This window comes from Lissotriton helveticus, chromosome 11 (assembly GCF_964261635.1).
Source record: "Lissotriton helveticus chromosome 11, aLisHel1.1, whole genome shotgun sequence".
NCBI lineage: Eukaryota > Metazoa > Chordata > Amphibia > Caudata > Salamandridae > Lissotriton > Lissotriton helveticus.
The window spans coordinates 700,325,148-700,397,236 of NC_136072.1; positions in this window are offsets into that span (position 1 = coordinate 700,325,148).

A 72,089-nucleotide genomic window follows, 5' to 3' on the forward strand; every position below is an offset into this window, starting at 1 on the left:
ATGATGATAACCCTGCCTTCTTTGAGACTCTTTGGGGACAAATGCGTACATTTGGTGACGCAGCAATATTATGGGCGGGTGATTTCAATGTGGTGCTATCTGACGCGGTAGATTGACGGGGCGCAGCCCGGGAACACCACCCAAAGGCGGCTGAGGCGCTGGGAGGCATTATCCTGGAGGCGTCCCTGGTGGATTCCTGGCGGAATTTACACCCCCAGGCGCGGGAGGGCACTTGCATTACAGCACACAGGGCCGCTTGGTCGCGGCTGGCCTACTGGTTGCCGTCCAGGGACATGCAGGCCTCGGTGCTAGCGGCGGTACATCTACCGAGATCACTATCGGACCACGCTCCGGTGATGGTGACATTGGCCACGCCTGCACAATACGCACAGCCCTTCAGCTGGCGATTTCCGTCACAGGCCCTCCTAGATCAAGTATTCAGGGAGGAGTTGAGACTTAAGCTAGAGGAATTTTTTTAGTTAAATGAAGGGACTGTGGAATCGCCTGGTACGCTATGGGAGGCATGCAAGGCGGTGACAAGGGGACACTGCATGGCGCTAAAAACGGGAGTTTTGCGATCCATCAGGAACACACTAGATGGACTAGAAAAGGAACTGGCGACTCTGGAGGTTGAGCTCACCAGATTGCCTACTGCCAAGACCCAGGCGACGTTCAGGGCGACCCTCACTAAGTATCAGGAGGAAGCAGATAGAGAGGTGAAGTTCTTAAGTAAGTACGCCCAGGCTCGGAGGTACGGGGAGGGTGACCGCCCGGGTAGGACATTGGCTGCGATGCTTCGAAAGCCAAGAGGTGCGGAATATATTTTGGAACTTACGGATGAGACTGGCGAGCCGATCAGGACGCCTAATGGTATTTTACACGCTATGGCGGCCTATTACGAGGACCTCTATGCCTCTAAATTAAAACCGGACGACGAAATGATAACGGAATACCTGGACACAATTGCGCTGGCGTGGTTTAACAATGGGGCACGTGAATACATGGACCTGCCGATCACGCAGGACGACATACGGACGGTAATAGCTGGTATGCCGTCGGGTAAAGCGCCGGGACCAGACGGTCTTACAGCGGCCTTCTATAAAGAATTCGCTGATATCCTGGTCCCCAGGTTACATAAGTTGTACATGGAAGCGATCGAAACGGGGATCCTCCCCCCGTCGCTCCGTGAAGCAATGATGATCACGCTTTTAAAACCGGACAAGGACCCCACGAGCCCCGATTCGTACAGGCCACTCTCGCTGATAAATCTAGATGCCAAGATCTACGCTAAATTACTGGCAGAACGTCTGAAACCGATGCTGCCCCAAATAGCGCTGTCGGATCAATCGGGATTCGTGACGGGTAGATCGACCTCGCAAAATCTGCGCACACTGTTTGGCCTGCTCCACTACTTGGACCCGAAGGTCCAAGCGGCTGCTGCCTTACTAGACGCCACCAAGGCATTTGATTCGCTCGAATGGAAATTTTTACAAGCACTGTTCATGAGAATGGGCTTTAGTAGGCTCTTTATTCAGAAGATTTGCATTCTATACAATGGTCCTACGGCGAGAGTGAAGGTCAATGGTCAGGTTTCGCGGACGATATGTATTTGCAGGGGAACCAGGCAGGGCTGCCCCCTGTCGCCGCTGCTATTCGCCATCGCCACAGAACCCTTTGCGGCGAGACTGCGACAGCACCATACCCAGCGCAGTATTGGGTTCACTTCGAGGGGGCTCTTGGTGTCCCTCTATGCTGATGACATGACGATTTTTGTACAGAACCCAGCCGACAATCTAGACCCCCTCATGCGGGAACTCGTGCGGTACGGTGGTCTGACGGGCATTAACATCAACTGGTCTAAATCTACGATACTGCAGTTGACAGACGGTACGGTACAATGCAGTACTGAGTTCCCCATAACCTGGGTGTCAGAAGAGGTGAAATACCTGGGGATCCATATTAGCCGCTCGATACAGGACCTATGGTTGTTGAACTACGGACGGGCAGTAGACTGGCTCGAGACGAAGGTGAAAAAATGGGTCACCTTGCCGCTATCGATGACGGGCCGGATAGCAATAACAAAAATGGTTGTACTCCCGAAAATTTTGTATTTATTTGCAAACATACCTCTGCCACTTACCATGTCGTTCTTTAAGCGCATACGCTCTGCGATTCTGGACTTGGTATGGGCGGGCAAACAGCCCAGAATCCAGTGGAAGGTACTGACTCTTCCCTTTAAACAGGGTGGTCTGGCGGCTCCAGACTTTGAGCTGTACGCATACTGTGCTCAGGCTCAATACCTGCACTATTGGCAACACCCGATCCCGTATCAGCCACATGTGGCGATCGAGATGGACGTGTCGGCACCCGTACCCCTAGCCACGACGGTCTACCAAAAATACAAACGCTCGCCGGAAGATGTGAACACAGTTGAAACAACTCGATGGGCCTGGCAAAACATAGCGAAACGTGCGGGCATTACTGAACTGTATGCTCCGTCGATGCCGCTTGGCAGTAATCCATTACTGGGTCCCTTGCTGGATGCGGCGGTATCTGAAAGGGCACGTAAATGCGGGCTTTTGGTTGCTAGTGATCTCTACCCGGACGACACTTTCGTGGAGCTGTGAGACATCTGCGGTCCAGAGCTCCCCACAGCATCTGGGCTACTCCTGTATTATCAGCTCAGGGCGGCATGTAAGGCAAGGTACCCGATGTTCCCGTTGGTGCCGCCGACGGTCGCGGCGTTGGAGAACGTTTTGACGACCAAATCTCCACATAAGTTGATCACTAGAATCTACAAAATAACACAAGATACGGCACCATGGATACGTCCAGATTCAAAAGCAAAATGGGAGGCTGAGACGGGGCTCAACATAACGGACAAACAATGGACATTCAGCTGCACTCAGTTGGAGAACCTGTCTCCCAATTACAGATTGAGGCTCATCCACTTTAATTTTCTGCATAGGCTGTACCGCACGCCGGCCCAGCTATTCAAACTAGGGTTAATATCCGACTCTCGCTGCTGGCGTTGTGGTGCTCTGGACGCAGACTTCTTCCACCTAACTTGGACATGCACTCCTATACAGCAGTATTGGGCTGAGGTGTTCTTAAAGTTGGGACAAATCCTGGGAGAGCGGTTGCCTCCGGATCCCCTGGTGGCGCTTCTGGGAATGGTAGCTGAAGTACCCTGTGCCTCAAGGAAACTGATCGCTATGCTGCTGCTACTGGCGAAGAGACAGATTGCACTACATTGGAAGCAAAAGGGCGCTCCTGGGGTAAAAGGCTGGGTTACCTCGGCACTATACTGTCGGGATCAGCTGACTACTTACTGGGAGCTACTCCCGCTGAGGTCCAGACCGGCTAATATTTGGCAGCCCCTGACGAGCCTGCTGGCTGACACCATACTGGATGACTGAGGGTTGCCAGTGTGTAGATGTGAATGGATGGGGTTTCGAATAGCAGGAATGCGAGAGCCTGGATGATGTTGCGATATGACTGATAACGCTGGTACAGAGAATGCTGAGATGGAGAATGAGGGGACGCTAGCCCTTCACCTGAGACTGTTTGCATGAGTAGACTGCCCGGGGTAAGACGACAGACGTACCATCGCCCCTCCCCTCCCCCCCCCATCCCTCCTTTTACTATTGGCCGGAGACTTAAGGGCCCGCCTATGAGATGGTGACACGGTACTAACTGCATGGACAGGATTGACATAACGAAACACAGCAGCTTTAGGTTTAGTTCAAAATGTTTGTTTCTTTGTTTTTCTTCCCGAGGTATACCACATACGACATGTTGCAGATTGTCAGCGAGTATGTACGACCTGTGACCGCCAAGAGAGACCTGATTGTACTTATTGATGCTGCCTGCCTCCGGGTTGTTGGCTAAATAGCGGTGTACTACTTTGCAACTCTAAATAAAAATAAAAAAAAAAACAATCACTTATAGAAACACATACTTATTTATACAGGAACTCTTCCAATCTCTCACTTTCACATATAATCACTTATATACATCAATACTCACATATACTAGTTTAAAACATATGTAGTTACTCATATAGACACTATTGAGACATTCATTCACTCACTAACACACCCATACACAAACTCATCCACCCATACAGTCCTGCACACATGCTGTCTTCAAAACACATACAAACAGTGAGTCACTCATTCATGCATCTATATGCTAAGTAATATCCCCCACTGAACCGTACAGATACTCATACTGATACTCAAAAAACTAACTAATAACCCATATATACACTCATGTAGCAACTGACGAACCCATGCAGCTACTTACACACCAACTGAGAGACTAATACAGACTTTCACACAGTTTAGTCACTAACCCATGCATTCAGTAAGACACGTTCAATCACTCACTTATACAGTCAGTCACGCACCTACTAAATAATCCCTTCAGGCACTTGTAGATGCACTCATTCTTCAATACACCTTGGCATAGATATATATGCAAAATATTTAAACTTTACAGAAATACACATTTACTGGATGATGTCATCAGTGATGTCATTTGAGATGTCATCAGTGATGTCATGAGTGATGTCACTGACCATGTCATGAGTGATGTAATATGTGAAGTCATCAGCAGTGCATTGCGGGCGCGAGAGTTATAGTTAACTATTACGGGGGAATTTCAATGGTTTTGTATGAGTGAAATGTCCAGTTAACTATAACGTGTGTGAAATCTATGGTTTTTTCAATGAATTTGCATGTTTTTTTAAATACTAATCCCTAACTATAACGTGTGTGAAACGTATGGTTTTTTCAATATATATATATATATATATATATATATATATATATATATATATATATATATATATATATATATATGTGCGCTCGCGTGTAAAGACACGGCCACACTCGCGGGGAGAAACTTGAACTCGCCTTTCTTGCCACAGTGTGCTTGAATAGCTGAGGAGCTCAAGAGAAAGTGATTCAATCCCATTTCGCCGTGGAATTCCTGACGCGTTTCGAAGGCTCCCGCCTTCTCTTCAGAGGATTTGGCGAACTGATGATGGGAATGCAGGTACCAGCCCTGATAAAGATCATGGCACGCCCCTGATGGGCTGTCCAAATGTCCCAGTGCCTGATGGGACTGGTAGTTCTGTTTAGTCTTGGCGCCCCATGTGTGGATCAAGGCGGACGAGTGGTCTCCCCTCGCCAACCAGGCGACCTCACGATAGCGGAGTAGCAGACGGATATATGCCCGTCAAGCTAGCAAGCTGGATGCTTGCCCTGGTCGGCTCCTACCCTGAGGCTGCTTGGCGGTGCTCAGCGTGTATGCAGGGGCTCTGCTCGCTCGTTTCCATCATGGCGCTGCTGCACTCTTCTGGCGGGTGCGGTAAAAGGATGGTGATGGCTCCATCCACATATATATATATATGCAAAATAAAAATGTCAAACAATTTTAAACAAATAATAGTAACATAGGACTACTGAAAGAAAAAACACCACACTACCTCAAAAAATGAACTTTTTATCATTTAGTATATTAATTAAAATGCATAATTATATTTTAGGTATTATTTTCTTCACACAACTTAATCTTAAAAGCATCCTTCCTTGTTAACATTTATATTTTTATTTAGAACAAAGTAAACATGAAATGTAATTTATTTTAAATGTAAATGTGTTATTAAACTAAATGAATACCATTTAGCATTATATATACTTGGTCCACAAATTGTGCTTTTTGTGATTTGATGTAAATCCGTTCAGTAGTTTTCGAGAAATTAAGGTGCAAATATATTTGTATATCTGGACTGTTGTGTTCGAGGGTCTCTCACGAAAGTCCCTCAAACCAAATTTCCTCCATTGGGAGGCACGCTCTCGCAAGAATGAGTGCTCTGATTGGCTGCCTGCAACATGAAGAAAAATGTTGCAGACAGGCATAACAGCACTGTGGGACTTAGTCCCCTGGCCTGTGTTTTATTTAAAAATATAAAGGGGCAGGGTAGGGATACCCTGTTCCATATGGGCTAGTGGGAGGGGGTTCCAGAGGAACTACCCCTTGGGCCAAAATTATTATTTGTTTTCTGTAATCCCAAGGTACTCCCGTAAGGATCGCAAGAAAAAAACCTAATGACGCTGCCTTTCTTTTTATTTTGTTTTTATTTTATTCAAATCACCCCCGGGCCCAGGGATAAATGTAATTAATAATTTGGCTGCTCAGAATGATACGTCAATACCTTATTGTATGTTGCGTACGCGTGAACTGGCCATTTCCCAAAAATCTGACCCCTCCCTCTATTGTTCAGTATGGACTCATCCACACAATCCAAACTTACCAGTGTCTTCAAACATGTATCCAATTAGTGGGGAGGGAGTTGACTCTTCATAATTGTCCTGCTTTGAACTGTAAAACATTTCTGAATTCTTCTACACTCGCTGCCACTCATAAGGAAATATTTCCACCAATGCAACCATAGACGGACGCAGCATAACCCTCTCACAGAAACATGCGAAATATTCCCCATGCACATCACACAGTTTGTACCATTTAATTAGAAACTGATTCATTCTGAAATGCACGCTGTCTCACTACAGCAATTCTGCAAATAAACAGTGAATTATTCATAATGTCTTCTTTGAATTGTTTTTCCTGATGTGCAGTGGAGTGTAGCATTACAGACACACATGCATATTCTACCCAGCAGTGGTATCGGAATGCACAAAACGTATGTGTAAACTATAAACCATGTGTTAAGGGCTTCTCCTTTCCCTTCTGCTTATCCGTGTAACCTACGTTAGCAAAGGAAACCCTTCCGACACATCCTATGCTTCTGCCTCGACAGGTGTGAAGCACACCTTATTTACTTGCAGTATCTTTGTTCCAATCTGGACTGCGGGAGCTTCACACTCTGCCTCTGCATACTCTGCACCGCCTGTATAGCCTGTGAGACACTCCATCTTTACAGGCATATTGTGTGCAGTCCCAAAGCTGATAAGGTGTATATTGTACATTCACCCTTACCTTCGCAATACTTCTGGCTCACCTGTACAACCTACCATCTTTTCTGTAAGTATTGGCCTTACTTCTGGCACAACTGTGTACTCTCCCACAATTTAGACATTAGCTGTGTGAGGGAGTGTACTGCCCACTGCATTACTAATAGTGACAGGTAGGTGTGGCCATATCTCGAGTTTGCAGGCACAGATCAGTTAAAAGGGCCTCCATCGTTCAGACTTTTCAATGCAGTTGGTGCCTGGTCACAAATGTACAGGATGAAGGAGGTGGACCTCATAACCAGTAGGGAATACCCAGTCACTAACACATTGGCACGAGGAGTGACTGGCTATGTTTCTGTAACATTTCTACAGGTCTGAGGAAGAGCTTGATCTCCCTTTGGCAGACATTGACTAGTCAGGCAGGGACTCATGGTTTCGTCTTCAGATTTTCCCCAAAACTTATGATGATCTTCTGTGTCACCTAGACTCTGCCAGTGACAACTTCTCTCTATCTTTTATCTATTTCTTTTTCCTACACCCTCCTTTGCTTCTTTTATTTCTCCATCTCTTGCATGTGCTTTTATGTCTCCTTCTCTAGTTCACTCTCAATCTGTCATTAGCTATCATTGCTTTTTCTTACAAACTTCTTCCCCCCCCCTTTCTTCCCTTTTTCACAACCTCACTGTCCCACTTTTAATTTTCTTCCTCTCTGTTCCACTATCTCCGTATTCCTTTCTAAGGTCCCCGTGGACTTCTCAATCTGCACCATTTTCTTCTAACACTCTCTCCCTTTAACTCAGTTTTTTTTTTCAGTTCAGAAAAAGTTTTATTGAAGCAAATAAGATAAAAGTATACAAAATAAGTCAATGAAAAAGTTAAATAAAATCATACAGCAAAACAAGTGATGTTAACAATAAAGGTAGAGAAATCCAAAAATTAATGTAAGCATAACCGGCAATTGGTAAATTCTATAACAATGAGATATATAGGAATATACATTATAAGTAAAAAGTGAATAATAAGAAAAGCATATATAATAATCTTAAGGAAGTCATGGAGGTTTAGGAACTTCTTGTTGCAATGGAGATTGAGACAAAGAACATCCAGTACTCGCATCAAAAAATGATGTAACGGTGGGGGGCGTGGCTAACCACCAGCCAAGATGGCCGCACTCAGAGAGAGCTCTGTGACTGACGAGCCCTCCTTTTGCAATCTGTACATTCATCCGTACCTCTAGCAGTTGCTACACGGCGGGATCGTAAGCCTCTTATCCTCCGGTGCAATTTGCTTCAACCCACATCACTGTCCGAGGTTCCCCGTAGATGCTACGTCGTGCAGAAACCTACGGCCTGTTCTGGCACCAAAAGCCGGGGACTTGAGTAGGGACCGGACCCGAAGGGCCTCGCACGCAGTGACACCTGCTGTAACCTGCTGGTCATCAGCCACCTGGACCGAGCGACCGGACGCGCACCCGCCCAACCTACGGGGTATTGCCGACGTCCCAGGTGGAGCCTATCCTTCGCACCGGCTCCGGGAATCGATCGAGCTGCAGGCAAGTGGCGTTACCGGCATGCTCGGGGGCGGGGAGGACTAGAGAGCGGGGACGACTCAGCACGCCCCGGCGACACAACGATACAGCCGCATTGATCCGATACAGTGAGCCCACGCCAACAGCTCCTTCTCCGGCGGCTCGCTGGGGGTGCGACGGGTCGTGCTCGCTCCTGTTGCCCAAAAGCCCGCCATTGCCCACTCATCTCGCGGGCCTCTTGCCGAGACACCCCAGAGGTAGGAAGGAATTCGAGGGCAGGAGACGCAGGGGAGTGCCCTGATACCACAAAGCCAGCCCAAGAGAACAGCTCAGTCCCTGGATCCCCACTGGCCGTGGCGAGGCTGGGGCCCGATTATAAGACCTCCGAACCGGCCCTTGCTCACCCCAGGATATTCGCGGTCACCGCCACACAGGCCTACTCGGGCAACAGAAGCCACAGACAGGCAACGATTGCGACAGGACAACGTAACACAGTCGACAACAATACAGCCCACCTCTCACAAGAACTAATTAAGGACACACTCCGCTGAACACTCCAAGCACCCTCTTGCGCCACACAGACGACGTCGGCGGCGATGAGTGGAAGGGGCACAAGGGGCCAGCAGGCCTCAAAACTGGAAAAGTACGCCTATAATAGAGACCCGCCTGACGCTGCGAGGGGGGACTCCGCTCGGACGCCACCCCACCCTGTGGGAGATCTAAACACCACAGACAAGATCACTCTCCACGACGTCATGGCGACCCTAAAGGCTATGCAATCCTCAATGGGCACGATCTCAACAGACATCTCCCTGATTCAAGCAGACCTCGCAAAAATGTCTGACCGCCTGGTGGAAGTCGAGAAGACAACTACTGACCTCGTGGGAGACACGTCGGCTCTAAAGCGTAGAGTCCAACGGTTGGAAGACGATAATCTCATAATGTGCGCCTGATTGGCGTTCCGGAATCTGAACACGGCCCGGCCCTGGACCTCTACGTTGAGGACCTTGTAACTAAGCAGCTCCACCCCAAATTACTGTCAAAGTATTTCTCAGTGGAACGTACCCATCGAGTACCTGGAGGGCAGCCGAAGCCCGGGGCACCACCTCGGCCTATCCTTGCCCGAATTTTTAACTTCAGGGACCGGGACGCCAATTTACAAGCAGCGCGCACTCGACCTCCCATCCAAATTGACAACTCAGAGATCCACTTCTACCCGGATTACACAGCAGCAGTGGCTCAGCAACGCCGGAGCTTCACGGAGGTAAAGAAATAATTGCGTGCTCGGGAGCTCAAATACTCGATGATTTTCCCGGCGAAGCTGCGTGTAGAGTCCGAAGGGAAAACGTGGTTCTTCGACACGCCGCAAGCGACCCAGGAGTGGTTGGAGGGATGGAGACTGGCAAGAGATCCGAAGAACCGCCATACGCATCGGAACCACGGAGAAAGAAGCCCTCCACCAAACAACGACGCAGACTGAACAGGGATCGTCGCACTACACTCTCCGTCATTGTCACCCACATCTTGCAACCTTTTATTTTCAAATCAGACATCCATCCGCTCATCAACATGATGGCTGTTGCTGGACATACAGAGAGAGGGTGAGGCGGCGAGCCACTTACGGCTGTTCAATTATGGTGAGACTATGGTCCTGCACGACGAGGCCTAAGCAGGTAGGACTAAATAGTTAAGACTGGCACTGCAAGAGTACCTACAGAGGGGGGGGAACGGCAACGGACACAGAAGTCTCACCCCCACAACAATTTTCATGTGTTGGGACTGTAAGCACTGTGCTCAGTTGGGGAGGTGGAAGGTTCATTGTCCGCCGGGCAGGGAGGCAGGGTGGGGGGTAGGGGTTCTTTACGTTATGATTTTGTTTAGTTTCTGTTCTAATTGTACGTTTCCAACATGGTTGGTTCTTTGCAGACACACGCGACACACGCACCGTTTCTTCTTCACACACTTATGCACGACGACCCGGCCGGAGCGACCAAATGGGAGCTTCTGGTCACGGTCTCCTCGACATGACACCCACCTTACAGGCACACTGCTAGATACACGGAACACGTTTTGCACTCCCGCACACCTCGGACCTCGGTCCGCGTCCTAAATCCGATGACACTGATGTACTTGCTTGCCGATGACCATGGCTAATCATGATGCTTCTACACTAATCCCTCAATCACAACCACTAGTTGCCCCCACGCTAACAATAATTTTGTGGAATGTAAATGGCCTAGGTCATAAAATTAAACGAGGGCTAGTCCTCCAATATCTCAAGAGAAAAGCACCCACATTAGCTCTGTTACAGGAAACACATTTGGTGGGGACTGCCTCCAAGGCTCTTATTCGCTGGGGCTTCAAGATGGTCACACACGCAGACTTCTCGGCTGGTTCCCGTGGGGTGGGAATCCTAGCCCAGAAAAACGCTCCACTCCTCATCAAACGCACTTGGGCTGATGATCAAGGGCGCTTTGATGCGATACATTGTCAATGGGAGGGACGGCCATATAATGTACTTTCAGTATACATCCCCCCGACGCTGCACCAAGGGACATTCCAAGACCTGGGTAAACTACTGCTTGAACTCCCAGAAGGTGAACTAATCATGGGAGGAGACTTCAATGCAGTATTGAATGCAGCGATTGATCGGCAGCCTCCTCGTGAAACCACTAGATCTAACCAAATGTTTAACGACTTCCTAGAAGCAATGGGACTGGTGGATATGTGGAGACTTAAACATCCCCATGACTGTCACTACACATTTCACTCAGGGGCCCATAATAGTCTCTCTAGAATAGATTACATGCTGACCTTGGCGATCCCCCAGGAAAAGATCACGGCCCTTGAGCTCCTCCCAAGAGGGATATCAGACCACTCCCCGGTGCACCTCACCTACACAGCGCAACCCACCAGACGACAAAGAATATTCCCGATTTATCCCGGCTATCTTAAAAACAGATCTATTTTGAAGGCACTGAGAACCTCCACCACACATTACTTTGATGAAAACCCAGACTCGGTAGATTCGCCCTCGGTTCTATGGGAGGCATTCAAGGTAGTGCTCAGAGGACAGGCTATTTCTACCATTACCAGGCACAAAAAAGAGCGCTGGGCGATGGTTGAATCGCTGGAAACAGCAGTCCAAACAGCAGAATTAGCCCACGCCTCAGATAACACGGAAGACACAGCACACACACTAACATTGGCGTCACAGGAATACAAGGCATACGTAGAGGACATCACCAAGACGAAACTGACTGACACACTGCATAGGGTCTATGAATTAGGTGACAAGACTGGCAAAATGCTCGCATGGATTGAACGGAAGGACAGGGCCAATAGATGGATTGCCACGTAAGAGCGCTCAGATGGTACACACACGACTGCTCCCCCGCACATTGTAGAAGAACTGGCCACATATTATGAGACCGTATACACTGCACGGGGTGGAAGGACGGAGGAGGACTGCCTGCAGTTCCTGCACGACATACCCCTGCCCGCGCTATCCCAGGAGGATGCACAAACACTTGAGGGCGACTTAACAGGAGAAGAATTAGGAAAGGCAATAGCAGCGCTACATACTGGGAAAGCGATGGAGCCAAACGGCATACCCGTCGAACTCTACAAAACACTGTCACGACAGATAATCCCCTACATGCTCCCAATGTATAAAGACTGCCTGTCGAGAGGTGAGCTCACGGCTAACCAAAGACTAGCCACCGTTGTCGTAGTGCACAAACCCTGTAAGCCACCTGACCAAACGTCTTCCTATAGGCCGATCTCCTTAATGAATGTGGATGCTAAAGTCCTGGCAAAAACCCTGGCGCTACGACTACAGCCCCACCTTACAGACCTAATACAACCGGACCAATCGGGCTTCATACCTGGTAGAAATACATCACTTAATCTACGGCGCATTAATGGAGTCCTACATCGTGTTCCCATGTTGCGGGAAGACGCGGCCATCCTCTCTCTTGATGCAATGATGGCCTTCGACCTGGTAGATTGGCCATTCCTGTTCGCAGTACTCAGAAAGATGGGCTTCGGCCCTAAATTTTGTAGTTGGGTTAAACTTCTCTACACCGAGCCGATGGCACAGGTGGTAGCCAATGGCCATACTTCCCGCACATTCACACTAGGGCACAGAACAAGGCAGGGATGCCCTCTGTCCCCGCTACTCTTCGCACTTATACTTGAACCCCTGGCGGTGCAGGTGAGAGTAGACCCTATAATCAGAGGGATCACGTGGGGGACGGGATGGGAAGATCGCATCTCCCTCTACGCGGACGATGTGTTGGTTTATTTGATGTCCCCCACCCAGTCCCTGACAGCTTTGATGGACCTACTTAGGGCCTACGGCGATGTGTCGGGATACACCATTAATGGGGCCAAGTCGCTTCTTTATGTCCTGCGAGGCCACACACCGACGTTGCCCCCAGACTGCACCCTACAGACGGTCACCAGGGGCTTCAAATACCTGGGAATTTATGTCACGCCACAGGAACCCTTATTCATAGAAGAAAACTTAATGAAACCTCTACAGAGGCTAAAATCCGACGTCACGCATTGGCGCTCTTTACCGCTTACACTACTGGGGAGGGCCGCACTATTTAAGATGCTATCACTCCCTAGATTCCTTTACGCATTGCAAAACACACCCTTTCCGGTCCCTCTCACCTATTTTAAGTCCATAGACACAGAAATCTCGACACTCTTATGGGACGGGAAACCAGCCCGTATAGCACACGCCAAATTAATCCGATCCTGGTATGACGGTGGGATTGCCCTACCTAGTGTTAAATTGTATTATTGGGCAGCACAACTGATAACGGTAAATCAATGGCAACACGCCCCACAACTAGACCCAGCCTTCCGCCTCGACCGAACTGTCCTGCCACCTGACTAACTCATGAGGGCACTATACACGAACAAACGACGCCACACGTTTACAGTCCCAACAGCCCACACGATCAAGATTTGGCACGCGGCACAGAGAGCCCTGGGATGGGAGGGAGTACTCACGCTCGCCACGCCACTTTGGGACGCACGACGTCTGGGTACCCTAGCAAACACAAAGGGTTTCCGGCAGTGGGACTTAATTGGTATTTCCGAAATCGGGGACCTATGGAAAAGGGGTGAAGTTATTACTTTCCCAGCCCTCAAAGAAAAATACGGGATGGCAGACACTGAACATTATCGCTATGCACAAATCAAACACGCCTTACAGGGGGCCATTCCGACGGGCACGCAGCTGGCTGAATCCTCCCCCCTGGAGGATAGACTCCTCACCGAATGTCTAGATTAAGAAGCGATCTCCCTCACATATCTCAAACTTCTCAACAACATGGCCGACCCCACAGCTGTCCTCCGGAGCAAATGGGAAATAGAACTAGGGGACATAGAGGATGAGGATTGGCTACACGCTCTAGCATCTGCCAGGGAGGCATCCATACCACCACGACTCAAGCTAGTGTAATTAAAAATATTACACAGAATATACTACTCCCGCACACTTCTACACCTGCTGGGCCGCATCCCGGAGCCTATCTGCCTACGAGGGTGCAGTCTCCCAGGCACATTCTTTCACACAATATGGGACTGTCCCAGGATACAATCGTATTGGGTCCGAATACTCTCAGAAATATCAGAGGCGAGTGGTGTTGAATTGCCAAGAGAACCTAGATGTTGTTTACTAAATATTTGGTCGCCCACTGACATGAACCTAGGACTGCAGACATGGGCAACATTAGGTCTAGCCCTTGCAAAACGGAACATTGCCAGGAACTGGGGCTCAGGTGTGACACCCACATGTGCACAGTGGGGGAGAGATATGGACACAGCTATGCTGGCAGAAAAGGCGGTGTATGTTCATCGAGGCTGCCCCAAAAAAACGACTAGGGTATGGGGGAAATGGAAGGAATACAGGGGACAACTGTGCGACCCACCACAAGAACTGTCTGATCTTGAAAATAGTCCATGAAGGAGATAACATGAAACGCTAATGCTACGATGACCCTGTGGTTTGTTAACCGGGGGAAAGGATAGAGACCCTATGTAACTCCTGCTCTCAAGACGATGGGGGGAGAACGAGTGTCAACTATATGGGGGTACTACTCCGCTCAGAAGAGTTAACTTCAGAATCACCCATGGCTCAGTATGGTGAAGGCAAGCTAGTTTCTGAATAGAAAATAATGAATATTGCCTGATGTGTGAACCAGGAATGTATATTATAAAGAATATGTGCATGTATCCTATAATTGAACCTAAATGTCAAGTGTTGTGTGTACCATGTAAAAAGCCAATAAAATATATATAAAAAAAAATGATGTAAGTGGACCTCACAATTCTCTTCTCTTCGAGGCCAAACTCATTGGATAAACAAATGTCGTGTCTAATCTATGATTATTGTGTACAAATGAAGGTATTGGATCCTACCACTGACCAGCCTGGATCTCAACAAGTGATAAACAGAACAGGGTATTCACCTTAAATGTATGTATATTTGTATATATTGTATATATTGTATATATAACTCTATGTTTTTGAACTGACTGTTTGGATAGGAAGTCCCTTTTTGATGCCATGTGTTTGATGATTTAATGCAAATGGATATTGAAATACAATAAATTTGTTTGGAATATAACCTTGGGCTACGCAGTACGTTTTGGCTGTGTGGACCTTATTGTCTTGCAAATTATCCTAATCTATGATTATAGCATACAGCATACCACCATGCCTGATATGATATTTTGCTAGAGTCTTTCCAAAATGTTGTGATTTGTTGGAAGGCCACTGCCAACAATAAGTCAATTATTCTTACACTAAAAGTGCAATGATCCCAAATAGGAGAAGCACTCCCCAGGAAAATGAAAATTGATACTTGTATAGTGCACTACTCACCTGCAAGGGTCTCAAGGCGCTTGTACGAATACCGCTGTGGAACCCATCCTGGCTTTCCCTGTGAGGTGTCCACTACTGGGCACCCCCAAGGTGGAGGCCCGGCATCTTTAGCGTTGTGGGGGCCGTTGTGGAGATTAAGCAAGCTATTGCCCGGAGTGGGACTCCATGATTGGATTGGAACCGAGGCGAGAATTATCAGGTCCATGGAATTTTGAGCCCAAGACCTGCCGAGGTGGGGAATTGAACCCTGTTCCCGGGCTAGACCTCTGCATCAGGGTCTGCGCTCCAACCATTGAGCCACACTTCTCCAGGAAGATGTGAGAGATAGAAAAGGAGTGAGTGGAGGAAAAAATCGTGTTAATTTGAGACCATACCTTCACCCAAAAACTATGAACTAGGGGGCATTTAAAAAGCATGTGGAGGAGATCTGCACCTGATGAAGAGCAGGACCAACATGTGTCTGTGGTGTCTGGAAACCATTTACTGACAATGAGTGGATCCCTTTAACTCTTTAATACCTGTTTCCTTGTTTCCATCCATCAGTCCAGTCTTATTTTTGAAGACCCCATCCTACCTGTCTATCTTCTGCTGTCTCTTCACCACCATTACAATCTCTCCTTGTCTCCTCCTAGTCTTCTCTGTCTCTTGCCCTCTCCCCTCTCTTTCTCTCATTGTCTCACTTTTTGCATGCCCTCCCTTTCCTTCCATTTTATTCTCCCACCCCCTGTGTGGCCCACTGTCCCCTTTTTTTATTTATACTTACATTGCTCTCACCTGTTTTCATGCTTGCCAGTCACCTGCATAGATACTAGCCTGCTCCGTTTACACCCATTTGCATGCTATTACAGTGAATGTCTATACCTCCCCCCTCCCCAGACGTGCAAACCTCCTCTGGGCCCTCCTTCCCATAAACCATGGACATCAAGACCGTTGTGGTGTTAGAACAGCTGGAGATTATAAAATGTATAAGGTGGTACATATGATATCGCAATGGCAATGGCCATTAACATGCACACCTTCTAGCATAAATTGCAGCTCAGTGTAATGCGTTCTGTCATAACTGGTCATACAGTTGACATTTTATCTTTATTGCACTCAATAACCATAACTTGCAATGCATCTTCCTTACAGTCATCGCTTTTCTTTATTGGTTGCCATAAATCACTTTTATCAACTGCAGTAATAGCAACTTCTTATTTTATTCTGCACAGTGCTTCACAGCTTCAAGGCGTCCCTTGCTACTGAATGTCTGGCATTCGTGGCCCCATGGCCATGCCAGGGGTGCAAGTGCTGTGTCTGCCCAGTGCTGACCAGTCCATCCCGCTTTTGCTTGCCCCCAAGTGTTCCTGCTGAGGCATCCCAAGAAATTATTTCAGGCAATTGTCCTATTAAGTCCTTGTGTGAAGATATTTATTTTAAAATCCTTGTAGTTCAATGCCTTCCTTTGTATAGCGGCTGCTAATTAGCATTGGGCCAAATTCATGAAATTTCACAAAAGTTTGATGTATGTAGTTTTATAAAAACGTCAGTATGCAGTAGGCTTTTTTTGTGTGGTGTTTGATCACATGAAAAAAAGGATATGAGATACCTGTCAACCATATTTTGCTGTTAAAGCTTCATTTCGCAACACAGAAAAAATAGCTCATGAACATTGTGGCGTTGTACCAAGAACATATTCAGATGTTGAGAGTACAAACCTGTTGACAGTAGGGGACAAGCCCTACAGAAGAAGGAAAATAATGCAGAACTCAGGGCATTAACAATTTCAGTGGTTACACCATATTTCCAAATGGAAAACCTGGAATGGGATGAATTTAACACATGTGATAAACACCTTCTCTGGGGGTTATGGTATTTACAAGGTGTGGTAAATAAATATGGGAAACTGTAATAGATGTTTTGAAAAGTGATTTTGCTTAAGGCACATAGGGAATGTGGTCAGAAAGCCAAATAGCATTTCTCTCACTACTCCTTAGAAAAAGTACATCGACCTGGTTAGTGCACTGTGAGGTATGGGATACTATGACTCTACCACTTTGAAATATATATATATTTATTTTAAAAATAAAGGATGATATATAAATCAAATTGTTAGTGTTATTATATATCTATTAATAGGTAACTAAGACACAGTTTGACTCAGGTGATGATCAGGTGTCTGTCAAGTTAGTTTGAAATATGTTTCCATGGAGGCCAATTTTGCACTTGTATTGCTTTACTGTATTCTGAAAGTGGTAGCAAAAATAAATGCACACTAATGGTTAAATCTATATGATGTCAAAGTTGTATATGTCTATATATGATGTGCTGCTTATAACTAATGTTTTTATTTGAATTCTGGGAGTTGCAGTCGTATTTGTTCCATTATTAAAAGATTAATCCAACACTCAGTTTTGAAAGTGGAAATTATGCACTATAGCTATGTATGAATTATAAATCTGAATTAATCTGTACATGGAGGTTTATTGGTAGGGCTGTCTTATCACTTTAAACCGCTACTCAAGGTATACATTTCTCTTAAACCATATAGTACTGAACAGTGTGGTAGGCTGCAGCTAGGCCTTAGTGCAGGGAGTTATTTGCTTAAAAAGTAAAAGATGCAGTTTGATGTTTCAGTGAGCTATAAGCACACATAGTAACCTATATGCCAAGTTGTAAATCCAGCCTCCACCCTGTCCTGAATCCGAGATATGTAAATAGAAAAACAGACAGACAGACACTGAAACACCTAGGGCCAGATGTAGGTGGCCCAATACCGGTCGGTAACGGCCGAAATTACTGAATTTCAGCCGTTACCGACCGGTATTGGGCATTTGGGATGTAGGGGAGGATTCGGTAAATAACGAATCGGTATTTACCGATTCGGTATTTACCGAATCATCATTTACCGATTCAGTATTTACCGAATCGGTAAATGACATGTAGAAAGCACTTTGAAGAGTGCTTCTGTGCTTTAAGGATTCGTTATTTACCACCAACTATTGCAGTAAATGGTGGTAAATAACGAATACCTCTGTAAATGCAAATCTGTGCATTTACACCTGTGCCATGTGACAGACATAAATGCCCTTAGGGAATGTATGTGTGCCACATGTGCACACAAGCACTATTTAGGGGTGTCAAAGTGACACCCTGCCACCCTTGACTCTTTCCCTATTTTGCCGAATCGGTAATTCGGTAATTGACATTCATTCCTATGGGCCTCCAGGCCCATAGGAATGAATGGCAATTACCGAATCGGTACCGAATCTTAACGATTCGGTAATTTTTATCGAATTATATGCTACATAGCATTTACTGATTCTAAAATACCGAATCAGTAAAATTCGGTATTTTAGAATCGGTAAATCCTATTTACCTACATCTAGCCCCTAGTGAGATAATTAGAGAAGCATTGAAAGATTAAGTCACACAGACAGGTACAACTGATATGTATCTTCTGGTAACAAAGGCAGTTTCTCACACAATTAAATAACCCAATATTCACTAGTACAACCAGGAGGCAATGTACGCAGGACAAACCACAGACACATTCAGATAACATCATATCACATAAAGAGAGGCAGAGCTTTAGTAATACACTTGCATACATTTGGAATCGCAGCCCCAGATAGGAACTGAAACACTCATTCACATGTGTGCTAAACAAGTGACACTTTCAAGTTTATTATGCAGACAAGTAGTGCTTTCAGGTATGTGGTTTTACTGATAGAGCTCTCTTATCACTTAAAAGTGCTACACAATGAGTAAACTGTTCTTGTACCAGATATAAGTGAACACAAAGATAGGCAGTAGCCAGGTCATAGTGCATGGAGCTATTTGCTTCAAAAGTAAAAGATGCACTTCGAAGTTTCAGTGAGCTATGTGCACTCATAAAAAACTAAGTGCCGAATTAGAAATCCAGCCTACACCTATACTTAAATCCGAGGCACCTAAGTAGAAAAGCAGACAGACACTAAAATACCTAGTTAGGTAGTTAGAGAATCAAATAAACATTAAAATCACATAGACAGACCCAACTGATATGTATTGTGGGGTAATGAAGGCAGTTTCTTACACACTTACATAACCCAATATTCAGGAGTATATCCAGGAAGCAATCTCTGTAGGTCCTTATAGACACATTTAGACAATCACATATCACTTAAATAGAGGCAGTGATTTAGTAATACATTTACATACACATGGAATCACAGTGCCAGACAGGAAATAATACACTTATTCAGATAGATGCTAAACAAATGACATTTTCAAGTTTACCATGCAGACAAGTAGTGCTTGCATTATGTTTCACGCCTGGTATACTTGAGCTAGGGCATGTAGTTTTACTGGTAGAGCTGTCTTATCACTTAAAACTGCTAGACAAGGTGTAAACTGTTCTTGTACCAGATTTGAATGAACACTGGGGTAGGTTGTGGGTAGGCCAAGAGCGCTATTTGTTTAAAAAATAAAAGAAGCACTTGGATGTTTCAGTGAGTTATGTGCAACTCATATAAATGTATGTGCCTAATTATACATACATCATACACCCAGACTTAAATCCGAGATAACTAAGTAGAAAACCAAACAGACACTGAAAGACCTAGTGAAGTAGTTAGAGGACCACACAAAGATTCACTCACTCAGACAGGCACAAGTGATATGTATCTAATGGTAATAGAGGCAGCTTCGTGCATACTTAATTAACCCAATATTCACTAGTATGCCCAGGAGGCATTCAATGCAGGCCCTTATAGACACTTTCACACAATCACATTTCACATAAAGAGAGACAGTGATTTAGTAAAAGAGGTATATACATATGGAACCACAATCTCAGATAGGAACTGAAAAATGCATTCAGATATCTGCTAAACAACTGACACTTCAAGTTTGCCATGAAGACAAGTAGCCCTTTCATTATGTTTCATTCCTGGTATAGTCGAGCTTGGGCATGCAGTTTTACTGGTAGAGAGAGTTGTCTTATCATGTAAAACTGCTAGACAAGGCGTAAACTGTTCTTGTACCAGATATGAATGAACACTAAGGTAGACTGTAGCCATGGCATAGCACAAGGAGCTATTTGCTCAAAAAGTAAAAGATATAGTTTGATGTTTCAAGCTATTTGCACTCAAAAAGACTAAAGTGCACATTATACATACCTAAGTGAAAAAGCAGTCAGACACTAAAACACCCACTGAGGTAGGTAAGGAAACATGCAAAGATTCATTCACACATACAGGCACAACGTATATGTATGTTGTGCTAATGAAGGCAGTTTCACACACTTAAATAGCCAATGTTTTACAGACACATTTAGAGGACCACAGATATCACAAAAGTAGATGGCCATTTATGAACATCCTTACATACTCATGGAATACGAGTTCCTGATTGGGACTCACACAGTTTTTGACATAAATGTGAAAAACCGAGACATTCAAGTCTAACATGTAAAGTTCTTCTCAAGTTTTAAGCTACTCTTCTACAATATATGACTGTCCCTGAGGTAGGCTGTAGGTAGTAAATAGGATTTGATCCTTTAAGTTAATGTCCATGTAAGTAGGTTTATGGGTGAGTCAGAGGGTGTGTAACTGTATGAACAACCTCTAACTCACCCATACCTACAACTGAGCAACAACATAGGTTGTCGGTAGTTAATAGGATGGGTGCTACGTCCTTTAAAGTGAACACATATAGTCATAAGATTGCCCAAGCTATATATCCTCATATAAACTAAATGTTTAAATAGTTCAAATATGTAATATGATACTTTATAATTAAGTGATGAATGTTGTTTTCTATTTTTGTTTTCAGACAGCAATATTTAGTTATCAACACAGAATTATCATGCCAACAAAAACTCAGAGAAGAAAGAAGCAACAGCAAATTGAGGTTCTCCTTAGAACTAAGAAACAAAAGGGGAACAAGGCAAAAGATGGTGAAAGACAAAAGACTTGCCAGTAAGAGCACCAATACATTTCTTAACCACTTGAATGCTAATGACAAGGGTAACTCGTCATGGAGTTTCCATTGATTTCAATGGAAATTTAATGGAGGATTATCAGGGACCTTAGCATCTAAGTGGTTAAAAGTGTTTGTGCCCAACAGGAAAAAGTGCAAAAATAAGTAAAGAATAGGAAAACTGTAAAACAGAGTACTAAAGCACAAAAAGTCTCTGATATAATAAGTAAGAAAACACAAGGAGATGATGGACGGAGCGCTTAAACTTTTCAGACACTCCCAGTCCCTGATCTGGGTTGAATCCATCATTGTTCTTCAGCTCACTTTGCTACCCCAGTTCAGACACAGCTATATGCACATCAGGCTTGACCTTGTGCCTCATGGAACAGTCCAGCCCGAACTGCCAAGCCATGTCTTCCCTGGACCGGAAGCAAGCATCAAGGAAGTAATGGTACCTAGAAATGTTTAGAAAGAGATTGCTGAAGAGATGCAAGGAAGGCATAGACAGGTCCCTGTGTACAAATGGAATTGTAGTAGTGTTTGTAGTATTCGTCAACAATTAATTCATGTACTGAGAATTGTCCTCCGTATGTTTGCTTCCAGAAGTTTAAAACAGAAAAAACGTACTTTGCAAGGATTACATCCATGCATAGTAAGAAAGCCTACTAGTTTATAGGGCCTCTCACTGGCTTGTCTCTCAAAAAAGTGTGTCAAAGTAGTTTTCATCATTTTAGAATGCTAGGTGTATACCATTTAATAATGAGAACTTTTGTTAGAAGGCTTTATTATTTAAAAACACCTGCTCTATGTTTAGAAGAAATGAATAGTACTATTTTGCATGGTAGTGTAGTAGAAGTACAAAAGCTTTGTGATGATTTTGAATTTCATTTTCTGGACCAGAACAGAGGTGTAAGGGAAATGGAGAGTTGGCAACAAGAGGAGTTGTGTAGCAAAACAGATGTATTATTTATTTATTTATTTATTTATAATGTTTTATGTAGCTCGAACGTGACCCACTGCGGTATCAGAGCACTTTACAATAAAAGAACATAAATGGTTGAGGAGGTATACAAACAAACACATTTGTGAAATAATGCAAGCATTAGACAACATACAGTATAGAGCAAAAAGGGCTGTAATAAAGCCTTACATATGGTAGAATGTACCAAACCATTTTAGATATGTAGTGGTGATAGGATCTTAAAGGTGACTCAGTGGCCTCCTATAATTAAAATTTAGGAGATTAATTTGTTCATTATTAGTCTTTTTACTTCCTTTTTGAATGCAGTGAAGGAAGTGATTCCACACATTAGTGGAGGTAAAGAGTTCCAGATGTTTGGTGCAATCCCTAAGAAAGCTCTACAGCCTGTTCTCTTCTTATGGAAGGTTTGAGGTTTCAAAAGGAAAGTGCTCCCACTTCGTAGCTGTCTGCATCCTCCAGACTTTTCAAGCTTTTCTAATTTTGTAAAAGTGATTAGGAAGTTTAACACAGTTTCTTCAGAGCAACCAAACTGTGTTTGTATATGTTGTTGATGCATTCATTACAAAAATCAAACTCGTAATGTTGATTTGTACATTAAAACTAAAAAGGAGAATAATATTAAGTGGTGAGAATTTGCTGTTTATTTATTTGTAGAAGGACAGTTTGACTTGTCCACCCAACAAGTTATATGTGAGTACTGCTATAATAAGTTAGAGGAAAACAAAAGACCTGCTAAATTGTGCAAAACAACGTAGAAATAGTACGTGTTCCAGGAGCACTTAAATATTTGAATGTTTATGAATCCATATTAATACATTCTATACATCCATTTCCATCAATAGTTCGCATGGAGCCTTGACAGGGAAATTACCTCCAACTGAGCTCAAGAAAGGTCTCAAAGGTAGAGTTCTATAATTGTCATTTGGAACATATTGAAACTATAAAGGTACAGAAAAATTTGGAAGAGGAATTTGTAATTCTAGTAAATGGTGTTCCGACCAAGAGAAAAAAATAAGGCTAGAGTTAATAGATGTTAGTTAAGTTAAAAATGCAACTTCTTATATGGTACAAAATAACATATAATATAAAAATGCAGAAATTCTTCAAGATATCACACATCTGGAGGACAATACATCATCATCAACAGATCTGATGGAAAAAGTGGATCAATACAGAGTAGAAGAAATTTATGAACATTACAGCATCCATCCCCTACGTTCAAAAGACATTGTTGGTGATGCTATTGATTTTATCTACTAAAAGAAGCAAAAGGAACTCCATTAAGTGTGTGGGAAAAAAGTTTAGAAGCTCTCTGTTTTCCTCATCTCTTTCCTACTGGAGAAGGTGGTAGATATGATGATCAGTTTGTACCAATCCCTGCAGCCAAGTACATATGTACTAGACTTTATTCAGAGGGTACTATATTTTGTCAATGTATCGATATATGTTTCATCTATTATGTGAAAATGATTTGTCTTCATTGTTTTATTCTGTAAACCACATTTTGAAAACAGGTGTAAATATGCTAAATCTATCTGCAAGAGAATTTGTTGAGAAAATTGACGGAATAGATGAACAATCAGAATACAACTTGATTAATCTCATGGCATGTCAACGTGGGACCAATAAATATAGGTATTGTCGTCACGCTGAACTAAAATCCATGTTGAGAATTTTAGGAGCACCTAAAGGATTTCTAATACTCAGTTGTGCTGAGTATGCATGGGAGGACCTTCTTAAATTTTTGCGATAGGCAACTTCAGATATACAATACATTGATCTAAAGACATCAGGAGAACTTGGCTCATTTGACTCTGCAAATGTTTGCAGATACTTTAAATACAGATGTGAAGCCATGAGGGTTTTTCTCTGCAACAAGATTAATCCACCTCTTGATGAAGTGACTGATTTCTTTTGGCCAAAAGAATACAAAAGCACAGGTGATCCACATATTCACAGGCTATTATAGGTAAACGATGCCCCAAAGTTTGGAACAGGAGACTGTGTTGTCTTTCATAGAGCAGTATGTCACTTGCATCATCCTAATGGAGAGTAATGGCAAAATGTTATGACAACAAGTTCTACGATTCCAAAATCATAGGTGTGGGAAATATAACTCATCAAAAATATACATCGAAAAGAAACTTTTATACAAGATGTAGTTTTGGATTTCCATGACCTGTGATCTCACAAGGAAGAGTTAACAGCTTTTTGTCTGCAGTCAGACACACACTCACATGGAAATCACCAAAGAACACATATAACTTCAGAACGAGGCCTATTAATTGGAAATGTAAACATTTGGGAAAACTTTGAATACAGAGAATTAATTCAAAATATGCGACTAGCATCAGATATGTACATAAGAGTGGGTGTCATCACAAAAAGAGGGAAAGAGAGTAATAGAAACCCATCTCATCAACAATCTAGTTCCAAGTAATGTTTCAGCCACAGAAGTAATGTGTAATTTTTTTAAAGAAGAGAAGTCTATTGTTTGTTTGATGCCAACTCTTGAGGAGTGTAGTAAATTCAATGAAAAAATATTGCAACTGAAACAAGAAGACATCATCAAAATTAAAGCAAATTATAAAATGGAACATCAAGGAGTTCTAGTGCTACTAACAGAAAAACTGCAATCAGAAATTGATAGTTTAGAAAAGCCTGTGTAGAAATCTTCAGGATTAGAAAAGCAGTTACATATGTGTACCAATTATAGTATAATCTTACGACGTAATTTAAATGTTGAAGAAGCGCTAGTGAATGGCACAATGGGTAAAGTTATAAAAAGGTATTAATTATCCAAACAGAAATGACTTGGAATACTTAGCCATAAAATGTGATAATGTTCGTGAAGTTAAGCACACTGGTAGATGCATTGTATATTTCCTACTAGTGAAAGACTTGTATGTACAGCAAAAGCAGTTGCCTTTAGTGCATGCAGTAAATATCCACAAATCACAATGTTTAAGTGTAGAAATAGCTGTTGTTAATATTGGTAATAGGGTGTTCAAAGAAGGAATGTCATATGTAGCTTTGTCGGGAATTAGAACATTGTCTGGTTTATTTCTGATTGATTTTGATGAGAAGAAAGTAAATGCTAATGTGAGCTGTGTAAGTCAGTATAATCAGTTAAGAGCTCAATATGCTCCTCATTTAGGCCAGTATCCTGCGTTTTGAAAACCGATAATGTGTCCAAAGTGGAAAATATCAAAACAGTCTATCAGAGCTGAACAGAAAGATGAACAAAAAGAAAAATAACAAGGGCCTAAGAAAAGAAAACTACAGCTCAATGAGTAGTTAGAAGGGTATCACTTTGTGTTAAATGGGCTGTTACAAATTCTATTAAAGAAAAGGTAGATACAAGAATGTCTTCACAACTATGTAGTTTTCAATTAAGAAGTGACAAAAGTATTATGCATTATGCTAATGGAATAAGAAAAGTTACAGATTGCAGTATTGGGTCAGTAGTGTTTTGTCAAAATCTTTAGCAGGATGCTCACAAATTTTTAATGGTAATGCTAGGAAGAAGGTGTGAATATCAATTAATTATTTTGTTTAACTTATAAATGGAACCAAAACTGTGAAGATTGTAAATTCACGTCTAGCTTTAGAATCAAATCAGAATGATTCCTCTACTTGACATTACCAGATTGTAAAGCTCTACCCTTTGAAAATGTAAGTAAAGATGACCAAAAAGACCTGACCATCCAAACTGCTGATCAGAACTTAGATTAACATTGTTTCTACAGAGGTATGGAAAATATGTCCTAGTCATGCTACAATGATTCAGAGTAGATGGTACTAAAGTAGGAACTGAAATACGAACTTTGTAACTGTTCATTTCAGAAAGAACTTTTACAACTATAGCACTCATATTTCATGAAGGAGTTAATAGAACCTCTGGGAATTACACAATATATTTAAGTTGTCAAACAGGAGGGACAGTGTCATACAAGTGACATTTAAATCAAGGTTGAGTTTTGAGGTGTTTTGTGCTGCAGGTACTCAACCCAGGGAAACAAGTTGGGTACCATTTTTAGCCGGTGAAGTGTGGGAACACAAAATAGTAGAACACTTGGTTTTACCAATTAGATTACTCTGCATTTGCACCTTCCAAATGCAAGCCAGAGTCCAAAAAAGACATTTTGCAAATTGCCCTCTGAATCACATGCTTGGAAGCGTACCCACATATTCAGAGGTGTGCAAATCACCACTGCTCCTAAATTTAATATCTGGTGAACTTTTCAGAAATACATAGGTTTCTTTCATACCCATATTTCACTCATTATTCTTTACCAAATGAATTGCTCTATTTTTCTGCACACACTGAAAGACCATTGTAAGGTTCGGCCAAAGCTGTAGGCTCTGGGTATCTCGGGTTCTTAAAGAACAAACAACCAAATATATCCGCACAACCAGAAGGGTGAAGTGGATGCAATGGTAAATAGCTTTTGTAATTCAACCATTATAACAAGAAGTTACAGATGAAAACGTTGTCACAAATAGCAGATTTTTGCACGTAATTTTCAATATTTTTATTTGAACAGTTAGCTTCTTTGGGAAAGCTTTGAGGGATCTAAACAAATCACCCATCGCTGAATTAAAACTTGTGCCTGCTTTCAGAAATGTATACCTATCCGGGTTCAGTCATGGGGTTTCACCTGTTTCCACAATGAACTGGAAGTTGGTTTAAAGCACAAAAAGTAAGAAAAACAGGCTACCTCTTAGCAAAATGAGAAAACTGTGGAATGTTTGGGGGGATACATCTCCTCTTGTTTCTGAAATAAGGGAAAATTGTGATTTTAGCACAGTAAACCTTTAATTGATGCGGTTTTTAGAAAAAAACAATTGACAATTTCTTACAAAGTACTTTTTCCCATCTCTCCCCTCAGCCCCCACACCCTGAAGTACAAAATGTGGCTATATTTCAACTGTTTTCTCAGTCCTCTCTAGGGGAATCCACAAACCCTGGGTACATTTCAGTTCCCCATGATGTGGGGGAAAAAGAATGCAAATTTGCTATGGATACCTTATGTCAGTGCTGGATGTGTGACATTACAATGCATGCTTTTACCACGCATGCCTTTACATTGCAGTTTTTACAACGCATGCTGTTACAACGCATAGCGCTTAGGGGTGCTGGATAGTGAATAGTTTAATTTACTATTCCAACTCCAGTCCCCGTGGATAGTAGGGAAGGTGTTGGATAGTAAATTAAATCTATTCCCTATCCTAGAGAGCCCCCCAGCGCAATGTGTTGTAATGACATGCGTTGTAATAGTTGCGTCGTAAAGACACTGCGTGGTAAAAGTCGCGTTGTAAAGGATGTTTCCCGTCAGTGCTATCCAAACTTTGTACAACCGCAACCTTTCTTTCAGAATGACAAACTATTGCAATCCACCTACAATTAATGGACATAAGGCAGGCAATTTTTTAATGTGACTAAACATCTTATCATTGGTAGGACACTGTCGCTTACAGACAGACGATTTTCCACTGAATTGCCGACTAAATTTGCACAGACATATAGTTTTACTAATAAAACTATGTTGCACATAATTGATAATGTGTGGAAATCGCACATCAGTGAATTTTGTGCACCACCAAGTAAAGTGCCTTGATTTATTTTAATCCTATTAAAATCTTTGTTGTATCACACTTCAAAATGTCCTTCCTTTTTTGCTTTCCTAACTGCAGAATGTGCACAGGTTGTTTACAGGTATTTACATTTTGTTGCGTGTTACAAAAATGCTATCCTAATGCCTTTCCTTTCACACTCAATGTGCACCAGCAAGTTGTCAAATAATTCACTTTACTTTTTTTTCTCTGTAAGCTGAGAGGAGTTTGCCTGATCTTAGACCTCTGTATTTGAAGTGCAGCAAATGTGACAATTACAGAATTTAAAAGCATCTTTTTTTTTTGCTTGGCCTTTCACCAGCCACAAAAAAATCTGCTTAAGCCCCACCAGTGGGTCGCAAACCACAGTTTATGAATGCCTTACATTGAAAAGGTAAAGGCGGTGTAAGAGCAACATCACCCATACAGCATAGAAAGAGCCCAGCACTGGGGTGGAAAAGCCTCAGCCGTAAAGGGGTTTAATGTAATATTAGTGACTTTAGTATTCTGACATAAAACACCCACACACAAAAAAATCATACACACTAGAGTTTAAATGGTGCCCCGTTGCACAGGACTTTTTTTGCCTCTGGAATATCTGCCAGGATGAAGCAGCCCGGCCTTTCAAAGTTTTTTTAATAACATTTTATTGGGGAGAGATCAGGACACTTCTGATCTTTGTTAAATTAAAACACTTTGCTGAAATCTTCATATTTGAATAATGAAGGGGGATCTTGAAGTTGCAAACCCTTTTGTAAATAAGAAAGCAGATTTTGGAGGTGGGAGAAAATAGACTGCATTTCTGCTACTTTTTCAGTGAACTTTTACTAATACCTTCCCGCATGAGATGTAGGCAAATATTCTCAAGAATGTGATAATTACCGCAAAAGTAGCTTAATACGACTCTTCATATCACGGTCTATCGCGGGAAAACAATGCTGTGTTAACTCAGTATTCACAATACGGAGGTACAATGCGATAGGCCCACGACAATGCACCAAATATCCACGATAAAGACAGCGCGATGCAGCAAAAGTGCGAAACACCAACACAAAAAAAGTTGCGATGAAGCCTACAGCAATACAAAAAGCAGCGTAAACCAATGACAGGCCTGCAAATTAAAAGTCAGATGGGAAAATGCACTATAAAAGCAACAAAAACAATACACCAAAAACAATTCAAACAGCGTAGCAGCATGGATGCACCTGGACCTACTGCAGAGGCCAACGCCAACCCCACAAGCCCCACAGACCACCAGCAAGGAACCTTGGTTGGGGAAGGCCAAGGAGGAGAGGAAGAGGCAGAGGAAGATGGGGTGCAGTCCGCAGCAAAACCAGATCAGTGTCACGGAGGTGACAGTACACTACCATCAACTGACCCACAATTACAGTAACGTAAATGCAGTCAGAGTGTGGAGGAGGTCAAGAGGTCAAGAGGCGCTGGCATGGCGTGAAAAGCCACACCAAGCACAAACCCGCTGCTAACAGGAAGGCAGCAATGGCGACAGAAAGTGGGAGTCCTGTGCCACAGGACGAGATGGAGGGAATGGAGGCCACAATCTTCAGTGTGGAGATGGTGCAAGGAGGTGGGAGTACGGACACAGCTCAAAAGGACCTGACACAACATCAACAGGGTGAGTAATGACCAGGGACTGGGGGGACGGGGGAAGATGGGCACAATGACACACATTAACAACGATGTGTAGCACATTGCACACCCACAATTACCCTGGATCATGTCCCTGATCCCCGTGGCACGCTGCAGCACAAACACATAGCAATCACAGCACATCCAATAACAATGTGGTTCAAAGTGCAACACCGACACTGCAGAACAGGGTACACAACTGGGTCTGCTCATGCACAGAAACAGGCCAATCACATCGAACAGAGCAGGAAACTGTGAGACTCATATGTACATGTACAACCTCACATCCGTCACGTAGTCCAAATGTCTACTGTCCCGCATCAAATTGCCAGCACCGCCCAAACAGTCACAATGCACATTGTCATACAGTCTGCATGTCAACAAGAAAAATGCGCCAACATACAGGTCAACACAATGTCAACATGCATCTCCCCTTAACATTGCAGAGGGACTTACAACACCTCCAGCAGAGCAGCCCAGACAACCCATCAGTGATGCTGGAGACAACCACCACACCTTTGACACCAATGCACCACAACAGCTCATGGACATCACAGGCAACCCACACCCAGGAGCAGGGTAGCCAAGCTGCATAGAGGAGACTCCAGCCCCTGCACAGTCCACAGAGCAGGAAGCACCCGCCACCACGGCTGGCTCCCAACACGCCACCAAGGCACATATCGCATTCAAATGCCATGTGTCAGAATGCCAACAGGAGGTGTCCGAACTGGTGTGGGTGGGGTCAGAGCTCATGGAAGCCAAACTACATTACATACAGGGTGTCTGGGGGCTAGATGTAGGTAATTTCATTTTACCACTTCTTAAATACCGAATTTTACCAATTCGGTATTTAAGAAGTGGTAAAATGGAGGGGGGGTGATGTAGGTAACACAGAATCGGTAAATACCGAATCGTTAAGATTCGGTATTTACCGATTCTGTAAATACCGATTCGGTAATGCCCATTGATTCCTATGGGCATTGAAGCCCATAGGAATCAATGGGCATTACCGAATCGGTATTTACCGATTCGGTAAATACCGATTTCAGCAAGGGTGCAGGGGGTGTCACTTTGACACCCTCTAGTTCCCCGAAAACAGGCATGTGCGCCATGTGGCACACAGACATGCCCTAAGGGCATGTCTGTCTGTCACATGGCATGGGTGTGCATGCACAGATGTGCATGCACACCTGAATTCGGTATTTTACCACACAATAGGATTGTGGTAAAATACCGAATTCTGGAGGCCTGTGGCACTGTAAACAGTGCTACCTACATCTTGCTTTTACCGAATCGGTAAAATTACCGATTCGGTATTTTACAGTTTCGGTAAATTTACCGATTCGGTAAATTTACAGAATCTGTAAAAAGATGCCCCTACATCCGAAAAACCCATTTACCGGTCGGTAATGGCCGAAATTGGCCGTTACCGGCCGGTAAATGGCCTCCTACATCTGGCCCATAGTCCCATAAAGGACCACCTACACCCCACAAAGGAGACCCACACTGCAACAGAGACACATGCACTTGCACATTTCCTGTACTGAACCACACCCAGAGCCCTGTAATTACCATTCACACACCCATGCTGGACCCCTGTACGACGGCCCAGTCCACTCTTCTTATGTATTGAGTGGCTGACGACAAAGCTACATGTCCAAGCTCTAACCCGCAGCCTGTGATGATATGGTGGCATCCACTGTCCTCTACTCTACAAAAACCAGCGGTGTATGTTGACATGGATATGTGTGTGGTCTGCATACTGCAGTCTGGCCAACACATCCACGCCACACTTGGCATTGTGTACATTCTCATTCATCGGTCCCTTGCCTCCTTCGCACATGCCTGGTCCCCACCTCTCCCCACAATCTGCTATTGTGTGGCTGAGGTGCCATGCCATTGATGGCTCATGTGCGTGGCTGGCCCAGGTTCCCACAGTGAGTGGTGCTGTTGTGTCTGGTGGGTGGGCATGTTGTTTGGCATGTTGTGTGTGAGTTGGTAATGTATGCATTCCCAGTGGTGTGCGTTGCATAATTGTGGAGTTGAGGTGTGTGGTGTGTTCAGTTGGTATTTGCCAATAAGCAGTGCTGTTCTGTAGGTGCCATCCTGGTAGCACTGGTTGATGATGGACTGTCAGAAGATGTAGGAATCCTGCACACTGCCTGAGCGGTTAACGTCGACGTTGTGGAGATTCCCGGGTGGTACACTATTGCCTGCACATTGATGGAATATGTGTGCTTTCTGTTGCGGTTATTGTGTGCAGTGTTGCCAGGGGGCACAAGTAGGACATGTGTGCAGTCAATCGCCCCCTTCCACGTGTGGGAAGCCAGCTATGGCGTAGATGCCTTGCTTGGTCTCTAGCTGTTCTTGTGCAGTGTGGGGGAGGTATAGATAGTGGGGTACCAAGCTGATGATGTCACCCATGACCGTTGTGTGGAACTTGTATTGGGCTGGCTATGAAACTCCTCCGACTCTGGCGGTTGTTGGATGGAGGGTACCAGTGGCCCACACATGCAGCACGGCCAGCAGCTTTGTCTGAATTGGGATGGTGGTTGTCCGCTGTGTTGATACAGTCAGCCTTTGGGCAATGGTGGGCAGGATGCGGAGAATGGTTGTCCCTTTGAGCCTGTAATGAGCAATGGCATTCTCTAGTGTTGGGTCTGTGAGGTTGGTGCGTTTTCTGATTGTCGCTCTCTTTGTCTGCGCTGCCTTTGTGTTGGTCCGGGGGGGGCGGTGGAGGTCCCGGGAGGTGGGGTGTGGTCCTGGGGGTGGTGGCGATGGGTGTTGCTGCCCTCTTGGGTGTCCAGCCTGCATGATCAGTGGCTCCATGGCATCTGTTGTTCTTCATGTGTGGCTCTGGACTGGCTCCCTTTTCTGGTGCAGGCTGTGGTCCCTTTACACCAGGCCGGAGCAGGTGTAAATTTCATGAAGCTAACGCACCTTATCGCCTGTTGTGGGTTCTCATTGCCAATCTGGCTGGTGGTTGAGAATGTTGCGGAGTGGTGTTGTTGCAGCTTTTTGCAGGGGAACGCCTACTCTGCATCTCATTAGGGATAGTTGCGGGGGTCATCTGTGGCGATGTCTTTTGAGGCTGCTATTGCAGGTAAACTGGTGATATGGGCTGTTAGCACCAGCTTGTGAATGGGGAGATAAATGTATCACGACTTTAGGGGAGATAAATTTATCACGACGATAAATTTATCGCAACTTAGGCTGCGAGAAAGTGCAGTTTACTCGGCAATAGCTCCTTGAGAATATGCCCCATAGTGTTTTCTGTAGATAGAGGGTAAAATTGAAACTTGTTAGAAAATGACTTCAAAAAGTGTCCTTTTGGACATTTCCCTAAACCTCACTCATTTGTGCTCAACTTGAAAATAATGATTTGTTTGGGAACGCTGCTTGTGGCGCATGAGAAAATTTGGTTCGTTGAGGAACGTTTTCCTACCAAAATTCCCTTTTTACTCTAACATGTCTTCTATCAGTAAATAAAATGAATGTCGATCTTTGCAAACTGCCAGAAGCATTTGTATTGCTTAACTTGTGGCGTGTCTTTATCACAGGTGCCACAAAGTACGTTTTTGATCTAAATGGAGCACATAACCAAAGGTGACACCACTGTATTATTTAATGCAATACTGGACCTAACCCATCAGAGATGTAGTATTGCTAAAAGGTTGAGAGATGGTGAAGGTGGATCTGAGGGAAAGGTTGGAATTCTGGCCTTCGCTTCTAGGCTTTGCCTACAGATAACTCACCTTTTGTTTCAATTCTTGTTACTGTGAGAGTTTGTTTACAGATACCAGTTTATTGTTCTTATAATGACCGGTTGGATGCTGCAGGAATTTAAGTGTATATGTTGGAAAGTAATATTCCAAGGAAATTACTGTTATATTACAGAATTTAAATGTGTTTTATCTTTGTTTCTGTTTGACAAAATGTGTTCTCATGATCTTTACCCCGCAGATGTTGTTTAACCACGCTAGGCCACTAGCTCATAGAAAAATATAAGAGGGAATTCTCTCTCCTTCGGACCCCAGTAATAAGGTATCTTAATACGTTACACAGTATTACCGGTACTGCCTGGTATGAATGTACCATTGCTGGGCTGCTTGGAGTTTTGACATCTGAAAGAGAGAAAATGTTTCCAAAATCAACGTTACCACTCCAGTTTTCACGTTCTCACCAAATTAAGGCCTACTGCTAGTCATATTTCCACCTGCTTTGTAAAGGTGCATACTTGTAATCCCTTTCCGGCCAAAAAGAGACATTTTTGGCTAAAAACGGAATTTCCGGAATACCGATCCACTTGTATGGGCTCCCACTCGCTGCAGATAATTACACTTCAGGGCTGCTTCCAGACTTATTTTTTTATTTGTTTGAAAGATCCGGGAACATGCATCATCAGAGTTAATGAAAACCGTGCACCAATAAAAGTGATCATTAGCAGCCCTCAGAAAGTATTTCAAATGCTTTCTTTTACGTCTGTTTTAACATCTTGAGCTGTAGTATTTTAATTTGTGTAATCTGCCATCAGTAATGTATCCACATGGGCTTGCCATCCCAAAACCCGTGTTTGGCTATAAACTTTCCTCTTTTCTGAATCACTGTCGTGTCTCGAGAAACAGGAACTACAGCAAATTAACTTCTGTAATTCAAGTTACATTTATGGCTAACCTTTTATTGATATATGTTTTTGCAAACAAGATGCAAACATCTGACGTTCTCATATTACAAGCGCATTATTGCAACCTTCTGTACTAGAAACTAACATCAATGGATGAATTAATGAAACATCTCACTTCAATACCATCAGACATGACTGTCCTCACGCTCTGTGTAAATCAGACCTTCAGTCTGGGGGCTACATTCCTGAATGTCTGCACTAAATGTTCCAGTTCATTAAAATATTTTGAACAGCAATATACATTTTCTAATTCAAGAGTGTACTCTTTGTTTACAAAACAAAGCCACTACTTATCAGAAGGCACCTGGTTACCGAATTGTATTTTACTTCAAGTAAGTGTGAATTTGACTGGTTAAGACTATATTCAAGACACTACTTTGCCTTTTGATTTGTTTAGAAACCTGTAACGAGAAAAGTGAGAGTTGCATTGAAGAAAATGAAAAACATTCCTTGATGAAACACAGGGCAGAGGTAGTGTCCCTTTAAAGATCACAGACCTAACAAAGGGAAGTGGACAGGCATAATTGGCAGAGACGACCGAATAATGCCAGCGCATTGTCAATAGATGTACATTGTGTGTAGGTGGGCCCTCGTATAACCCTAGCTCTCCATATTGAGGCATTGCAGTGGTATCCTACACGACTTAAACAATCCTGACATATTGAATTCCCTTGCAAAAAAGAACCATGGATCCAAAATGTAGATTAATACATTACATTTTAGCAATATTAAAAAAAAGTACTTCCTCCACTTATAAACAAGCAAATATCCAAGTCGTGTTAAAACGTATTGAGTGGTCATGCTTGAGTGAAATGTTTTGTGAACACAATGATACTAAAAAGACGGCCTTAGGAATATGAGGGTTAGCCACGAAATATATATCAAAGGCATCTACCTGAAATAACTCCTAGATCTGAGTCACTAAGTCTACCAACTATTAGATTGCCAAGAAAAGTATATCATATATTGAACCACTGCATCTACCCACTCTATCAACTATACATGTACCTTAACACTTGCCCTAAACCCTACACTACCAATTACACTAATTCTGGTCCTAAACCTATTCTTAATGCTTATCCTAAACCAAATCCTACAGTTAATCATGGTCCAAACCCAATTCCTAATCCTAAAACTAACATTTACACCATCATTGTCCTCTGCTTATCTCCATCTTATAGCCTGATTCTAGCCCTAGTCATAGCCCAAAAAGTGATCTTGTTCCTAAGGTCACGCCATTAACTGACTTACATCATTTCTGATGACTATTACCTCTTCAGGATTACCTCAACAACACTATTATTATGTTTTCCATTGCACATGTATGATTGTTTCTCCATGTTGTTTGTTCTAAGTTTTTTGTTCTACAGTGGTCTTGGAGAATGCCTTGGCTAAAGTTCTTGAGTAGATGACTGCTGCTTGGTGAGGAAAGCTTGTGTCAGGAAATAAATGTGCCTTCGTACAATCATAACAACTTCATTCTTCTTTTCAGCGGCAGTAAGCGGCCACCAGTGGAACCATTCACCTATGATCCCCATAATGGCTGCAAAATTGATCCTGTGGTTACACCTGGGTAGTATGTGGCTGTTTACTGCCATCAGCCAGGGTGCAAGGTTTGCACTCTCCTGTTTCGCTGTTTGTCTCAGAGGGTGCTGCCAAAGTCTTTGACTCTGTGAGGAAGCATAACACCGCAGTTTATTGAGCCAAGCTCTGTGTTGGGGCTGCTCAACAGTCACTGCACATTCCATTACCCAGCAGCGATAACCTCTGTTTTGGTCAAGAAATCCAGACATTTGCTGTGTTGTCACATGCATATCACATACATGACTACATTGAGGGCCATTTTCTTTAGACTGCCTGTTTCCAGATGAAGTATATATACATTTTCTGCACGTTCCTTGTGTGGTTTCTTGAGGCCTTAATTTCAATCTTCTGCATCAACTGCAAATGTAAATGTAAAGGCTTTGTAGGGGACAATGTGTTCAATTGCCATGCAACTAGACTTGCACCAAGCTAATTTCTGGGGGCCAGGGACAAGCAGAAAGTTCACCCACTGTGTATTACATTTTACCAATATTTATTTACATTTCTAAATGTTGTACATTGACTCAATTCCTGTCTTGGGCTTTTGCATTAAGGAGGGTGTTTCACCACCTCGTCCTTTTAGGCAGTACCTGGCACCCTACCACTGAATTGGTTCCTGTCTTGTAATGCATAGAAGGCCTCTTTACATGCAATTGATAAGGATGTGTTTACAACAAAAAGGGGATGTGTTTAGAATAAAAAAAGAAAAACTCTTCCTATCCACCGTCTTGTGCAGACCCCATGGTGGAGGGAGAGAGACACACAGATTATCAAATGGAAGTATCAACTCAAGGAATTTTACCATAAGCTTGAGCATGTGCCAGGTGCAAAGAAGTTCGAAGCAGACTGTATTTCTAGACTGCACAAAAAATGTAAGGATGGTGAAAAAGGAAATGATAATAACAATGCTGATATGATTTGCATTGTGAGTATGGTAGGGGCAGTGCTAATTGGAACTTAAAGTGTAAAGGAATGGAAGGAATGTGTGGAAAATTAAGTGACATTACAGAGAACAAGTGAGTTTGTGGTGAAGGTATGGCCTCCGTTGAAGGTTTTATTCACCCATTTGGTGCCATTTGGGTATGTTGCAGAAGACGGAAACCTGATGAAATGCACTTTTGAGATGTGGGGTTTATTATTGGTGCCTGATGGAAAGCAAAGCAAAGTGCTCCACTTCACTGATGAGGGTAATGGGGGTATCCATGCCCTTAAGCTTAGGATGAGAGAAGACGTTTGGTGAACAGGGATGGACAACGTTCCTGAGTGTAATGTGAGTGTGGGAATATGTGCTTTGGGTAAAAAAAACACAAAAGACTGCATCTTTGTCTATAATACCCAAAGAAGCCCCAAAGATGCCTTTGAGTAAGCTTGCTTTAGACATTTCAGATCCTTTTGAAGTGTATGCCCGAATTTCTCTGGTCTTTGTTCATTCTTTATCCAAATGGCCAGAGGTGTGCATATGCAATTTGATTGATTTTTTTCAAGATACATTTTCATCAGAGAAAAATGTATCCTGATGGGCTCATGATAGATAATGTTATACAACTAGTGTCAACTGACAAGAGGAATTTTTTCCCATTGGCTGGTATCTGTTCATAAAGACTTCCATTTACCATCCCAGAAGTAATAGACTAGCTGAAAGAATTAAATGTGCACCGAAGTATCAACTGCAACTAGCCTTGGTCAATAGTATGACTTGGAGGTCTGCAATGAAAAACATGCTGTGGGTGATAAGCCCCATTCCACGTGTTAGTATAGGAGCCTGACCTTTTACTCTTATGAGAGGGAGAATTGCTAGCTTAAATTTGAACAGTAAATTGATGGATTATAAGTTGGTAGATAGCTCCGGAAATGGTTAGTTTTTTAAATATATGACAGAGTATCAGGCAGTCACACATTAGTGACACTCCTGGTAGGATATTAACGGTGAAAGTCAGTAAAAATGTGTTAATGTTAGAAAGGGGTGGTCATGTTTCTCTGCACCTATTCGGGTTAGAGAAGTGAAAGACTGTGTGGTTGTTTTGTAATTCTGGAACAAGGATAAACGACAAACTGTGTTTGTGTGGGATGATTTGAAGGCTAATGGGGAGGACATTGATGTGCCAACTGAAGTGTCTTTTGCTGCACGTCATGGAAGGGTGAGTTTTAAAAGTTACTATTGCTGTGTTGTAGGATGACACACAAAAGACATGTTCATTCCAATGGCTAGGTTAAGGATTATGTTTTGTTAGTTTGTTACATTTATCTTTGTGAATTAGAACATTGTGTTGTAAATATGTTCTTGGAGTTTTATTGCTTTTTTTTGTTTTACTTGCATTCTGTTACAATGCTTCTTATTTTCATGCATCCACCATAATACATTTGCATGTGTTTAATCCTGTTTTACACTTAACCTTGTTGTAAATGTGTCATGCAAGAAGAATTATGTGAGGTGCACAGTGCTATCCTTAACTCTAATTGTTTAAACTCTACTGTAACCCTAAGCCTAACTTTAAACACAACTCTAATCCTATTGCTCAACCAAAAGCAAACCAACCCTTAATATAATTCTAAACAATCAGATTCCCATTGCCTAAAAATATACTCTTGTAACATACTCAGATATGAGATATTGGATGTAATGCCTTGAGTTGGCGGTTTGAGGTTGTTTATACAGTATAGTGGGGGCAGTATCCCTTACATTTTGGCGCTTACCCATATGTCATAGTGGCCATTGATAATCTCATAACCTTAGGTAGGATTACAACCTAGCAGATAGGCCCAAGCCTCACTGAAGCCTAAAATACTTGGTACTTATATTATCAACACAAGCATATGGAATCGGGCCCTGGGGAGATAGGGAGAAGGGAATGGAAAGGAAGAAATACTGAAATACATGATGTTCTGTACCCCATTTATCACCTATACTCAAAAGACATTACACAGTCATAAATAAATAGGTTCTACGAACAAGAACAATCTATGTCTGTTTGTAAAGTTAGACATACTGTATTCATAATGCAAACATCAACTGGAGGCTCCATGTATTAATCTAAAGAGAACTACCTGCAGGCATGCAAGAAAATGGCAAAGGTGCAACAGATAGAGAGTCGGTGCAAATGAAGAGCAAAAGAGCACATCAACATGAACTGCGGCTAGGAGAATTTCAGCTGGAACTGAAGCCTTTGTATACTACTGTACCTGAATAGGACACGTTACAATGCAAACATTTACAATGCATGCTTTTACAACGTGGTTTTTACTAGGGGTGGGCAGAATGTGCATAGTCGCGCTACGCAACTCTCCTCGAAATGGTAAGAAATCTCAGCAAGCACGCAAACGTTCCGTGAACATCCAGAATTTCCTGTTCCGCCCGTTTGCAATGCTTTTGTCCTGTTCACGAACGCTGTTTGCGTGCTTGGAGAGAAATTTCGTGCGAACATGCATTTTGAAAGCGTGAAATAGCAAAATATTCTGCAAAGCCGTGGATCGCAGAGCGCGAAATTACCCACATTTTGCAAATTCCGCAAGCAGAACAGAATTTACCACCCAGGCCTAGTTTTTACATCGCTACATCGATTACAAAACATGATTTTACAACGCATGCCATCACAACGCATTTTTTGAAATTACATTTACAACGCATCCCATTACAACGCATACCATTACAACGCATAATACTTTTGGGGTAACAGTAGGGTAAGTGTTGGATAGCGTAGGGGTAAAAATTACTATTCCACTCCAGTGACTGCAACAGTAGGATAAGTGTTGGATAGTGTAGGGGTCAAAATTGCTATTCCCATGCACGCCCGAACCCATACCCACCCTAAAACAAAACCAAACTCCATTACTTACCTTATAATGCGTTGTAATTACATGCGTTGAAATGATATGCATTGTTATGGCATGCGTTGTAGGGCCATGCGTTGTAATGCCTGCATTGTAATGGCATGTGATGTTAAGGCAGTTGCCTTGTAATGCCTGTGTTGTAAAGGTAGTGCGTTGTAATGACTGCGTTGTAATGGTTGTTTCCCTCTGTACCTACCAGGAGGAACCTTGCTGCCATCTTGGATAGGTGTGACGCCATTTCCCTACAAAGTGAACCTCTTATAACTTGGAGTGGTTAAAAATACCAATACATGCATGCATAGCTTGCCAACATTCATCTCCTAAGCATCCATAAATGCATGCAACTTTACAATTTGGTGATGTAACCCTGATTCTCCCATGCACCTGCTACTCTGTTTAGTCTGAGGCACAACATTTGAAGCTTATTCTCTGGTGAGCCCTGACACATAATATGTGATGGTTATACATGTGATTATTTGATTAAAATGCCAGTCAGACCTTTACTAAAAATGAAAAGGTCAAAGATGAGCTTATGTTTCAGGTAGTTGGTTCATTTACCGAACCTGTGCACATTTTCCATACTAACCAGTGGTAAAGTGTGTGTGGCCTAAACAGGAGACAATTGGCCTAAACCTGATTTGTGCATTAAATATGTTTACTAAATTATACATTAACTTCATGTACCCATTGCCTGTAAATTAAATACAAGTGGGCTGCAGCACTCATAGTGCCACCCACCAAAGTAGCCTTGTAAAACTTGTCTCATGCCTGGCACTGCAGCTTGTAGTGCAGTTATAAAATGCCATTTTGACCTGGCAAAATAAACCTTTTGCCAGACCTAAACCTTCAGTTGTAATACTTATAAGTATCCCCAAAGTTAGGCACTAATGGTAGGCCATAAAAATCCCTAGGGCATGATGCCCATTTTTCAAAATGTAGGACATGTGTGTTTCAGTTTTGCATGACCTGGCAGTTAAACATTCCTAAAGTCTAGTTTCACTGTTGTAAGCCTATCTCTCCCATAGACTAAAACTGGGTTACATTTTTGCATTTAATAAGTGTTTTATTCAGATTGGGAGCAGGTAGACATACTGTTTAAACTTAAATCAATGGTAATTTAAAGTTTTCTGTAATAATCAAGTTGGATTTTAAGTTACAATTTTGAAAATGCCAATTTCGGTAGTAGCCATTTTCTTGTTAAACTAAATGTCTTCCTGTCAATGTCCTGGTTAACATGACAATGAATGGCTCTGCTGCTAGGGTGTTTTTTTAAATTCTCTCTGGATTGAGCCCATCCTGGCAGTCTTTGATGCCTCGAGTTCTTCCATTCTACTGGGGGCAACTAAGCCTTTCTGTTGTTTGGAAGATTTTAAATGATAATACTAATTGTTCCAGAAATTGTTTGAAGCTGTTTATATATAAACTAACATCAGCAGCTGTAATATATACCTGGCAATAATACTGTGCAACGGTTTCAGATGTTTCTGATGCTTCATAGCATCTATTACCAGCCATATCCAAACCTTCCAATATAGACTGTCTGGTGTTTGTATTTCTGGCTGGTGAATATAAAACTGAGGGCCTAATTCACAAACTTAAAAGTACACTTTTGTGTAAGTTTATGATTTTTTGCAATTTACCAAAAAATCATTACGAGTAGTATCTTGATGACTGCCTATCTTTTTAATGTGCGGAGTCTCAGTCATGAGTGTGCAGACTCCAAAGTCCTAAAGATACTGCTCATAAAATTCCTTTGTGTATAGCTAAATATCGTCAACTTACACAAAACTGTAAATTTACATTTGTAAATCAGTTCCTGAGTGTACTATATGTCCAAATTCAAATGTATGTCTACCGGATTGTGCCTATTGCGTCATCAATTTTCTAATTATTTCAAATAGTTTCGATCTAAACAACATTAGTTCTGATCAAAAAGTTTGTATTTGCAAATCATTGGGCTTGCACTCGAGAGACATATTGGTGGTTTGTGTCATAGAGTTTTCTGTTAAGTAAGGTTTTGAGTAATGTTGTATCATTTGGTTACATATTGAGCCCCATCTGGTTTCCTAAACATTCTTGAACTTTAGACAGTGTGGAAGCCTTCACATGGAGCAAAATTTCACGTATCCTGACTCGGTGAATCGTTATTGCTTATGCCAGAAGGTTATACTTAGGTGTGCCAAGTGGTTTGTGAAGCAAGCCTCGCATTTGTTAATTGAACCTGAAGAATAAAGGCTATGGATACACCAGTGTTATATATTGTTATCCTGTGCTTGCCATTGAATTAGATAGTCTGGATTTATCATTTCAATTTGCTGCCAGGTAGCCCAGCTACTTGAGCTCTGGCTGCTCACAACTGATGTGTCCGGAAGACCTTAAATTCAAACAATGGCAGGGCCAACTGAGACTTTTATTCATCTGAGGTTGATATGCCAAGTATTGATGTATGTTTGTATTGGCGTTTGTATAACTTTAGCCTGTGGAGGAAGGGAGAAACACGGGAAAGCGTGTGAAGCCTCAAATATCCTTTAAGACCGTTTAGAAGAGGCAGGTTATGTATGTGTGGCCATGGTCTGTTCTTTGAAGAGATACGTCTTCAATTTCCTCCTGCATTGCAAAGGGAAGAAGCCATTCTGATGTTGGAGGGGCAGTGCTTAATTTGTGCCGGTGTTTGCCGGTGCCGAGCACCTGCACTTTTTTATGACAGTCTATCACATGCTGGTGCTGCCTGTATATTTTTGAGCAGAGCATTATGAACAGCTTATTTAATAAATTTTAAAAATATATAAATACAATGGGTCCAGGCAACATTTAGACCTTTAAGTGACCAGAAATACTCAAAATGTAACACTTGTATTTTGTGATAGTTGGTATTTGGCAATACCTACAGGGATAGTGGGGAGTGCCAACTGCAGAGGCCGCCTGAGAAATACTTTGGGCCCTGGCACTTAAATTTTTACAAATTAAGCACTGTGAAGGGGTTATTGCTCTAGAGCTCAATAGTGTAGGTGGAGTATATCGAACCCCTGGGCAATAGCAGCTGCTGTAATTACTGTGCCTATAATGGCTAAACTGTAGTGCTAAGCGCTGCATAAAAAGGTTAATAATACCCCAAGACTTACACTTCATCATCTAGGAGTGCGAGGATTTGATGAGTGAATTAGAAGTCTTTCTATGACATTTCCGGAACTCCTGTCTTATGAACAGAATATAGCAAACATTTCACAGTTTGCAAAACAACAGGTGGAGACAAAGATCACTTGCAGCTGAAATGGCAGGAGCCTGCACCTGATGAGACACAGAATGGACCACATCAGTGAGTGCCTTGCAATAATCAAGAATCAGATCATCAGTGATGTTTATCAAGGCTGTCAATGGCACTGCTGGTAACCTCATCGCCCTCCCCAACAACACTTCAGGAGGAGAAAGACCTGTTCTCCTGTCTGGAGTGCTGCGAATGCTCATCAGGACCAGAGGCAAAGGATCAGGACACTTCAAAGACGTTGACGAACACACTTTTGCCATTCGAGCTTTCAAAGTCCCATTAACCTTCTCCACTATTACAGAAGCCTCTGGACAACAGCTACAATGGAGTTTTTGATCCACATTCAAAGCTGAGCAAGCGGTTCTGTGCTCCATAGACCATAATGTACTGGCAACTGCATCATTGGACTGACATGTAGGGCAATATGTCAGTGCCCAAAGGGTTCGCCTGATAGTTCAGTCTTTGGGCTATTTTTTGGCTGTTTGTGGGCTGGTTTCATGGGCTAGAGAGCTGGTTTGTGCTTTTTATTTCTCTGCTATTACCTCAAGCAGTGCCTACAGCAGTCACAGATGTATATAGTCTCTCATACCTTGATATCGAGATGAGTGTGAGCAAATCTCTTGTGCTGTATAGACCAAAATGTACTAGCGACTGCAAGGTCGTACTGGCCTATAGAGCAAGAGCATTCTGGAAGTGCCTAAATGGCTGATCTGACAGTTCAGTGTATAGGAGGTTTATTTGGCTGTTTGTGGTTTGAGTTTATAGACTGTTGGGCTAGTTTGTACTTCGTACTTCTCTGATATTACCACACATATTACCTGCAACAGGCACAGATGTAAACAGCCTCTCATACAGTGGCAGCTCCTCCGTTATAGCAGAGGAGTGTTGCTCCACTGCTTTCTTGCAGTGCGATAAGCAAAATCATAAAATGGTAATAACTTTTAGTTATTTCCATTTTATCTTTCCTTTGCTGGTGGGCGGGGCTGCTCTGCTTACGGTGCAGGGCAAGGTAGGAGTTGTTTTCCTACTCCAGAGTGCACAATGACTGTTTGGTCAGCCCTCTCAGGCCACCCAACCTATCATGTGCACTTTACCTTTCTCCATGCAGGCCTGCATGGAGAACATGCCCACCCCTCCAGCCCCTGGCTGAGCACTGTGTTCACATCGCTGAGACCAATCACAATGCTGCATTGCAACATTGTGATTGGTTTAGGGGTGGGAGCCTGCCTGCCTGCTTTCTGTTCCTGTCTGAGTTGGAGGCAGGAGAGCAGGAGCAGAGAAGGCACAGGATCCGGCCTCAAGGTAGGTTTTTATGTTTTAATATGACCACCTCTAGGTGACCCCCCTGCCTGACCCGCTGTGCAACCACCCCCAGCCCCCCTGAGCACATCCCCCACCTGCGAGCCATGCCGGCCGCAACTGCTCTTATACCTTGGTAAACACCTATATAACTTGTCTTTAGAAGTTTAAAATTGCCCCGATTTGCAAATGTGGGCCACTTTTTGTGCCACCTTTAATTTGGAGCTTGGGCCTATTTTCTGTCCCAGTCTGACACTGGAAATTTGCACAGGTAGAGGCAGATGAATCATGTTTCTGGAGGGATGATGAAAGGTTGCATTTAGATTTCAGAACCAAAGACATAAAGTTTTATGTGGGGCTTTACCTCAGCAAAATATTCTAATATAATTATGCAAATAACCAGGCTGTGAGGCAGTCAAACACGCTGTACTGATATTTGAGTTTGTAATAGGGCTCCACACTATCATTTGCAGATGAAAGTTTCTATGAAAAGCTTGACTAACTCTTTTAACAGTCCCACTCAAAAGTAACACCAATTTCCTGGGAGGAGACATTTGCCGGTTTTCCTTTCGTCCAAAACCCCAATATTTGAAATCTACTGCATGTGACCTGAATAATCTTACGGCATATGCCGCTATGAAAAAAATATTCCAACCGAAACGATTCATGAAATAGAACACCCAGAAGCCCAGGGATAAAATTATCCATAAATCCCTATGGACAGTGCCATGAAAACATCAGGGTCCAAGGGTAAAAATGTAAACGGTACAAAAGATATCAAAAAGTCTTTTAACCCCTTGCATGCTCGAGATGGAACCATTCCGTCACAAGCCACGGTGGTGCTGTGCTGGTGATGGAATGGTTCCGTCACGGCCCGGCCGCCGGGCCTGTGCTGCATCAATTTCGCGCCTGCGCAGCACGTTCTATTGAGCGGGCGGGGCCGTGACGGAACCATTCCGTCACAAGCACAGTGCCACCGTGGCTCGTGGTGGAGTGGTTCCATCATGAGCATGGCAGCGCCGTGCGGCCCCTCCTCCCCCTAGCGCCGCAGCGGAATTACCGCCGCGGCCAAGGGGTTAAAACTCAGGTTCCAGAATAGGCAAGGGTGCTCGGAGTTTTAAAGAAATTAACTAACCATAAAGCAATAAGTGAACGCCAACATTTTACTAAGGAGTGTGTAGAGAAAACAGAATGTATCACAACACTTTCAAATTTCAAAGTGCAAGAGAGAGAGAGAGAGAATGGCGCATGGATCAAAGTTTGCAAGTAAAATTGAAGCTAAAACTTTCAACACTTTACATTTTCCGCATAGATCACAAATCAAATGCGATCAATATCATGTACCAGCCTCGATTCAAAACCAAGGGCCGTATCAAACACAGAGCACATTTTCCTTGTTTGCTCTGAGTGCACCTTTTAAAAGATGCGCCAGGCGCAAACAAGGAAAATGCTCCACAATGGGATGAATGCGCTGCCCCCATGGCAGCCGCAAACTCACGCTGCCATGGGGGCAGTACATTCAGGTAAAAAACAGAGGGGCTGCTTTGAAGCCGCTCAGTGTTTCACTTTCCTCTTAAGAGGGATTAGAGATCCCCTTGCAGGCGGGTGCAGTGAGTGACTGCACCCACCTACAAGGGGATATCTGAGGGGTCCATGGGACCCCCTTTCCCTCCTCCAGACGGCTGCCATCAGGGGCGCACTAACAGTGTGCCAACTTTTAAGTGGTGCACTGTCAGTGCACCCCCTGACAGCTTATTTGCCTATGCGCTTGCGTCTGTAACAGAGCACGGGCACAGAGGCAAAGGGATTCCCTCCTTTGCATGGGCCCACGACCCCATGTAAACGAGGCAATGCCCTCCGATGATAGTACTGGTGCTCTATGTGCACCAGTGCTGTAGGTTTTACAAAAGGACACATACACATGTCTGCGGCCACTTCTGTAAAACCAAAGTGCCCCGTGGAGTGTAAAGTGGGCACCAATGCACGTTGCGCCACAGGGCACTTCTGTAATAAGGCCCCAGGTGCCTTATTAGAGGTGTTCTCCTGACGCAATTATTTCAAAAGTCCTGATTCAGCAACCAAATGTTGGTTGAGGGGAGTCAAATGAAATTTACATTTGCTCATTAATAGACCATGAAAAATGTGCCTATTGGCCACAATAAGTGAATGTAAGGAGAGTTGGACTGACCTATGGAGAATCAGGAAGTGTCCGATGGGTTAGTCTGACAGATCAGTGTGTGGGTCGGGTTTTCAGCAGTTTGTGGGCTTGTTTTATGGCCAGGTGGGCTGATTTTCTCTGCTATTACCACAAACATTGTGTAGCAGACACAAACGCATACAGTCTCTTATACCTTGCAAAATACCCATACAGCAGCTCTTTACAAGTTCAAATCTGAGAAGATTTGGTAAATTTGGGCCAACTTTCTTTTGCCACCTGGTTCGCTAATGGGGCTCTGGGCATTTTCTATTTTAGTGCTTCGACCTATTTTTTGTCCCATCCCGATCCTGCTGAAAAGCAAAAGAATCAGGGACAGTAATCCTTCAAATAGACAAAGTACCAGCAGGAATATGGTCAATAAAGGGTTGTAAGATGATGTTTAATATAGGCACATATAACACTGAAACACACCTTAATTCCCCATGAGATGAGGACACCTGTCTTTCACAATGTATGTCAACAAATGTTCAATTACTGCCTCTAATAACACAAGGAAGGATTTACTGCTGCGTACTGAGAATACATGAGTAACTCCCAGGTAACAACATGATGTTACCTTCAGTTAGGTAAACAGACATAATATCGACTACAAAATATCGAATGGACATAATATCGAGTACAAAATATAGGCTGGACAAAATATTGAATGGACAGAATATAGTCATCAAATATATCGTTTTGAAGGTAACTAATGTAATATCGAATGTTAAAAATATAGAAAGTTAAAATATCGAAGTATATAATATAGGTTATTAAAATTATTTTAATAATATCAAATTTTTTTATAGTGTTTCTTATGTTATTATATGTGTGAAAAGTGTGTATTTATGTTATAATTAATTTAATTAATACATTTTGTTTATTTATTTTTTGCGTAATTTAATACTGTAGCGGGTTGTGGGTTTATAGGGGAATGGGGTGGGAAGTCATTTACTTATCATTAATTAAATATGTAAATTTATATATTGGTATTCATTTTTAATTAATTGTTAATTAATTTATATTTGGTAATTAATTAAATTTTAATTGGCAATTAATTTTAATTATTTGATTGATTGCTAATTATGTTAATTTTACTAATTTATTTTCTGTAGCGGGTTGTGGGTTTATAGGGGAATTGGGTGGGAAGTAATTTATTTATAATTAATTAAATATGTAAAAATATTTATTGGTATTTTTTTAGAATTAATTGTTAATTATTTTTTATGGGTAATTAATTAAATTTTAATTGCCAATTAATTTTATTTAATTGATTAATTGCTAATTATGTTAATTTTACTAATTTATTTTCTGTAGTGGGTTGTGAGTTTATAGGGGAATAGGGTGGGAAGTAATTTATTCATAATTAATTAAATAATTCAATGTATTTATTTGTAATTTAATTGTTAATTAATTAATTGTTAATTTGTAATTCATTTGAATAGGTAAATAATAGTAAAAATGTATTGTAATTTGTAATTTTAATTGATTCATTATTATATTATATTAAATTGGTAATTGCTTTTAATTAATTTTTTATAGATATTAATTTATATTTTTTTAAATAATATGAGAAGTATTTACTTTCCCTACTGTTGCACTCTCTGGAGTGGGAGTAGTAATTTTAACCCCTATGCTATCCAATGCTTTCCCTACTGTTGCACTCTTTGGAGTGGGAATAGTAATTTTAACCCATACGCTATCCAACGCTTTCCCTACTGTTGCACTCTTTGGAGTGGCAATAGTAATTTTTACCCCTACGCTATCCAACGCTTTCCCTACTGTTGCACCCACTGGAGTGGGAATAGTAATTGTTACCTCTACGCTATCCAACACTTTCAATACTGTTGCACTCACTGGAGTGGGAATAGTAATGTTTACCCCTACGCTATCCAACGCTTTCCCTACTGTTGCACCCACTGGAGTGGGAATAGTAATTTTTACTCCTACGCTATCCAACGCTTTCCCTACTGTTGCACTCTTTGGAGTGGGAATAGTAATTTTTACCCCTACGCTATCCAACGCTTTCCCTACTGTTGCACCCACTGGAGTGGGAATAGTAATTTTTACCCCTACGCTATCCAACGCTTTCCCTACTATTGCACTCACTGGAGTGGGAATAGTAATTTTTACCCCTACGCTATCCAACGCTTTCCCTACTGTTGCACTCTTTGGAGTGGGAATAGTAATTTTTACCCCTACGCTATCCAACGCTTTCCCTACTGTTGCACTGTTTGGAGTGGGAATAGTAATTTTTACCTCTACGCTATCCAACCCTTTCCCTACTGTTGCACCCACTGGAGTGGGAATAGTAACTTTTACCCCTACGCTATCCAACGCTTTCCCTACTGTTGCACTCTCTGAAGTGGGAATAGTAATTTTTACACTTCCGCTATCCTACGGTAATAATATTGATTAATATTTAATTATATTATGTTACTATATATATATGTTTTAACAAATATGATTGTAAAATTATTTTTTTATAACTTTCATTAATTATTTAATTATTATAAGGTAATTTAAGTATTTTTAAGTATATTTTAGTAATTAATTTTTAATATTAATTTAATTTAACATTGTTTTTAATAAAGTCAATATTTTTATAAACTATATTTTTGTAAACGATATTTTTTACTCGATATTTTTGTACTTACCTCTTTGTAGATACAAAGTCGATATTCTGTCTGTCGATATTTTGTCAACGATATTTTTGATACTCGATATTATGTCCCTCGATATTATGTCAGTGATCCCTTCAGTTAATCTGTAGATTAAGCAATTGGTCAGATCTCAGGACTTGCTCACTAGTGTGTTTGCCCATATGAAGGATATTGTACTCTTTTTTTTTTTTTTTTTTAGTTTAAAGAGAATTTTATTGGGTACAAGAATGCAGCTCGTACAGGAAATAACAAATGCGATATGAAATAACTCAAGCAAGCTATAGAATATATAAGAAAAGGAGGAATGAAAGAGAGAAAAAGAGGGTGAGGGAAAGAAAGAAAGGAAGGGAGAGGGGGAAGGAGAAAAGGGAAAAGGGCAAAAAAGTCAGCAAAGAAACTACAATTGCAGTATTCAAAGCACATCATTATAAAATAAGCGTAACCATTTTAACAATATAAAACATTGAACGAGTTGAAAACGTAATAAAAAAGGAAGCAAGAAACATTTCAAGGGGGTTTGGGCACTTCCTCAGTACGAGGGGAATGAAGTGTAGAGGATGCAGCTGTGGAGTCTAAGAAAGAGGTGATAGGCAACCACAATAAATCACGTTTGATAGCAATTGTAATAGGATAAACATAAGCTCTATCTAATCTATGGTTAAAACAAACACCATACCACCAAGCCTGATAGGATATGGATGAGGTATCTTTCCACGCTTTGGTAATTTGCTGGAAAGCTATTGCTAGAAGGAGATCAATAATAGAGATGTTGAAGGGAGATGAGGACCATATATCGGAAAGGCTACCCAGGAAAACATTTGTAGAGGAAAAAGGAAAATTAGTAGAAAAAATAGTATTAATTTGTTTCCAAACCTTGGACCAAAATGTACGAACAAGGGGGCAGAGGAAAAGCATGTGTTTGAGATCCGATCTTGGTTCTAAACAAGACCAGCATGTAGAGGGAATAGAGGAATCCACTTTATGTAATCGTGCAGGAGTGAGCATAAGACGATTATAAAGAAAAAATAAAGTTTGGGTAGTGTTGGCTGCTCTAGAGGATTTCCGTATTTTATTCCATATATTTTGCCACAAGGAGGTAGAGAACGTTTCACCTAAATCCGATTCCCATGCTAGTTCAACGGTTGATTTATCTCTGGTAGGAGACGATTCATGTAATTTTTTATAAATCTGCGAAGCGGAGGATGAGGATAAGAGAAAAGAGAGGGTAAGAGGAGAAGAAGAGGAAGGACAAGAGCTAGAGGAGGGAAGGGAGTCATAACCTAGTTGAACTGCAGCAGTCAAAAGAGCGAATTTAGAGAGGAAGGAAGGAGGAAGAGAGAAACGACGTTGAAGAATAGGGAAAGGGATACAAGCACTATGTTGAAAAAGTTGATGCACCCAAAAAAGCCCTTGATCATACCACGCCTTCCAAAAAAGGGTCCTATTTTTGATCTTAATAAGAGGATTATACCAAAGAGGAGACTGTAAAAAATGCGAATGGCTATCAAGGGTAGTTTGAAACAATGGAAGAAAAAGTTTCCTGGAAGTCGTAAGAGTAGGTAGAGACATCTGCTTTGGGATACGGGGCAGAGAAATAAACTCTTTAAACGAAAAGGGATGAAAAAAGGTGGATTCAACGGCGACCCACAAGGGAAGAGAAGTATCATCAAGTAAAGTAGGAGACAACAAAGAAACTGAGTGAGAAAGAAAAAAGGAAGTATGGTAAGAGGAAAAATCGGGAAAATTAACACCTCCCAAATGTTTGGGGCGGCGAAGTTTAGAAAACGACATTCTAGCTCTTTTATTTTGCCATAAAAAACGGGATAAAATAGAATAAATAGTTTTAAAACAGGATTTTGGAATATTAACAGGGAGATTAGAAAGAAAAACTAAAATAATAGGAACTAGCATCATTTTAATTGAGTCCAACCTACCCCACCAAGATAAAAATAGCGGATGCCATCGTGACGTAGAATCTGCGAGAGTAGTATGTAAATGCTTAATATTAAGAGCCACTGTGTCTTTAATGGATGGAGCGAACCAAAGGCCTAAATATTTAATCTTAGAGGGATTCCAATGAAAAGAAGATATCAAAAAATCCGCATGAAAACAGAATTTATTAAGGGGAAGAATCTCGCATTTATCACCATTCAGTTTATACCCTGAGACGGTTGCAAAATCAGAGACTTCAGAAAGGAACGCAGGAACAGAAACTTGAGGATTAGAAATAAAAAGAAGAATGTCATCAGCATAGGCGGATAACTTCAGTTGTTTATCACCATACGAGAAACCTGAAATATTTGCATTGAGTCGAATTTTTGTTAGGAAAGGTTCTAAGGCAAGAATAAAAAGAAGGGGTGAAAGAGGACAGCCTTGACGAACTCCACGGAATAAAGGAAAAGAAGAGGAAACAAGGCCATTACCAAAAATAAAAGACCTAGGAAAAGAATATAACAAAGAAACGTAAGAAAGAAACTGAGACCCAAAACCAAACCATTTAAGAGAAGATAAAAGGAAGGGCCAATTAACTCTGTCAAAAGCCTTTTCAGCATCTAAAGCTATAGCAGCCAAAGAGTGAGGGGAAGTGTGTGATTTAGTAAGGACATCAAAAAATAAACGTGTGTTATCTGAGAGATGCCGACCTTTGATAAATCCACATTGTTCCTTACCAATAATTTGAGGTAAAATTTTGTCTAAACGTAAAGCTAAAATTTTTGCAAAAATTTTATAATCAAGGTTAATCAAAGAAATAGGAGGGAGAAGGCAAATCAGTGCTTCCTGAAAAGAACCCGCAGACTTTTGGGAAGAAATAAAGAAAGAAAATAATTGAAATAACTTAGGAACAAGAAAAGCAGAAAAATGAGAATAAAATTCAATAGAGAAACCATCTGGAGCTGGAGCTTTCCCCCTTTTAAGGACACGAATGGCTTCTAAAATATCTATAGACGTAATGTCTTTGTCTAAAGGGGAGAAATCTACATCAGAAATTGAAGGAGAAGGAATAGAAGATAAGTAATGATCAATGTCTGAGGGCAAAGGGGGAGATTCAGGAGTGTAAAGATTCTGATAAAAATGAGAAAATTCATCCAGAATATCTTCATCCTTATGAAGAATAGTATTAGTGGAAGAGACAATCGATTCAATTTTGGTGCGTTCTTTCTTAACTTTAAGATAATTTGCCAACATATTACCAGCTTTATTCTGAGAGGAATAGTACTTAGCACTGGATTTAAGTAAAATTCAATTCGCAGATTCGGTGGATAACTTATTGAAGGATAATTTGGCAGATACAAGATTATTAAGATCAAATTGAGATTTGGAGGAGTGATATACTTGTTCCAAATGTTTAATACGAGCGGTAAGCGTAGAAATAGACTGTGTGTTTAGACGTCTCTTCTTGGCAACATAGGAAATGATGGAATCTCTAGAGGCAGCCTTAAATGTGTCCCATACCAGTTGAGGGGAAGTCTGAGGGGATTCATTCTCCTTAAAGAAAAGGGAGGCAAATTGAAGATAGGAGGTAGAGAATGTAGTGTCGAGGAGTAGGGAATTGTTGAATTTCCATCGCTTAGTCCCCTTACTAGGTGGAAGTAAATCAAGCTGAAGGGAAACCGGGGCATGATCGGAGATTAAAATGGAACCTATATCTGAGTGAGTAATAAGTTGAGAGAGAGCTTTGGGAATAAACAGATAATCTATACGGGATTGGGAAGAATGGACCGGAGAGAAATATGTGTATTCTTGTAGGGTAGGGTGACAAAGTCGCCATGAATCAACCAGGGATCGATGGGCAATAAAGGAGGTGAATTGATTATGGATTGGAGACGGGGAAAATCGGGAGTGGGATCTACGATCCAGGAAAGGGTCCATAATCGTGTTACAATCCCCACCAAAAATAAAATAATCATCAGTATACTGCATCGTGGAGGAGAGAATTTGTGGCCAGAACAACTTATCAGGAATTGTAGGGGCATATACATTAAAAATGGTGAGAGGAATTTTGTTGACCAGTAACGATGTAACAACCCATCTGCCTTCCGTATCGTTATCTTGCTGAACAAGTTGAACATTCAAACGTTTATGAGTCAAAATAGCAACCCCATTACGTTTACCCGTCCCCGGAGAAGCAAAGACTTGACCTACCCAATTACGTCGTAGTTTAGAAATTTCAACATCTTTGACATGTATTTCTTGTAACAACACTATATCTGCTTTCAGATGAGCTAAGTGAGAAAGAACACGTTGTCTCTTGATAGGAGACCCCAAACCTTTAGAGATAATATTAATTGCCATTTAAAAGTCTAAAAAACATTCGAAATATATAAATAATCATGCATAAAAGCAACAGTGCAACAAATGAAGAAAAGGGAGAAGAAATGCAAGGAACTGCTGAAAGCGGAGAAAAGAGAGAAGAGAAGACGCAATATATGAGAATATAAGAAAGAAGAAAATGAAGAGAAGAAAAGAGGAGAAAGGAGGAAAAGAAGAGGAAAAAAGAGGAAAAAGTGAGTACAAAAAGAAGAGAAAAACAATAAGCAATGTAATAACGAAACACATACCGTACAAATACAAGAGAACTGGGGATGGAGGAGCCATAAAGGAAGGGAGCACAATTGACCGAATACTCCACGGAGACGCGGCAAGGGGAGGAACCACCGGGCAAATGAGGAGGCATAAACGGATAACAAATCGTAGGGACCACAAGATCAGCAACTAAAGGAATAGAAGAGAGAAAAAATATAACAAAAATGAGAACAAAATAGGAGAATAAAACACATTAGCTACATGACAATTTCACAGAACAACCAACATTAGGAAATAGAGGGGACATCACAAGAAAAAACAAGAAAGGCAACAAAAATCATGGTTGCGGAATGTCCATCGTTTCGGCGTGACAGGAATCCAGGAACTGCTGCAAGCGAACAGGATCTTCATAAGACGTCGTCTTGTTATTATAGGTGACTCTAAAGATGCAAGGATGAAATAGTCCGTAGCGGGCATTTAGGGCCCGTAAAGCAGGTCTCATGTCCAAAAATAGCTTACGACGGTCTGCAGTGGCTTTGGCATAGTCCTGAGCAAAGAACAGGTTAGAGCCATTGTGTGAAATTTTTCCTTTTGTTTGGCAGCATGAAGAACTCGAAGGAGGTCAGTATACTCCAGAAAGTACAGTATGACACCTCTAGGTTTTACGGAAGTGGAGACATTTGCTGAATGAGACACTGGACCTAGACGGTGAGCACGCTGAATATTCAAAGGAGGCGAAGGTGGAATATTGAGGAGAGTGGGAAGAAAAGATTGAAAAATGAAATTGGAGAGGACCCCTCAAGATTTTCGGCAAGGCCATAAATACGTAGGTTATTGCGCCTATTTCTATTTTCCAAATTCTCAACCTGCTGTTTGAGAGAAGCAATCTCTTTCTGCATAGCAGGAACCTGTACAATGACCGTTTGAGCTGAAGCCAGGGAGTCCTCAATATCCACCACTCTCTGCTGTGTGTGTGACCAATTATCCTCAAGACTCTGGAGGCGGGAGTTGGTCTCTGACATGTACGGCCGAAGGGCTCGAATCTCCTCCAAAAGAAGTTTCATAGAAATTGTGCTGGACATACTTGTAGGAGAAGGAGGACTAGCTTTAGACCTCTTTCCTGAGTTAGGATTCGAAGATGGAGAGACAGCTTTGGAAAGTGGCTTTGTAGAGCGCGACTTAGGAGTAACAGAGTCTTTGACGCTAGCAGTATCAGAATGTGAATCATCAAATGAGTCCTGCAACACATTGAAAGGGTTATTATCCGCCAAAGGCGCATGAGAGACAGAGCGTTGCTGAAGAGGAACATTACGGTTTGAGCGTGACGTAGCCATTGTATTGAAGAGTCAATTGAAAAATGCACTATGTGGGAAAGGAGAGCCCAGCACAAGTCAGTCGCTAAAATGAGGACAAATAACAGTAAAAGGTCTTGAAACTCAGCAGTAGCTCAACCAGGGCGCCTGGGTCTGATTCACAGCAGCAGGGAGCAAAACCAAGGGCTACAGGAAATAGGAAAAGGCCATTATGAGCATAGCAATCCCTCGAGAATACAGTGAGAAAAACATCAAAAACAAAATGGCGGCCGAAACTTGAGGAGAGAACTAAACATGCTATTAAAGCAGCATGAGAGGGTCAAAAACTGAAAAATATTCAATTAAAGCAGCCAAGTTCCAAAATCCATGAAAGGATAGTAAGCAATGCAACATGTCAAGGAATTGAAGGAAGCCACATATCGCAAACGCGGTATTTATCGCAAAATGGCGGCCGCAGGTCGAGCGAGCCGTCAGGAACTACGGAGAAAGAAATACCGGTAAGTAGAGCTGCTCGTGGGCTGGTAGACACACGAAAATGCGCTGCGCACCTTCCGACGTACTCTAGTGCTGGTCCGGCAGTCGGAGGAAGAGAAAAGTCGCCCGGTGAAGCTCCCGTCACCTCACGTCGTAACGGAGCTCTCCGGGATTGCGGCCATCTTCCTTGGCGCCTTAGCCACGCCCCCCTTAGGATATTGTACTCTTGTTATTGCTTTCAGATATATACGAAATACATTGTTTATACTGTTAGCCCTTATGGAAGTTCAACGGTATGCACTGTGCAAGTATATGCTCTTGAATCACATTAGATTGATTAAAGTAATTAATGTCCATGGAGCACTATAAGGACGTACTTTTAACTGAAAAATATATTCTACAATCCTGATGATTGTAGCACGTGCAGTGACCTAAACACTCAGCAAGGATTTCTGTGGAGTCTACATTCTACAGATTTTGTGATCACTGCCCAGAAGAATGAGCATATCACTTTGATAGTTTGAAGTTCGAGTTCTATTGACATTTGCAAGGCCTTAGAGCCGCAACATTTTGGATCATTTGTATTGTCACTGGAAATCACAGTTCGCAGATACACTGGGTGATGTCTACATTTTTAAGGTCTTTCAGTATGTTTATATAACAATTGCCTCCTCCTAAACCCTGGGCCACTAATTTACTTATACCGAATTTATGTTACTTATTAAACTTATTATATTAACCAGTTATGTATGGTGACCTATAGGAACCGGAAAAAGGGATCATGGAAGGGTTGGCAATGGCTCGCAGAAGAGATGGCTTCCTCCTTTCTTGTATTAGTGTTTTGGGCTGGCATGACTGGTGTTGGTAGCCTCAGTATATTCATCAAATGTTAGGGAAGTTTCCTGTGTGTACTAATTGAGAAGGCTTAGTAAGGGTGAAGAGAAACAAAAAGGTGGTCTCCATAGATGATAAAGAATATCTCACCCCATTTTCGAGCACAGTAGAATGCACTTTAGTTATTCTGTCCCATTAAATTATGTTTTGAGGGTGAGCGAACTGACAGTGGCTGGAAGGAACGGGCAGGATATGAAAGATTTTGAAGTCAAAGGCTGATGGCTGGAAAAAGAGAAGAAAGGTTTCAGAATCCTTTCCAGCAAAACTGATGAGTTTTGTTACATGGGGAGTGGGTGATCCTGAAGGCCTATACAAAAGCACCATCATGCCAGTGCAGACAACCAGGGCTCACTTTGGCGTAACATCGCAGCTTGGACATGGAAGCTAGTTTATGAACACATCTTTGTTATGGTGCAAAAGCACCAAGCAGGTAAGTTTCAAACTTGAATGGAGTTTACTAAACACAAGTTATATGCACTAAAGAAGCCACAACTGTTGTCTCGTCCAGATGAGCTCCAAATGCCACTCACTGAAACGCACCCTCAGTGAGCTTCAGAGGTGGACCTATAAGAATAACATTCTACACATTCCATTACAACATTCTGCATGCACCATAGATCGATGCAGAGCAGAACATACTATCTCTTCTTTTCACCAAAACAAACACAAATGCAACCCCATAAATAAAATAATAATAAAAGGAAAACAAACCAAAACCTAAAACAGGATAATATATATATATATATATGTATATATATATATATATATATATATAAATATATATTCATTGAAAAAACCATAGGTTTAAGGGGTGTTATAGTTAGCTGGACATTTCACTCATACAAAACCATTGAAATTCCTCCGTTATAGTTAGTTGTACTAACTGTAAATCTCGCGCCCGCAATCCACTGGTGATGATGTCACAGATTACATCATTCGTGACATGGTCATTGACATCCCTGATGACATCACTGATGACATCTCAAACGACATCACTGATGACATCACTGATGATATCATCCAGTGAATGTGGTTTGGTTCCATATTTAAATATGTATTATATATATATATAGCAATCTGCATGGGGGAGAGAAAAACAAGGAGAGAACATTTGCCAATATTGTAAGAGAACTACAGAACCTACGAATCCAGGAAATAAATAAGTGGTGGGAGAAGACATCAATAGAAAAATATATTGAATTTAACACCTTGAATGCTATGGGGATTTTTCCCCTGTGCTGGGAAATCATGAACACCATTATTCATGACGAGCTGGGCTCGTCATGAGCGTGCGAGGAGGCTACTGCATGACGAGCCCAGCTCGTCATGAGCGTGGAAGGGGTTAAAAGAGTTCCTCGAGGTTTGAGGATCTTGATCAAGCCGACCTTGAATGACCTGGATACCGATCTGATAAAATTATGGCAGACTGACACAAACGAATGTTCATATAAACTAATGAGAACCCTCATCATCCATGCGGAGAGAAAACTTGAGAAAATTCTGAGCATGATAGTGGCTCTAGAAGCAGAACTCGCAGACATCCCCACATCTGAAGAGAGCAAAGAAGCATTAGAAAATATGGAAAAGAAGGTAGCAAAGCATGAGTTGGAGGTAGAGACAAGGAAGGCCAATAAGTTCATGAGAGACAGGTTGGATTATATGAATGGCCGAATTTACACCTTCGCAAGAAAATATGACACCTTAAGGAGCCATGTGGCCATGGATAAAAGCATGGATAGAACCACTGATCCCACTGAAGAAGTAGACAGCTCCGAAGTAAGTTCAGTTGAAGGAGAACAAAATACAACCCCATTGGATTTTCAGGGGGAGGTCAAGTTAGCACACATGATAACGCGACAAAGAGGAAGAGGAAGATCCAATGCTTGGGGAAGGGAACAACGTCCACCAGAGAAACCCCCGACAAACAAAAAACCAGAAGGGGTGGCAAAAGAAGTAAAAGTAAAGCGAGGCAAAGGAAGGCAAAAATAAAAACTAAGAAACAAATGTCCACACCCAACATAGTGGTAAATCTATCGAATAAGCAACTCTCGGACACTCATTTAAAACTTTTAAATAAAGGTCTCTCCTTTTGCCCGACAAAGACTATGAATGTACCTAACGCACGCATTGACCTCTATAAATTCTGCAGGAAGGTGAAACTAAAGAAACACTTTGCTGAAAGAAATCGGATTATCAAAAAAGCTTGTGCACCGAAAATAAAAATGTTATCAACAGTTACACGGAAGGATTTAACAGCTATGATAACCTTGACATCAATTAAAGAAACCCCCTCCTATAGCCAAGAGGACAATACAATTACATCGGAAATGGAAATTAATTATTGTGAAAGCATTGGTGTACCTACTAACATGAGTGGAAACAGTGGTCTAAAAAGGAATTCTAAATTTTGTCCACAATTACCACCTGGCAATAAAGTCGACCTATTTCAAGAGCTTATGGTTGAGGAAATAATGAAAATCTCAGATAAAACCACAAAAAATGGACAAACTAAAAGACAAAATCTTTCTTTGGAAGAAGAAAAGGCAATGATGGACTTAAAGAACGATGCGTCCATAATTATAAAATCCTCTGATAAGGGGGGCAACCTCGTTATCCAAAATGTCAAAGACTATATTGAGGAGGCAAATCGACAACTTCTTATCCAGGAACATTACGAAAAATTGACCATAAATCCGATGGAAGTGTGGACAAATGAATATCATTCAATGTTGTTAACCTGGAAGGATAGGGGTCTATTGGATTTCGATGAGTATAACTACCTAAAAACCAACAACCCGATCATGGCAACCATATATTTCCTACCAAAAATCCATAAGTCACTAGACCATCCACCAGGGAGACCCATTGTGAGCTCAATAGGGTCCCTTTTGGAATCCACCTCTAGATTCATAGATATATTTTTGATGAACTATGTGACCAACTTACCTTCTTTCTTAAGGGATACAATGGATTTTCTGCAGAGAATATCCACATGTGAATGGAAGTCAACCTATCAAATGGCAACAATCGATGTCACTTCTCTTTACACCTCAATACGCCATGAGGATGGTATTGAGGCTGTAAAAGAAGCCCTCAGGGCACGATCTGTAAATTTTCTAGAACACTCACAAATGTTATTGGATATGCTCAAATACTGCCTGACCCACAATGCATTTCTGTTTCTGGGGGAGACGTATCTCCAGAAGCAGGGGACAGCAATGGGGACATCATTTGCACCCACTTATGCAAACATTTTGATGGGCGCATGGGAAAGTGAGGTGCTTAAGAGAGACCATGAAAATCCGGATGGGCCAAAAATCAAACTTTGGTGTCGTTTTATAGACGACTTGTTCGTCATTTGGGACGGGGATGAGAACTCATTGAAAGCTCTTACTGAATCCCTAAACCACAATCGATTCAGTCTACACTTCACATCTACAATCAGCTCCCATTCTTTAATATTCCTCGATGTGGAAATCTTTGTCAAGAATAATAGACTTTGTTCAAAAATCCACAGAAAACCAACAGCATGCAATAGCATCCTACATGCTAACAGTGGACACCCAACAAGATTGAAGTGGAGCATCCCTTATGGCCAAATGTTAAGGGCAAAAAGAAACTGCTCCGAGGAAAATGACTTGAATGAAGAAATAGAGAATATGGGTTCCAGATTCCTTGAAAGAGGATAACCGATGGAAGTGATTGCCACTGCAAAAAGCCGGATGCATCTGAAGAAAAGAGAAGAACTATTATCCCCAAAAAATAAGAAACTTAAGAGAGATCAAGAACAAGAAATAGATCAGAGCAGCGAGACAACCAGACTAATAGTTGACTATGATAATCAAAACTCACAAATGAGAAAAGCCTACAAAAAACATTGGCAAATTCTCCGTCTGGATAAAACTTTGAGTGAGAGCTTGACAAAAAATCCCAGTATAACATACAGAAAAACCTCCTCCTTGAGAGACATACTAACACAAAGTCATCTGGTATTGCAGGAGGAGAAAAAACAGAGATGGCTAACAACACCTGGCTTCTGGAAATGCCATAAGTGTAAGGCCTGTGAACATGGGGTGAACATCAAATACTACCTAATACAGAATGGCAGAAAAGAAACCATATATGACCATATCACATGCGAATCCAAATGTGTAGTTTATAGGCTTCAATGCCCTTGTGGCAAGTACTACATTGGGAGCACTATAAACAAGCTAAATTTGAGAATACTACAACACCTACGGGCGATAAAAAACAAGGACCCGTGTTACCCAATGGCCACACATTTTGCCCAATACCACCAGAGCGACACCAGTCTTTTGAAATACTCGGGAATAAAACTGTGTAAACTCCCAGAACGAGGTGGTGATCAATTACAACAATTGAGACGTTTAGAATCGAGAATGATACTAAGCATGGGAACTGAGGCACCGTTTGGTCATAATTTGGATGCCGAACTGTATGTACATTTGTGAATTGACACAAAGACATTTCAATGAGACCTTGATTTCTATATGTGGGACTCTATGAATTGTGGGAGTGCCGTCCCTTTGATACTGGAATTTGTACATGTTTTGAATAATTGCTCTGAACCAGAACCGACTAATTACCTAGATCCCATAGAATCTTCTCACGAAAAGATAAAAAATGCAGGGAAAGATGATTTATAGTTTAATAATAGTAGGAAGTTTGAAAGAGCATAGGATAAGAATACAGTACTTCACATAAATTATGTGGTTGTCTGCATAGGAAGAATTGTTGAAATAGTGCATAAAACTATATATGATAGGTTGTGTAATATCTGGATAATGACATTTTATGCTATCGAAACTTATTCCTGTGGTTATATGATACTTTATTTAGATCATTGCAGCAATCACTGAATTTCATAAATTTTGGTTCTTTTTTCGTAAAACTTTATGAACTGACTGTTTGTCCAAAAAAATGTATAATCATCATTTACCTTGAATTAATATAATCCTTGATTTAATATCTCTACATGGAAAAGTATAGCATAATACCATGACAATGATTAGATGGATCTAAATGTAAATAATCATCTTCTGTAAATACTTTGTTTAGAAATTGTCGGTTCTGTATGACAATTGGTACTTCACATTAATATCTTTTACATTGATCTGTTAAATAGACCAGGAAACTAGGTAAAATACTTTATTTTGAATGTATGGTCATAGATTTTGGTTATGGTACTTTACGTTAATTGTACATATCAATGTATATACCTTTAAATATGTACTGGTCATGTGCTCACCTTGCTGGGTGGGTTGGTCTAGATAACCATGGAAATGGTAGAGGGTACTCACACTGTTTACACTATATAAGTAAGGTCTAGACCTAGGGACTCTATGGTCCAGTGGAAGGCAGGAGCCGAAACGCGTAGACCGTCCATTTGATGCACGTTACTTTTTGCACTGGTGTGTAAATAAAGAACGCTGAAAATCATCTGTTGCTGTGCCGTGTCCTTTGATCTACTGAATGTAGGAAGAAGAAGCTGTGGCAATATATATATATATATATATATAAATATATATTCATTGAAAAAACCATAGGTTTAAGGGGTGTTATAGTTAGCTGGACATTTCACTCATACAAAACCATTGAAATTCCTCCGTTATAGTTAGTTGTACTAACTGTAAATCTCGCGCCCGCAATCCACTGGTGATGATGTCACAGATTACATCATTCGTAACATGGTCATTGACATCACTGATGACATCTCGAATGACATCACTGATGACATCACTGATGATATCATCCAGTGAATGTGGTTTGGTTCCATATTTAAATATGTATTATATATATATAGCAATCTGCATTGAAGAATGAGTGGGTATATAAAGATCTGGATAGTGGATTTAGTAGCAGTGTGATTGATAATTGATTGTTTACTTGAATAATTTATAGTGTCTCACTAAATATATTGGATAGTGACTAAACTGTGTGAATATCTGTATTACTTCGTCAGTCAGTTGTTGTGTAAACTGCTGCACCAGTTGGTTACTAGCTATGTGAAACTCTATATTAGTTATTGATTAGTTAACTGATTATTTGCAATGGAGAGTGAATGTGTGTGTGCTTCGGGGGGGGTGGTCTGTAACTGCCCAAAGATATATGAATAGTTAATTCAGTAGGCATATGAGGTTAAGACTACGTATTATAATACTTGTTTGGGTGAGTGAATATCTTTATGGTTGTGGTGATGAGCAAAAACATTTCTCAATGGTACATGTCCAACAAAGTAGAAAAAATAAAAGACAGTGAATGTGACAGTTCTTGTGTATAAATAAGTGTACATAAAACTCGTTGATTGCATGAGTGACTGTATAGATGATTGTATACTTGTAATGGTGATTTCATAACACACTAAGTATGAGTTACTATTTATATGAATAAATGAAGTGATATTTGTATAAGTGTGTAGCTGAGTAAATGTAAATAAATGTAAATACGGTACATTGTTTACAAAAGTGAGCAGGATGACTGCATAACTGAATAGGATGTGTGATGGTGTGTAATGTTAATATAAGTGTATAAGTATATTGGGAGAGGTGTGGCGTTGCGGCCAGGGCGACTGACGCTGGAATCTGGGGATCAGGGTTTGATCCCCGGCTCCGGCGGCAGGTCTGCCCAGCACCATGTGACTCTGGGCAATAGCTCGCTTAATCTTCCCGACGGCCCCCAGCACCTAGAGACCCTTACGGGTGATTGTGCGCTTTAGAAATGTGGATTAATATTATTATTATTATTATTATTTGATAGTGTTCTATTGATCATTGACAACATGTATGAGTGAATCTATAGGTAAGTGATTAGATGTGGGTGTAGATCTAGGAAACACTGATACTTGTATTGCTGTGTCAATGGATTCAAATATGCTACTCTGTATTTTTCAGTGAGTGGTGAGAGGTTATAGTAGTGTATGATGAGGGGTATCTGATTGTCAAGTGGATGATGTCAACAGTGATGTCATCAGTGATGTCATTCGAGATGTCATCAGTGATGTCACTGGCCATGTCATGAATGATGTAATATGTCGCATCATCACCAGTGGATTGCGGGCGCGAGAGTTACAGTCAGTACAATTAACTATAACAGAGGAATTTCAATGGTTTTGTATGAGTGAAATGTCCAGCTAACTATAAAACCCCTGAAACCTATTGTTTTTTCAATGAATTTCTAAGGTTTTTTTTAAATGATAATTCCTAATCATAACCTCCTTGAAACCTATGTTTTTTTCAGTGAATTTCAAAGGTTTTTTAAATGATAATTCCTAACTATAGTCTGCCTGAAACCTATGGTTTTTTCAGTGAATTTTCAAAGGTTTTTTAAATGACAATTCCTAATTATAATGTTGACCACTTCCCCATATCTTCAACAAGAAACCAAATCTGCCATGCTACCTAAAAAACAGGCAATAGTTCCACTTACCACTAACAAATTAACATCAACATTTAACTATTGTAAGCATGTCGACTATGTACTGCATGAATTACATCCAACTCACACCCATATTTAAAGAGCAATATGTGATTGAAGTACTAATTTTACACTTCCGACACCCAACAAAAACACACTACCACTACAACCATCCCTCCTGACCCCTCCACCTCTACTACCTCAGAGGCAGTGCAAAGCAAGACAACGGACCTTCCCAAAATAATATATCCCCTCAACAGCACACTAGTTCAATGTTCAGAGATCCGGCAACCATTTATGTATAAGGGAAGGAATTCGAACATTAACAATAATGTACACAATGCTGACACTACCGGTGATATTCTATACGCAACTCCGTGCGTAGATATACCATTGATACGTGAAGTGTACTGCACAGAGGACACAACCATATTATCTCAGACTCTGGGTAATATATCGGTCATTTTGCTGTGTTGTCCCCCCTTCAAGCAGAACTGAAGTGGGCTGATCCAAAGTACGCAATGTCAGCGTAATAGTATAAAAAATTAGCCTACGCCTTAAGCGTGGTTCACTTCTGCAAAGAAAAAAGACTCTGCCACAGCGAAGGTCCTCACCCTGCCACGTGGCTGCCGTCATGACCACGTGCCTCCTCGATACAGGCCGATTGCGAACTCACAGCACCGCAGACTTATGTCTGTATCAACTACTGTCTTCCATCTACACTGAGGACAGCAGGGTTCACAACTTGAATTCAGCTTTGGATCTACACTACGCATAGTATTGAAGTTATCCTTCATTTATGTAAGGCAGAGACAATTTTCTTAAAGTATGAACAGTAGGAAATTCAGCCTTCATTTATTTAATGCAGAGACAATTCTACTATATGTCTTCAGATTTTGTTTAAATAAGTGACAAAAAGCATTCGTCCATGTCTGTCTCAGCAACTGACATCAATCTACACTGCGTACAACAGGGTTCACAACTTGAATTCAGCTTTCCATCTACACTATGGACAGCATTCAAGTTAGCCTTGATTTATGTAAGGCAGAGACAATTTTGTTAATGGATGCCACAAAAAACATTCCTCAATGTCTGTACAAAGTACTGCCTTCAAATGTACACTGTGATCAACAGAGTTCACTACTTGATACCAGAAACGCAGAATCACTAAAAACAACATTTAATTCAGTCTAAATTTATTTAAGGCAGAGACAATTGTACTGTGTGCTCAGATTCTGTTAACTGTGAAAAAATAACATTCATCGATATGTTTGTGTCGACTACCGCCTTCAATCTACACTGCGTACAACAGGGTTCACAACTTGAATTCAGCTTTCCATCTACACTATGGACAGCATTTAAGTTATCCTTGATTTATGTACGGCAAAGTCTAGTTTGTTAAAGGATGCCACAAAAAAACATTCCTCAATAACTGTACTCAGTTCTGTTTTCAAATGTACACTGCGATCAAAAGAGATTACCACTTGATACCAGTGGCGCATAAGCACTACAGACAACATAAAATTCAGTCTTGATGTATTTAAGGAAGAAAAATAGTACTGTATTGTCAGATTTTGTTAAAGTATGTGAAAAACAAAACATTCCTTGATGTCTGTGTCAACTACAGCCTTCGATGTACTCTGCGGACAGCAGGGTTTACAACTTGTAGTCACCTTTGCATGTATACTACGGACAGTAAGGAATTCAACATTGATTAATTTAATGCAAAGACAATTGTACTGTTTGTGTTCAGATTTGTACAGATAGAATGATAATTGTACATGACGCATTACAATAGACAAGATACATTTTACCACTGCAACCCCCCGAACCACAAATCATCACAGGGTATGCACACGTTGAGTTCTTTTGGTACCACTAACTCACTGCACCACAAGTCATTTCCCCATAGCCTTATTAAAGCAGAATTCACTAGGCAAAAAACATTGCACCCAGTACAGCCCCCCTGCATTACGCATTATCGCAGGGTATGTACAAGCTCAGCACCAAAGATACTACTAATTCAGTGCACCATAAATCATCGGAAAGAAGAGTGAACAGTTTTATGTCAGCAATGAGGCATACTATCACTTTTAAGTGGAATTCATGCAGAATCCAATCAACAAAATACATTACTCCAATTACTGTGTCCCCCCTCGCCCCAGACCACGCATCATCGCTAAATATGTACATGCTAAACACCAAAGGTACTAGTAACTCAGTGCACGAAAAATGATTATCACGTGGCCTTACTTAGGCACCATTCACAACACAAAAAACATTGCTATCAGTACGGGTTGTAATACAAAGTAGGGAACATCAAGTGGACTATATTTAACGGGGTCCAGTGTATATGTCCAGTCAACCATATACCACAAAAATACAAAGTTCCCCGGGAAAGAGAATGGCAAAAGGTGTGTAGATGGTAGAAGAGCAAAGGCAGGGGACGAGTGTTCCCTTGTTGGAACTAGAAGACCTCACACATCCAGTTGGTTAGATGTCATGCTTCATCATTGGTCTCCTGCTCCTCGTCAGACTGGCGCTGCAATGTCCGACGGGCGCCAAGAAGGCGCTCTTTTATGGAGATCTTTTGTTCCAGCCAATGGTTGAGTGCATGTAAGGGGTCTGGTGAAAGTGTAGTCGTGAAAGTGGGGTGATTTAAAAATAGGTGGGTCAGTCCACTAAAACTTTTATTCGCGTGGCTGGCTTCCTAAGTTAAAATTGGTGGGAGGGGAGATAGGGACTGCACAAGGCACAGTGGGCTACCTCAACCCTCTAAAGTGGTCGACATGTTTCTTGCCCGATTGGCAATTCCTCAGGACCTAAAAGTGCTCGGTACTACACAGTGTATAAAACAAAAAAAGATAAATAATACAACTTCTCTGGGTCGGTGAGGAGGCAGGCCAATTGGTCCTGCTCATTCGGGGTAACCTAGAAAAGGGTGTATTATAGAAATCAGCTCTATGAAATAGTGACAGTGTTTCTACAAATCAAGGTCACCACAGCTCTTCAATATGTACACACCACATTGATTAAAACATAGTAAATAGGCATCAATGTAATGCATGCTCATCACCATATCAAACTGGTATGGCAGAAACAAACCATGGAAAATGATAATGATGGACAAATAAAGGCATACACGTCTCTCCCTCTCAATGTATACATGCACATATATGTAAGTAACAGGTTGTGAGGGCCAATGCTCACCCCAGAAGAGTCCCTAATGGGCCCCGCAGACTGTTCCCGTGGGGCTGCTTGGTGAGGAATAGTGCCTGTAATAAAGGTAAATGCACAGGGGTGTAGTCTGTGTCAGAATGGTGGAGCTGACACGGCGAAATGGCAAAGCCATCCAATTAATAATCATCTCCACAACTTTTTGTGGAATGGGAAGGTAAAAGCAGCTGTGGAGGCTTGTCATGCCCCCCAAGAGAGCCGGGTGATTTCACGAGCCCAAGGGGTCTCCCACATTCACCGACCTGCATAGCATCGCCGGCGGCACTGGTGGGCGGGTCAGCAAGAAATGCATCAAAAGCCCAATCCGTGCAGAGGACCGGGGCTTAAGACTCATTACTGCCCAACGATTCTCCGCAAGGCGTCCGGTGCCCCCGAGGTCCCATGTCACCCGAGACACCAAACCACCAGAAAACCAGACACCGACATAGTCAAAGTAATAGAGATCCCCCGACGGCAAGAAAATAACTCGGGTAGATCTCACGGGGCTGTGGCCATCATCATCATCATCATCATTTGTCCATCATTATCATTTTCCATGGTTTGTTTCTGCCATACCAGTTTGATATGGTGATGAGCATGCATTACATTGATGCCTATTTACTATGTTTTAATCAATGTGGTGTGTACATATTGAAGAGCTGTGGTGACCTTGATTTGTAGAAACACTGTCACTATTTCATAGAGCTGATTTCTATAATAAACCCTTTTCTAGGTTACCCCGAATGAGCAGGACCAATTGGCCTGCCTCCCCACCGACCCAGAGAGGTTGTATTATTTATCTTTTTTTGTTTTATACACTGTGTAGTACCGAGCACTTTTAGGTCCTGAGGAATTGCCAATCGGGCAAGAAACATGTCGACCACTTTAGAGGGTTGAGGTAGCCCACTGTGCCTTGTGCAGTCCCTATCTCCCCTCCCACCCCTTTTAACTTAGGGAGCCAGCCACGCGAATAAAAGTTTTAGTGGACTGACCCACCTATTTTTAAATCACCCCACTTTCACGACTACACTTTCACCAGACCCCTTACATGCACTCAACCATTGGCTGGAACAAAAGATCTCCACAAAAGAGCGCCTTCTTGGCGCCCGTCGGACATTGCAGCGCCAGTCTGGCGAGGAGCAGGAGACCAATGATGAAGCATGACATCTAACCAACTGGATGTGTGAGGTCTTCTAGTTCCAACAAGGGAATACTCGTCCCCTGCCTTTGCTCTTCTCCCATCTACACACCTTTTGCCATTCTCTTTCCCGGGTAACTTTGTATTTTTGTGGTATATCAGTACGGAATGCCCAGACCACGCATCATCGCAGGCTCCACAGAACCTTCTTGTTTTAGATACTACTAACTCAGTGTAAACCAAACTAAGTATAACACCTATTAACCCCTACACAATATCCCTTTATTATGCTTCCTTGAAAAACGTATTTTATATGACGTATAGATTTAGTTTAATAATAATATACACGCTGCATACATGTTCTATCTTCCACTTCAATCATAATTGCAGATGATGCACTCCACCCTAAAATGTACACTGCGGACACCAGGATTTACAACTTGAATTCACCTTTGCATCTACACTATAGACAGTAGGAAATTCAACCTTGATTTATTTAATGCAGAGAGAATTATACTGTATGTATTCTGATTTTTGTTAAAATAAGTGAAAAAAGCATTGTTTTATAACTGTACTGACTTCTAGCTTCCATGTACACTGTGCACAGTAGGGTTCACAACTTGAATTTACCTTATCATCTACACTACAGACTGCATTAAATTCAGCCTCGATTAATTTAAAGCAGAGAACAAAATAGTGCTGTTGCACTGCTAGTATGCGCAAGCACCTTCAATCGTTGCATTCTGTGAACTATGATAACAAAGAATGTAGAAAATTGCGGCAAAATGTACCTCCACCACCGGCAATACCAAGTACCTCTGGGACATCACCTTCAACATCGCCACCAGACATACGTCCCCATTTTGAGGAAGTTAGACTGCACTACGTGAAATGCAATTGTTTAATTTGTTATGGGGGGGCAATCAGTAGACCTAGTTTACAGAGCAATTGATAACCATCAATGCTAGTTTTTTTTCCCCCCTCAAAGTTCATATAGTCCAGTATGCAACAGCGAATGGTTGGAGTGCAGCCCGCTCAGACCACGCATCATCGCAGGGTGAGCACACAATAAACACCACACGTACCACTAACTCAGTACACCGTAAATAATCGCCACGTGCCCTTGTTAAAGCAAAATTCAATAGTCAAAACACATTTTTACCAGTGCGGTCTGCCTGAACCACGCATCATCGCAGGCTCCACACAAACCGCACCTACTTCAGTGCACCACAACTCATGAACCCTTTACGATGGAATGTTCTGTAGATTATTTCACATACAATGTTCCTACCTTTGTACAACAGAAGTCATAAACCGTTATGATTAAATATCTGTATATGATATCATGATTACTATTCTACTTGTTACCAACAATAACGTAATAAAATGGAGTTGAGCACACGTGCCCATACCCACTTCAACTATCTATCTGTGTCTGTGTATTTATTGTGTTTGTAAAATGCTGCTTCTCCGCTCCACCACATTATATTGTGACACCTGTGACAGTCAGTGTGGGCTATTCCTCTTTTTTTTTAGAAAAGTATATTTTTATATCGCAAAATCAACCCAAAACTATACCAGCTATTTACATGAGCACCATATTTACAATACATTTTCAGGCACGCGTACATTAAGTCATTACTCTACAATAACAGGATGTGCACGCAACTCCGAGACTCGAACACTGATTTCCAGCATCAAGTTGTACAGTGTACCTGAATGACCACATACGTATATATATTAGCTGCCCTTCATGTGCCAAAAACTACAACTTAAACCTTTCACATCCCTGTTTTACTACAGCTACAACACTTGACTCCACTGAATGTACAATAAACATTCATAATCGCAGAAATACGTCATTTCTACCATATTTTATGTATGCAACTATGAACGAATATAGAGTCAGTGATACCCCGTACCTTCCATTTTAGCCAAGTTGTGGAACTTTACAGATATAATGACACATTTGCTTTTAAGACCCGGGTGATGTCAGCACTACAAAACGGACACCCGAATAACTTAATTTCTCATATAGCTCATGACGGGACCACACCCATAGCTCTGGAATCATGCTTCAGAGCCTCATACAGCACTAGCATATGTCAGGCCAGGCCAGCCCACTCCACTTACGCTACCAGGAAAACACAAAAATGAAACATGGCCCATATTTCCATTGTAGTGATTTCTTAGTTCCAGGTCTAGTTGTCAGAACGGCACACACACTCCCTCATGCTTGGTATACACCCACACCACACCCATCCAACGCATCCGTCACTACACACGTGAACGTACCTATAAAAAAGACAGGGCGCACGTGCTGTACGCCATTTTAGAGTTGCTCCCATCACAAGCGCTGTGATGGCCCGTCCTGGTGGTTCGGATGCCTCATGTAGGCCCGATCCACCGAGCAGTGGGCACACCACCATGTGCGTGGCCTCTTTAGTTACTGAGTTAGTGGTACCGGAAGGACTGAGCAGGTGAAGAACCTGCGATGATGATGATGGGAGCACAAGTATGTCATTAGACATAGAGATATCAAGACTCAGCACCATATGTGGGACTTCTTAGTGGCAGATTGGGACTACATGATGTAGAAGGTGTCCTGTCCATGCAAAGGTGAGCAGTGAGGCCTGGGTGTGCATCGGAGGGAGTCGAAGGGCTGTAGCAGACCGGATACAAAAAAGCGACGCAACGATTTAGACGAACGCAGTCCTATATAGTGTATCAAATTGCATGTATATATTTTTTTTCCAATAGCGGGAACGTTTTTATAATCGGTCAAACGTCTGGAATATAAACTATACAAATAGTTGCTTTTAAATGAGAGAGGGAACGTGTGTGAAAGGGCGATGTTATTCAACTCCACATTAAGATAGTAACAGTTACCAATCATATCATCTTTTTTTTACTATCTTTTAGATGTTGAGCTTCAGGGTGCATTATGTCCCGGCACGTGGTGAAAAACACACTGGTGACAGAAAGGTGAGCTGCGAATATTCTTTGCAGTCACTCTCTCACTACCTCTCTCCTTTGATAAAAAAATTACACACAATGTTAACTTCCTTTTTATCTTACAGGTTGTGTTTCACAAATTGGCATCCCCCAACACCTCTAAAACTCAACGTTCGAGGATTCTGCGATGATGCGTGGCCATTGTAACAACTTCTGAGAAAGCTGCTTTGACACGTAGTGCACCCTCCTTGAATCAGGCCAATGGCACAAGGTGAGCAAAGAATCTTGTGTCCGTAACAAAGACAAATCATCAGTGCAAGGAGAAAGTGGGTAGTGTGCAGCAGCTTCACTGCGTAGGAATGTACAATTACCTCTGGGCAGTGAGAATAGATAGGTTACAACAGTTTCAAGGGCAGATGTACGAGCCCCTTGCGCCACTTTTTTGTCACTTTTAACATGGGAAAAGTGGCACAAGGAGCTTCTAAATCTGCCTCTGACTTCCCAAGAAAAACACTCACCTCCGGAGTCTGCGAGTCAATGGAGTGCAACAGTCTAGATAACCAATATTGAAAACTCATCGCTATGCTGTGGGAATGCATGGGATATAGTACTTTGGAAAAAAACAGCGTACAGACACCTCCTTACAGTGGAACTTGTTGTAATATAGTATCCTGAGTGTACAAAAAAATAAACCAAAAATATACGTGTGCAGTTGTATGTACTATGCTATTACTAACTCTATATACTATCTTTCAGATCACTAAACTGGAGGGTGAAGCAGCACCTCCTTGGACACACAACGAAGGCAAAAGGTTAGCTACGAGTATTTTCTCCAGTATTAACTGCTCCATCTATAACTTTCTTTCTCTCACACTTTTAATGTTGTTTTTCCTCTCTTTCTCTCGCTCACTCTCTCTCACATCGTTTCTCTTTCTCTTTTAAAGTTATGGACGCTGCTGTCCACTCTGACGTGTAGAACCAAAGCTGAGTTCAAGTTGTGAACTCTGTTGGTCACAGTG